The sequence below is a fragment of the Amblyomma mixtum genome, chromosome 5, assembly GCF_055824585.1.
Source record: "Amblyomma mixtum isolate Tamu chromosome 5, ASM5582458v1, whole genome shotgun sequence".
NCBI lineage: Eukaryota > Metazoa > Arthropoda > Arachnida > Ixodida > Ixodidae > Amblyomma > Amblyomma mixtum.
The window spans coordinates 123,111,403-123,182,918 of NC_143016.1; the positions used below are offsets into that span (position 1 = coordinate 123,111,403).

A 71,516-nucleotide genomic window follows, 5' to 3' on the forward strand; every position below is an offset into this window, starting at 1 on the left:
CTCCCGTCGCTAGAAATGCGCCGCAAACTACACCGCCTAAAAATGATGTACAGTATTGTCAACCACCATGTCAAAATAAATTTTCATAATTACATGCACTTCAACGAATCCAGGAAAACGAGAGGCAAGCACAGCAAAACAATTGTAATGCCGCAGGTTAAAACTAACGCCTACCGTTCATCATTCTTTCCTCGAACCACAGCTGAGTGGAACGCCTTACCCTATGAAGTAGCTGACATGCCCTCAGTTGAATCTTTTGTTACAGCCGTGTCATCTTATCTATGATGCTGCAAGTATTTCTTTCCAACGCTTCTTGCTTTGCCGTCCGCCTTTCAAAGTGTATTCCTTCTTTCTTTTTTTGTGTGTTTTTTGATTGTGCACATTCCTTCATGGCTGATTGTCAATAGCATGTTTTCTTTCTTTGCCGCTGTTAAACTCACCTTAGCAATTGTTCAAGAACAATGTATCCACTCCTGCTTTGACTGCCAAGAGGCAGTTGGCAGTATTTGATAAATAAATAAATATGTATGGCATAGAAAAGCAAATGGTGACCCAGCAATTGTGGTGTGCAGAGCGCGTGACCTTCATACATAGTTCTCCCTGGTACGTCCATGTCTTGCTTGTTGAACGTTATTTTTGACATCTGTAGTGATTAATCGCAATTATCTTCTTCAACTCATTTGCAGCGAGCGTCACGTCAGGCTTTGACGCCATCATCAGGAAGGCAACAAAGCGAGCACTGGACCTCCCGGTGGCTACCTCCAACGCCAAACTGAAGGCGTTGGGAGTGGTAAACTCCTATCAGGAGTTGCGGGAGGCCCACCTCGTGAACCAATATACGCGGCTATCGCAGACGGTGCCTGGGCGCCGCCTGCTAAACCGCTTACACATCCAACACACATGCATACCAGAGGGGACGGAGAACATCCCGGTGCTGTAGCGCCACATGCTCTTGGTCGCTCCGCTCCCGCGTAACATGGACATGGCTTCACATGAAGGCAGACGACAAGCGCGGGTTCGCACGCTTGAGAGGCAATATGGCTATAAAGAGGGCGTCTATTACGTGGACATCACAGGGCCGTCGCCCGCGGGATTCTTCACGGCTGCCGTAGTCCACCGGGGAATGAATGTCGATGGGCTATCTTTTCGGGCCCCAAATTCAACACGAGCGGAGGAAGTCGCAATAGCTCTCGCTACCGCCGATCCAAAATCGAAAACGGCTATCACAGACTCTCGCCGGGCCTGTGAACATTATCTTGCAGGCGAAATATCACCTCTTGCCTCGCAAATTCTAAGATGCGCTCCCGCCGATCGAACTCGCACAAAAGTGATCTGGGCTCCTGGCCACCAGGGTCTACGAGGCAATGAGGCCGCTGATGCGGCCGCCCGAGCGCTCACACACCGGGCTCCTCATCCTAGCTCTCCTGGCTCAGAAGCTCATAAACCGCTTCTGCGGTTCCGCGAAATCCTAATTTGTTATTGCGACAGCCACCGTCTGTACCCTGCACCTGCCAAGGGGCTGAGTAAGGCGGAGGAGCGAACTCTGCGGCGCCTGCAGACAGGAACCCTTCTCTGTCCTGCAATAGCAAAACACTTCGATCCGAACACAGATGGGCGCTGCCCGCACTGTGGAGAGATCTGCGATATCTTTCACATGGTGTGGGCATGTACTCAGAATCCTCACCTTCCCCCCTCCCCCACCCCCACCCGAGAGGTATGGGAGACTGCCCTCCTCAACTGCTCCACACTGGAGTCCCAAAGGGCTCTGGTCAAGCGGGCGCGAGACGGGGCCTCGTCATGCGGTGTCCCGGACTAAGGATACCGACCATGCAGCAGGGTTTTTTTTTACCCTCGAGCTCTCTTTGATTAAAGTTTTTCACCACCACCACCACCACCACGTCAGGCTTCTCTTCAAGTAGGTAAACATCCAGAAGCTTTGCTGATGTCGAGTATGCCGAGGGTAGCAGTGGCACTGTTCGAATGCGCCAGATTTGTGTTATGCCATCCACGCCGGCGAACTCGCATCAGTGCGAATGAAACCGTCCTTAACCGTCCGTAACCGTCCATACATGCTGTAACGTCTTCGTGAATGTGGAAGTCAGGGGTGTAGTGCTTGGATTTGACACCAGGCAGGTCTGGACAGATGGCGAGCTACTTGTGGATTTGAAGACAGGAGTTCAGTATGAGGCTGCTCGCTCACAGAATTTTCATAGAGCCTCACTGGATGCCTCATGACGAAGTGGCGCAATGTACGCAGCCACGCCAGAAGAAAAGCTTCTTTGCAATAATGCGGTACACTCTCTTCGCGGCGGAGGACTGTTCGCTGCATACGCAAGGAGAGGGGCCGTAAGCGTAGCTCTGCATTCGTGGTGTCAATTTTGTCAGGAGTTGGGGAGATATGCAGGTAGTCTGGTGGCAGCGAGCTGGTCCTCTCTGACGCCAGACGTGGAGGAACGACTGCAATAAGGGAAGTGGGCTGAGGTACTTTGCTGCGGCTCCTCCTTCTTCGATGCGAAGGTGGTTGACGGGGCAGCCTACGTGTTCAAAGACGAGGAAGCGCCTGGAGACAGTTGCAAGAATTTTGGCTTGCTCGAGAAGCGAAGTGACTGCCGGACGCCACGAATACTGGTAATCTGTCGTGAGGCCAGCGTACTTGGCAAAGTCTAATCACGGAAAAGAGCTGCCCCTGTAGGAAGAAGGGGAGGGGGGTTACTTAAAGCGGAGCCGCACGGAGATGACTTAGCACGAGTTATGACTTGCTTGAAGGAAGCACTAGGGTGATGCCGTGCAGGACGGTGACAGTGCGTCGAGTTCTACACGCAGGCCCCTAATTATTTGGGCACCAGGGGCCACCGAACAGCAGTGAACATGGAATTTTCGTTCGCGTAGATCCTCACATGAACGAAGCGCAATGTCCCTTTGCGTAGAGTTACGAAGTTGACCAGACTGCTCCGCGGAACTCCAGTGTGCACGACACCGGTTAGACTGAGTGGCCCCCACGGAGACACGCAACGATGGACCACTTAGGAAAGCCTCGATGTATCGAAATGTGAGATTTGTCTCCCCAGTGTGCCTGCTATCTCTTTATTTTCGCTGCCCCAGCTCAGGTACTTCCCGTGGCAATAGCAAATGCCGAGGCTAGAAAAAATGTTTTCCTTCCTTTTATTATTATTTTGAAGCGAAAGCTTCTGTACGGGCACTCGGGCTCTCTTCGCGGCGCTTGCCGTTTTCGCCTTCAAATGACATTGAGCTTCGAAAGCAAGAGAAAGGCGCATAGCTGGACCCCTGGGACAGTGGATCCTCCGAGAGGGCCCTGATTTTGAGGGCTTTTGACACCAGGCCCCTCTCGGAGGATTTCATCCGCGGCGCTTGGCCAGATAGTTCGAAAACTCCACAGGCAACGCGAGCGCTTTCACGCTTTTTAAGCGACACGGGCCTTGACTCGCGTTTGTAATGTTGGCAAGTGTGCCTTGTCTAGGAAGCCTACATGTCGCTTGGCTTAGGGGGGTGACATCTCTCCCAGTGTTGCCGAAAAAGCCCGCTAAACATGACGGGCAGCCATGTTGTTCCCCTTGAAGAGAGCATCCCCGGCTTATAGTGCCTAGAATATACCCGGCTTTCAGTGGCGTGGTCGCTGGGGCGATCTACAACATTAGTTTATATTCTAGTTTATCGGCGTTTCTTTCGAAGTTAGTACCAACAGATGACGCCGTTCCGACGACATAGAGCAGTTCTCCTAGCGTCGGTGCATTACACTTCGAACGGGTCTCTCCTCTGCGCGCGTCATCACGCCAAAAGGCAGCGCTTATCAATTGCGTAAAAAGGGTTCCTCGTCACGATGAGCACTAACGGAGCTTAGGTGTTGGGCGTTCAGAATTTAATGTTATGACGGTAATCAAAAGATTCCGCAGGCCCACTTTTTAATGCTTTCAATTACTTGGTTCATGCGCGGCCTGTACAGAATGTGGCCGTAGTGGCTTTGTAGCTTATGTCGGGCATAATCACCGCAAGTGTTCTATCGTTGGATAGCTTATGTCGAGTATAATTGCACCGGACTAATTGTAGGTCTCAATTAATTACCGGTGATTAGTTAATTGTAATGTAATTGAAATTTACGCTACATCACTAAGTAGTATATGGCTGGATAGCTTATGGTGAGTACAGTTGCACTGAACTAATCTTAATGCACCGGACTAATTGTAGGTCTCAATTAATTACCGGTAATTAGTTAGTTGTCATGTAATTTGATTTTACGCTACATCACTGTCGTATATCGTTAGAAAGCTTATGTTGTGTACAATTGCACTGAATTAATCTTAATGCACCGGACTAATTGTAGGTCTAAATTACCGGTAATTAGTTAATTGTCATGTAATTGGATTTTAGGCTACCTCACTCAGTCGTAAATCGTTGGATAGCTTACGTTGAGTACAATTGCACTGAACTAATCTTGTCTTAATGACCATTAATTAGACAACCGTGATTAAAAATCAAGCGTTATGCTCCATCATCAAGCTATATATCGTTGGATAGCTTATGTCGAGCATAATTCCACTGGACTAATCGCAGGTCTTAATTACCATTAATTAGTTATTCGATTTAAAATTGAACCTAATGCTATAGCATCGTCATATATCATTGAAAGGTCTCGATGAGTAGAATCGAAAATGGAACGGTAAACCTTGCAAGAACCACGTAAAACCGAGCTAACGCTGGTCTATGCAGGTTCAAAATAAAACCACGCAACAGAAGCAAAACAGTAGCACCTAATGCTTATGCATTCACAGCACGTGAAGAGACTTAAGTGCCCCAGTAGTTCTATTACCGACATCAGAATGGCATCTGCGTGTGCAATGTACCATTAGTTTGTGCATTTTCCTCTTCTGTGAGCAATTACGGATGCTCTACGCAATTATGCAACCCCATACGAGCACACCGTAGGTTCCGCAAAAGGTATAAACATACTTAAAAACTTTAGGGAATCTTGAGGCTGACGTTAACAAATTAAGATCGAGTGTTGTAAGCATCTTAGTTTGTTACAGGTTGCCATTGAGCTAACATTAAAGCAGTGCTTAATTTCATATTACCTACCGTTTTTCCACGTGTGCTGAGAAACTAACTTGCACAGGGTGTTCAGTAGGAGGCTCAAATGTTCAGAGTGTAACATGAGACTTGCTGGAATAGAATCAGAGAAAGAGGAGCAATACAAACAATGGGGCAAGTGAGAAAACCTAAAATAAAGAAACCAAATGACATTCTTAGACGCCTTCGTGTAAACATTGAAGAAGCTTCTTTTATTGCCGACACACTTCTGGCAACTGTCAATTAAAGGGGAGGCGCTCATTTTCTTTCTCAAGCAAGCTGACAGAATATATAAGCATCCGCAGCCAGCTAAAGTGCATATGAAATAACATTCTTCCATCATCAGCATCTGTGAAACCAGTGAAACATTTGTACACATATCAGTCACTCCTGTAAAACATATCTGGTGCGCACACTAATGGTGTAATTGCAAACAGGCTTATTATTTTTAAACATTGACCGAAGTAAAGCAGCTTCGTTGCTCAATGAACACTTCTACATAAAACAAAATATACTGATAGCCATGAACAAATTGCATGAGTGCAGTACAGAGGACACAATAAATGGGCTAAATTAGCAGGACTAGTAACGCAAACAACCCAAATGATAATGAGAAACACCACGGCAACTCTGTGGGAGCGTATGCTTTACAGCCCCTAAATAATGCAAGGCATGGTAGTGATGCTCTAGCCACACAAATAAGAGTGTTACGCACTTCACAAAAGACTTGAAACAGTGGTTTACACATTTGCATCTAGTTCCAACTGTGATGGACCGGTTTCTTAAATTGGCCCTGGGTCCACACTGGGCACGAGGAGATTGATACACAGACTCCAAGAATGATTTTAGAATATGATTTAATTAATGGGTCTGGCTTGATGCCGCTTACGGGAAAGTGCAGTAGGGCTCGTCCACGTCGGGGCTCAGTCAGTTTGTTGTGGCACGGGCTCGACGAATGGCTGGAAGTCTTCTGCGGCCGGGCTGGGGATTTCTTCACGGCTGTGCGGCTCTCGTTCTCGACCAGGCGTTGAAGCGGGCTGTGGAGGTCCGAACGCGAGCGAAGGCTAGACCCCGGGCTCCCTGGTCCATGCGCGGCCCCGGTCTTCTGCCTTCCTCCGTCTCGTCCGCACGCTCGAATGGTCCCTGTCTGCCCGTTCCTCCCCTCGGCTCCCCCTTTTTAAGCCTTTTTCTTCTTTCTTTCTGCAGCCTCCACCTTCGCCGTAGCCGCCGGCTGCCCCACGCCGCCCCCGCGGCGCCGCCCGCTCGCCGCTTCCTTTTGTTCCCTCCGCGCAGATCTCCCCTGGAATCTTCGTGACAGCGTCGAGCCCCCCTCCGTGGCGACACGACGCCAGCCTGCCGCTTCCCGGGAAAGTCGCTGACCGGGTCCACTCCGCGCAGCTCTTCCCTGGAATCTTCGTGGCAGGCTTTATCCCCACCGTAGGACTCGTCGGCGGCCATCCTATGAGCTATGTGGCCTTGTCCCTCCGTGGCGACACGCCGCCAGGATGGCGCGGTCTGCCGCCTCCCGGGAGTCACTGACCGGGTTTGTGCGGCCACTGGTGTACGCGCACGAATCGTCACATCCGCTCCTTCTTAAAAAGAATGTTCATCGAACATTAGGAGTTCACCGCACACTCACACACACACACGGGCGCGCACGCTGTTCAGGACTGCACGAAAATCACGCCCTCCTACCCAACGAGCATCGAGCCAGACCGAAGTTTAAGAACAATTCTTTCACGGAGATACCACTCGAGTGCACACAATGAAATAATAATTAGCAGTATTTACAAGATTTAAAACAAGAAAACAAACAAAACTAAACTAAAAGAATCGCACTTGTACTGTACCTAACAAAACAAAAGGGAATACAGACTTAGTGAGGTACCCCCCTGTCCACTACTCTGCTACGTAGGTAGTACCTGGCTGCTGGAATGAGAGAGGGAGCAGGAACTGGTTCAGCTGACCTAGCTTGTTCGGCTGCTGTCCGTGGAATCAGGCTGCCAGATTGGGCTGCCTCCTCCTCAAGGAGGGCGCTTCCGAGCTGCGACTTCATGAACTGTTCCAGTTCATCACAGGGACTGAACTTTTTGTGCTGGCTGCTCTGACCGCTTTTCTGCAATGCAGGGTTGTTTATAATGGCGGGCTCCGTGCGAAGATCGTCCTCCCCCTCCTGTCCCCTTGAGGCAGCCGTTTCAGAAAGAGGCGAGCATGCTGGTGCTTGCTTTAACCTGTTAGCGTGAACCACAGCTGTCGATGCCCCTGCGATATGCCGAATCCGAAAATTAACCGGCGATAGCTGCTCTACTACGCGGTAAGGTCCTTTCCATTTAGGCGGCAACTTACGGGCGAGTCCTGCCTTGACCTGCACGCACTCAAGGTATACGCGATCTCCCACCTTGAAAGGAACCGCCCTAGCCCTAGAGTCGAACCGCGTTTTCCTTTTGTCGGCTGCATCCCGTAATGTTTCGACTGTTACGTCATGGGCCACTTGCAATCGAGACGTCAGTTCGGCTCGATAATCCTCTAGCGACCCGTATGGCACCCGTCTTTGTCCATCAACCACCGCGTTCGGTGTGTCTGGGTCGCGACCGTGCAGGAGGTAGAAAGGAGAGTCACCGGAGCTCTCATGTACCGCGGTGTTGTAAGCAAAAACAGCAAATGGTATCCACAAGTCCCAATCCCGTTGGTCTCGTGAGACGTAGTGGGATAACAGTTTGCTTACTGTTTGATTCAGCCTTTCCACAGCACCGTTACAAGCCGGGTGGTATGGCGTGGTCTGCCGTTTGTCAATTCGCAGAAGCCCATATACATCTTTCATCAACCTCGACACAAAGTTCGACCCTTGGTCCGTTAACAACTGGCGTGGAACGCCGTGACGCAAAACTACTGTTTCCACAAAGGCTCGTGCCACAGTTTCTGCTTTTTGGTTGGGAAGTGCTGTTATCTCGGCATACTTCGTTAGATGATCAACGCACACCAGCACGTATTTGTTTCCTGTCGTCGTCGTTGGAAGGGGGCCTAGGATGTCCATGCCAACCCTCTCAAAAGGCATCGAGACTTCCCCGAAGTCCTGAAGAGGGGCCGGCCTACGGTTTTTCGGAGTTTTTCTTTCCAGGCAAGAACGGCAGTTAGCGCAGTACTCTTTAACGTCGGAACGCATGCCCTGCCAGTAATAGTAGCGCTCCAACCTCCGTTGCGTCTTCATTACTCCCAGATGGCCCGCGTACGGGGCATCGTGAAAAACTCTCAAGATGTGCGTCACCTTGGCACCACCACTCTTTCCCATACCTGGCCAGCCTGCCTTCCTGACCGCGTGGGCCGGGTGCGCTTCCGTAGTGTTCCCTCGTTGTCAACAAAGTAACAGTTGTCCGGGTCTCGGGCGTTCCCCCCCGAAACAGCATGAAATATTTTCTCTAGCGCCTTGTCCTTCCGCTGCTCGGTGCGGAGGTCGTCTGTATCTATAGCTGGAAGAAGCTCATTCACGGTGCGCACCAAATTAGCTCGACTTAATGCGTCCGCGTTTGTGTGCGCCCTGCCTGGCTTGTGTTCTATCTCAAAGTCATATTCCTGAAGCTGCAGATTCCACCGCGCCAGTCGCGAGCTCGGGTCCTTCACATTCAGCAACCACTTGAGGGGCTGGCAGTCCGTCACCAGCCTGAATTTGCGGCCATAGAGGTAGCACCGAAAGTGCCGCACGGCCCAAACCACCGCAAGACATTCGCGCTCAGTGGCACTGTAGCGCTGCTCGACTGGGCTAAATTGCCGGCTTGCGAACGCGATAGGGTGCTCCCTGCCGTCAAAATTCTGAGACAGCACCGCACCCGCTGCAAACTTCGAAGCATCGGTCGCTACAATAAAAGGCTGGTTGAGGTCCGGATATCTTAGCAGGGGAGCCGTTACCAATTTTTCCTTTAGTTCTTCGAACGCTACTTGTACCTCCTCCGACCATACGAACTCCTTGTTTTTCGCCGTTAGTGCAGTCAATGGCTTAGCGATTCGGGCAAAATCTTGCACATGCCTCCGGTAGTATCCGACTAATCCAAGAAACTCACGCACGCCTCGAACTCCACTTGGTTTGGGGAAGTCACGAACGCTACTTAACTTGCCCGCTTCAGGTTTTACACCGTCGGAGGAAACGATATGCCCCAGGTATTTCACCTGCCGCTGCAAAAGTTGGCACTTTGAAGGTTTCAATTTCAAGCCAGCGGCTCGCAGTCTAACCAGTACTTCCTCAATAGCCTCCAAGTGTTCGGCAAAGGTGCTGCTGTAGATGATTATATCGTCCATATAGACGAAGCACCTCTTTCCCAGCAAACCGGCCAAGATTACATCCGCGGTTCTCTGCCGCACGGCAGGGCTGTTAACAAGACCCATCGGCATGCGTCTCCATTGAAAATGGCCGGAGGGGGTGTTGAATGCGGTTTTGTCAACATCTTTGGGATCCATTTCGATCTGCCAGAACCCTGATGCGAGGTCGACAACCGTAAAATACTTGGCTGACCCAAGTTGCGCGAGGGTTTCCTGCACCTGCGGCAGTGGGTAAGGATCTATCCTTGTAATCGAATTCAACCGCCGGTAGTCAATCACGAGTCGGAATGAACCGTCGGGTTTCTCAACTAAAAGTGCCGGTGCCCCCCATGGCGACTTGGAGTGCTCAACAATACCTTTGTCGATTAGCTCTTGTACCTGCCTATCCATCTCTTCTCTTTGTGAATAGGGAATTCTATAGGCCCGTTGATACACTGGAGGCGAGTCGCCGGTCGTAATGCGGTGCTTAATCACTCCGCACTTTCCCAGGTCTAGCTTGGATGCTGCGAACACATCCGAGTAGCGCTGTAGGAGACTCTCGACTCTACCTTGCTCTTCGCGGTCTATGTGAGAGAGGTCAAACTGCAAGTTCGCATTTTTTTCTTTTCTTTCGCTAGCGAGCCCTGTGGTGCAAATCGCGGTACCTTGCCCATCTACTTCAGCCGTGGTGAATGTAGCTATGTTTTTGTTTTTCGGGAGGCGAAGCTCTTCTTGCGAGTAGTTACACAAGCGAACAGGAACTCTTTTCTTTGACCCAACCGTGACCAAACAGCCCGCCACACTTAGTCCTATTGCAAGTCCTTCTATAGGTTCAACGACTCCTATGTGCCCCTCATCAATCGAAGCTGCAATCGCTCCCACACAGATAATCTCAGACCGAGGCGGCACCACCGTTTCTCTTGTTGTCCTAACACTAACACTTGCATGTGTTGGCGAGCATTGTCCCGCGCTCTGTTCCCCACAGTCCACTCGTGCAACGTACTCAACCTCTCGGTTTGCTAATGGGACCAAAGTCCCGCGACAGGAAAGGCAGTTCTGGCTTAGTATGACATCGATGTTATGTTGCCGCAACAGGTCCTGACCTACGAGGCCCGATATGTCTTCCGGCAGCGACACCGCGTCTGAACAAATGTAGCTTGGATGGTCAAAGCTACCGTTCCCAATTGTGAAGCGCAAAAGGTACAGTCCTCCTGTGCCGAGATCAGTTCCTGTAATCCCCACGAAGCGCACTTTCGGAGATTCGCGGGCCTCTTGCACCTGCCTGTCTCCCCTCCTTGTCAGCAAATCGAAAAACTTTTCCTTGAGGAGCGTTATCCGGGAGCCAGTGTCAACCAAAAGATTGCAAGTGACCCCGTTTACCACGAATTTGGCTATCGGGCAGGACTCTCCAAAAATGCTTACAATAGCACAACCACCGTTCCTCCCCTCAACCGGCTCGGCTGCGGGGGATTCTACGAGTTTCTTTGGAGCGGTGGCTCGTTGTTCCCTCTCCGTGTCGGTCTGTGCACGCTGCTGCCCATTTGACACACTCGATTCGCGGTTTAGCTCGGGACAAAATCTAGTAATGTGACCGTACCCTTTGCAAGCATAACAGCGAACCTGCTTCCGTTCACGGTCCCTGAAATTGCTCCTGCTATTCGGCTGTGCGCTTTCAGCAAGGAGCGCCTCCAGCCGATCTAGCCTATCAGTCAACTGAATAACGCCCGCGTCGGCTCTTGCGCTTTTTGACTCCGTTACGAGCCGCACCCTTTCCTCACTAGAGACCAGCAGCTCATAGCGCTCCTCTTCTACGGCTGCCTCTATCGCTCCTTCAAGAGTCGATGGTGCTCTAGACAAGACAAACCTGCGCACTGGATCCCTCAGGCCAATGAGGAACTGGGACTTCATTTGCTCCAGCAGCAGCTCTTTAGCGTACTTTTGCCTCGCACTATCAGGTCCCGGTTCTCGCGCTAGGGTTTCATTCCCCAGGAAGCGAAGGCGGGAGGCAAACGCGCGTGCATCTTCCTTTGGCCCCTGTCGAGCGTCGAGGAACCGCCTGAGTTTTACACTGGGAAGTTCCCTGTCGAAATATTTAAACGCCAGAGTTTTGAATTCAGCCAACGTGCCAGCCCTCCTGACTTCCTCATCTCTCCAGGCAAAATTATGTGCTGCCCCAGACATGCGACATTTCGCCATTCCCAGCTGCTGTGCATCCTTTAAACCGCCCATTTTGCACACCTGCTCTAACATGTCAAAATATTCCACAATAGACGGCCCCTGACCGTCGCCAGTGAATTTCTCCACCATGCTTGACAAAGCAAATACGCTTGCCCCAAAGGGCTGTGCACTCGAGTGGGCCGCATCCATTTTAGACCGAATAGTCAGTGCCTCAAGCTCCTCTCGCTGGGGGTGCAATCCAGCTTTTGCCCAATGATTTAAGTGTGGACCCCACCGCTGACACCAATGTGATGGACCGGTTTCTTAAATTGGCCCTGGGTCCACACTGGGCACGAGGAGATTGATACACAGACTCCAAGAATGATTTTAGAATATGATTTAATTAATGGGTCTGGCTTGATGCCGCTTACGGGAAAGTGCAGTAGGGCTCGTCCACGTCGGGGCTCAGCCAGTTTGTTGTGGCACGGGCTCGACGAATGGCTGGAAGTCTTCTGCGGCCGGGCTGGGGATTTCTTCACGGCTGTGCGGCTCTCGTTCTCGACCAGGCGTTGAAGCGGGCTGTGGAGGTCCGAACGCGAGCGAAGGCTAGACCCCGGGCTCCCTGGTCCATGCGCGGCCCCGGTCTTCTGCCTTCCTCCGTCTCGTCCGCTCGCTCGAATGGTCCCTGTCTGCCCGTTCCTCCCCTCGGCTCCCCCTTTTTAAGCCTTTTTCTTCTTTCTTTCTGCAGCCTCCACCTTCGCCGTAGCCGCCGGCTGCCCCACGCCGCCCCCGCGGCGCCGCCCGCTCGCCGCTTCCTTTTGTTCCCTCCGCGCAGATCTCCCCTGGAATCTTCGTGACAGCGTCGAGCCCCCCTCCGTGGCGACACGACGCCAGCCTGCCGCTTCCCGGGAAAGTCGCTGACCGGGTCCACTCCGCGCAGCTCTTCCCTGGAATCTTCGTGGCAGGCTTTATCCCCACCGTAGGAGTCGTCGGCGGCCATCCTATGAGCTATGTGGCCTTGTCCCTCCGTGGCGACACGCCGCCAGGATGGCGCGGTCTGCCGCCTCCCGGGAGTCACTGACCGGGTTTGTGCGGCCACTGGTGTACGCGCACGAATCGTCACACAACACTTGGTCCTGAAAACTTCCCCTTTGATGAACACACTAGAGGCACGCATTGTAAATCAGTTTGTTATTTCCAAATGCTGACTGAAGCAAAGCAGCTTCATTGCTTAGTGCGCACAATTTGCAAGCAACAGCGTGCTACAGAGAAGTGACATAAAAACATACTGAAAGACGTGAACAATTTACAGGCGAGCAAAGTACACACAACATACACAGTGAAAGTGTCAGAGTGCTATATTCGGGTACAACCCAAGGAAGTAGTGGCAGATGCCCCCCGACCGTTGCCCTCCAGCCAATAGCGGTGACCGATTTTCATGACAACGCGGTCAATCCGATTAAGCCACGGTTAAATACCGTTCATCTGTCACTCCCAGCGATGCAACTGCCCAGCATTAACCATGGTGTCATGAGAATCGGTTGGCGCCATTGGCTGGATAGAATTCTTTGAGGACATCTCCCCTATTTTCTTGAGTTGTGTCAAACTATAGAAAAACAACGAAAGCAAGGCCAAATCATTAACTAGCTGACTGCAAGCATCTAAGCATATGATGTTACCATCCTGCTCAGAGTTCAGACCAGGTTTGCTGCGGCACATGTTTTGCGAGACATTCCATCCACCCTCTGTGCATGCTGCTGTCGTAGATGGATCCTCAGTCTTGCCCTCACATATTTTGTCAGGAGGATCTTCCCTGCCTGAGCATGATGTGTTTTGCAGCAACCTAAGTTCAACTTTACAGCCTTGCAGAGAGCATTCAGAATGCTAGCAAATGGGGTTTTGAGCACCATGATTTCCTTCATATCTGCAAAAGTCTTAAACTGCTCCTCACATTCTATAAGGACATTAATCACTGCTTGCGTTGGATAAATGAGGTTCTCAGAATTTTTCACGTACTCTTTAAGCTTAATAAGATTGCTATACTGATTTGTAGCATCTCCAACAAGGGCATTTTTGCAGTCCCTACAGTTACCAATGGACTTCATGACAGACTTGACCAGGAATCCTCCTAGATAAGCAAGAATGTCACATTCTGCTTCTGTGAGAGCACACACAAGCAGGTTTTCTAGCTCTTCAGGCTCTTGGTTTTGTCCTTCATCTCTCCGGATAGTTGGGTCAAGGAGGTCAGCTAGATGCAAGCTGTCATCAACCTCGTAGCTAGAATTTGTAGGTGTGTGCATGAACTGTCCAACACAAATCAGCTTCAGTGCACACTTAACGTCGTATGCACTAGGGACCGGCTTCTTGAGTCTCAACACAGAAAATATGTTTTCGAGACAATCTTGTACGAGCCGACCAAGAAGCACATACTTGTAGCTTTGGTTGTCCAAGAGGTCTTGCAACAGGCTGAGGGCAACAGTAGTCGATGCCAGAAGGCCAGCTTGTGAAGGCTTCCAATGTGCCGTTGCTCCCATTTTCATTTGACGGAAAGTGCTGCACGTCAGTTCAAAAAGCGCAGTGGCCTCTTTATGCTTTGAACGATCTATATTGCTCAGAGCAACAACCGGATGTCTGGCCGACATAAGGGTGTACCACCTGCTCACGAGGTTAAAGAACTACGCTGTAGCCTCTGCTTCGGGGGGCAAAATGTTTTGTTGGATTAAATATCGGATAGCAATAGGAGCCTCACGGAACAATTGCACAGCAATGTTCACTTTCATGGTAGTGAAATGACCACTGCTGATGTGGATTTCCGACAGCCTATTCGCAATCTTCAGCTCACTTTGACAGTCGTACTTCAACACTGCTTCAACATGCTCCACCTTGACAGTGCCAGAAGGGAGGCTTTTTTCCTTAACAGTTTCTTCACCCAGAGAGAATTCTCCCACTCGGAGTAGTTGGGCATGGATGTTCTTCAAGACATGGGCAGGGTCAGCCATAAAGAATAGTTGCCCGCCACGGAGGTGCGGGTGCGGAATACAGCAGGCAGTCTGTGAATTTCTGTGTTTGGACAAGCCAAGCAGGCGCCAAACTGCACGGTTGGCAGCTCCCATGTCACTTGTGACAACAAGCACTCTAAGCGAGATTTGAAAACAGAGCTCAATCAAGTGGAACACAATGTCCTTCAAAATAGTGCCATCTATCGACCTTCCTGTGAAGTGATAGGCGATAACCTCGTATTCACGCCACCAACCATGAACACAAGAGCATGGTTGGCAACATCTGTAGCGGACTCCGGCAATGTAGTGCTCCCAAAAAAGCAATCAAGCGAGCGATCGTGGTCAAATCCTTGGGAGATTTCCATCTCATCCATGAAGAGCACACAGTCTTTTTCTATGTCTTGCATTGTGGCTACTTTGGATTTCAGGACATTAGAAACTTCATGAAGAACTCCAGGCAAAAATTTAATATTTTGAAGCCTTCGTATTAGTGTCCTATTGCATGGAAGTGGATATGACAATGATCTTAATAATTCATAGCCTGCTGTTCCACATGCGTGCTTCATTTGAAGTGCCCCTCGAATAGTCTTCTCAGACCACTTAAGGCCCTTCGTAGTTTTCGCCGTCAAAGCCCTTCTGTGGTCGTGTTTGAGGAACGGTAATTGTTCCAAAGTTATCATTTTTCGTTGTGGCGACTGTGACTTCTTTACAAGACTGCGCAGTTTTCTCTTTGTTTGCTCGTGAAGCCTCTGTAGGTTTCTGTACTTTTGGGCCAAGTCCTTATTCCTCTTTCTCAGCTCAGCATTCTGTCTTTGAAGAGACAAGTCAGTTGAAGCCGTACTTGAACTAAGTGTGAATGCAGCTTGAGGTATTTCTTTACTTGATCGCTCATTACTATGCTGTGACCTTTCAGCGCTGGAGTATTCGGCCTCCATGGGTGAAGCTGCGGGCAGAGGAAGTCGACTTGCATCAGTGGACTCTTCCCCACTGGCTTTATCTGTTCTTAGAAAGGAATGGGCAACGCTGTCTGCATACATAACAGTGTCGACAGCTTTGGGCGGCAGCAAAGTGGCTGTTAAAGGTAGATCATACCCTGGTACCTGAGCACATTGTAGTGGACTGACAGTGTCCTGGGAACTCATGCTGTCACTCAAAGCCGAGTCTTGTGTTTGTTCGGCTGTTGATGCGAAGACAGGCTCGAGAGCAGAACTACCACAAGGTTCACTTCCAGTGGGGTCAAGTACTGGGCTTTGCGTTGGCGTGGCCGGACGAAAGCAAGACCGCTTCTTCGGAGGCTTCCGATGTTTCGGGATGGCTTAAATAAAAAATTTAGTCAGTAGGGCAGCACTACACTCAAGAACTGCAGAAATTCTGCATTTACAGAAGAGCAACCTACTACCTGCATAAAACTTCCAAATAAACTTTAGGAGCAGTAATATCATTTGGGTTTTAAGATCCCAAAGCTGTACTGGGGGCTTTAGATTTCTTACCGCCAGTGCATATTTAACAGCGTCAGAAAGCATGCTACGACTGGCAATGATTCAGTCGTGCAAAACTGTGTTCAACAGCAGGCTGTGTTAGCAGCTGAGGTACCATTGATGCAACTAGAATTACTAATCGTCCTGAATTTTGCCATTTTAGCTTCTGTGCCAGGTGAGATAGAAAACATGAGACAGCACAGAATGCAGCCTGTTACAGGATATTTGATTGATTCCAGACGCGCGCTTTCTCACAGGCGTCGGGTGAATTATAAAGAAAAAACGATGCTATACAAAGTATAAACACACTATGTGCTTTTTGAATACAAGGCTATATCTGTGTTTTACGTTTTGGATCTTAGTATCATATATACGAGTGCATGTAATGTGTAGAAGAGATAAACAGTAGTCCCTTAGAGTAGCAGTGGGTGTTCAAGAAAAGCAAATATAGTAGGGGTAGGCAGGGAGTTAGGTGGCAAAAGTTTTGTTTAGTGCCATACTTTATACCTTTACGCCTTACACGGAAGATTTCAATTGTCATTCAGTCATTTTTTTTTCAATCTACAGTGAAAAATGAGCCAGAGGTAATGCAGAAGCCGTTAAAACACGGCTTAAGATGATTTTCTGTTTGAAGGTGCTGTTCGAATGTATGATTCTACAATAATGTGCAATATACATATTTTTTTTATGCCCGCGATTTAGTTTCACAAGAAATGAATTGCATGGATCCCAACAAATTTCTAGCCAGGGATCTAGATGCTGATGCAAACATGCGCTCTAGGAATGCTTGGGTATAAAAGCCATATCAATAGACCAAGAAGTTTGTGCCGATAATGTGGCCACAGATGGCACAGGAACCGGTTAAAGGGAAGTCAGTAGGATAGGCTTCGTCCTGCTATGGACCTTGAAATGCTGATGGTGATGAACCTTTCTTTGCAGCCTTCTAAAAGCAGATGAGCGCACATTTTTGAGCTTGCACAAAGCAACCACAGCACTACTGTATACGTGTAGACAAATTTCTTGGCAAACATTTCATATGAATGAGGCAGAGCTGTATTTAAGAGATGGATCAAAATTAGAAGCTTACCTCGATAAGTAAAAAGTGTGGGAACCGCATCTGGCCATAGCTTCTTTAAGCCATCCCGTCTGTTTTGCTCGAAACTTGTTTCTTCAAAATGTGCCTGAAATGAATGGCAGCAAGTACTTCATAAGCATCAAGAAGTATATTCATACCTGCAGATAACTGTGACAAATGCTGCAAACCGGAACATGACTAGCGTTACAACTACAGAGCTGTTTCTACCTGTTGTAATGTTTTAACATGCAGTCTTTTACCAGGCTATAGTGTCAAGCTAAAAAAACTGGGTAAGGGCTTCCGAAAGGCTTCATATGCATGCCTGTAACCGGGCATATACAAAATGTGTTCTTTTGGTCTGATCTTGGGTTTCCAATATTTTTCTACCGAATCGTGTCGTACAGCAGAACGGTGCCTAGATAACCAGACCTGACTGAAAATAAGTTTCTTCGACCACAGCGCTCACGAAACAGCGAACGCGTACAATGTCAGAGAGATGTAGAAATTTATTTTCACTACCTCAGTCATGTTCTCTGACATGAGTCTTGGCGCATGTATTACAGCGCAAACAAGGAAGCGGGCGCCAATATATCGTGAGTGCACTCGCGTGAGAATTACGGTCAGCGAGGGCGAATGCGAACCGTTGCTTCTCGCCCTTGGTGCTCGAGAAACGCCACCAGTGTTATGTTTTAGTAAAGGTTTATTGACGTTACATACTACAAGCCAGAGCGGCCATGGCGAGTTCCCGCGCTCTTTGTCTCCTGCCCGGTTCCCCCAGTGTCCAAGCACCTGGAAACCCACACAGATACTGCACAGCACACGTAGGGGGCGCTAGCTACTGGTTTAAAAATGTCATACATAACATGCCCCTTTTTAAAAAAACAAAAAGTTCACAACACAAGGCGGTGTTCAGGCTTTCTGAGTTTTGTCGTTCACGAAATCTTGCTCGCTTAACTACCCGCCGACCTGTGCGAGTATGGTACACGCTAGAAGAAACTGCTCGTGGAGGTGATGATGCTGCTGGTGTGGGGGATGTTGGTGAAGCCAGCTGAGCAGGTGGAGGCTGAGGTGATGCAGGCTGAGGCCATGGATGGTCAGAAGATGGAGTTATGTCATAGTTCTCTGGAGAAGCCAGTGGCACTGGAGCAATGCCAAATAAAGGTCTAATGTGGTAACGGTTCCGACGATGCATGGCACCTTCTGGTGTGACGACCAGATATGATCGGTGCTGTGGGCCAACTTTGTGTATACTTCCACGCATCCACTGACCTTGGCGTCTGAACCACACTTTCTGTTTTTCCTTCAACACAGACAACGGCTTTGTTTTTCTGTCACCGTGGCGATGCTGTCGTTTTTGGTGAACACGAAGGCGGCTCCTTGCGTCGGCACAGTTGTACTGCGGTTGGAGCTGGACAGGATGTATAGGTACTCTTGTACGCATTTTCCTGCCCATTAGGAGTTCGGCTGGTGACTTAAGCCCATCCATTGGTGTACTTCGAGCATCCATCAGGACCACAAAGAGATCCTTTCCATCTTGCAATGCCTTTAGAAGGGAGGGCTTTATTGTTTGTATGGACCTTTCTGCCAGTCCATTAGACCTTGGGTAATAGGGAGAACTAGGGTTGTATGTGATGTCCCAAGAAGCGAGAAACTCCTGGAACTGGGTCGCATTGAATGGAGGTCCATTGTCACATACGAGTTCTTCCGGGATGCCGAAACGGGCAAATACTGCTTTGAGAACAGCGATAATGGCTTCAGTGCTTGTTGATGCCATTTGTTGCACCTCCACATACTTGCTGAAGTAGTCGACAATTAGCAGGTAGGTAGATCTGTTGAAATGAAAGAGGTCCATTGCAACCTTCTGCCACGGACGGTCAGGCAAAACACGCTCAGCCAGAGGTTCATACTGGTTTTGTCGCTGGTGTCGCTGGCAGTGATGACAACGTTTGATCATCTCCTCAATGTCTGCGTTCATGGACGGCCAATATAGGCTTTCTCGAGCCTTATTCTTGCATGAAACGATGCCACGGTGTGCTTCGTGAAGTCTCAGTAAGGCATCTTGCTGACACGAGACAGGCAAGACAAGTCGCTGCCCTCTCAATATAACGCCATCACATACGTGTAGTTCATCTTTGCAATGGGCAAAAGGTTTCACTGCTGTTGGGAGCAATGTGTCACGTGTAGGCCAACCTTCTTTGATGTGTTTCAACACCTGTTGCAAAGTGCTGTCCTCAACAGTTGCTTTTCGGATATGTTCCAGCTTTGACGTTGAAGCGTTGACTACCGCACAACTAGCCAGGCACTCAGCAGGTTCATACTCCTGCAAAGAACTTGCACTGTCAGGTGCTCGTGAGAGCGCATCAGCTACTATGAGTTCTTTCCCTGGAACATATGTTAGCTGAACATCATACCGCTGGAGTCTGAGTAGAAGACGCTGAAGCCTTGGGGTTATCTTGTCAAAGTCCTTTTGTTGCAGACCAATCAGAGGCTTGTGGTCAGTTTGTACCACAACACTCCGTCCATATGTGTAAAAATGGAAACGTTCACAGGCAAATACTATAGCGAGCAGCTCTTTTTCGATCTGGGCATATTTTTGCTCTGCCACAGTGAGTGCAGCTGAGGCATAGGCTACTGGATGATTTTCCTGTAGGAGTACCGCACCAACTCCGTATGAGCTTGCATCCGCTGAGACCACAACCTCCTTTGATTTGTCAAAGAAGTGAAGGACAGGGGTCTTAGAGATGAGGTGCTTGATTCTGCTGAACTCTCGAGTCAGGTTGTCATCCCAGTGCCAAGGAACGTCATTCTTTAACAGCTGCCTGAGACATGTAGTTTCCTTTGATGCATTTGGCACAAACTTGGTAAGGTAAGTCACCATACCCAAAAATCGGAGGAGTTCGGTCTTGTTTGTTGGCACTGGCATTGCTAAGATAGCACTCACTTTTGCAGCATCTGCTTACAGACCATCTGAAGTGATCTGATGTCCCAGGAAGTGAAGACTAGGCTGTGCTAGCTGACCCTTCTTCTCATTAAGCTTGAGATTGTGTTTGCGAGCTGTTAACATGACGAGCTGCAGCTGCTCCATGTGTTGCTTCATAGTCTTGGACGCTATCAGAATGTCATCAAAGTATGGGTAAACACCCTCAATGTTTGCAAACATATCATCCATGCAACGCTGCAAAAGTTCTGGAGGATTTTTCAGCCCAAATGGTAACCGCAGGAAACGGTACCTGCCCCAAGGGGTTGCGAACGTACACAGGTAAGAGCTTTCTTCAGAGAGAGTAAGCTGCCAGAATGCAGATTTGGCATCAAGCAGGCTGAATACAGTGCACCCACATAAATGAGCAAACAGTTCCTCTTGCGTTGGTATACGGTAGTGTTGGCGCTTGATAGCACTGTTTAGATGCCTGGGATCGAGGCAGATTCGTAAGCTGCCGTCTTTCTTGGGTACAATTACCAATGGGTTCACCCAGTCAGTTGGCTTCGTGACTTTTGTGATGATAGCATCCTGCTCCATCTTCTCGAGCTCTGCTTTAACTTTGTCTTGAATGGCCAAAGGGATTTTGCGTGGTGCTGCAATAGTAGGAGTTGCACTATCTTGCAGCACAATGCTGACAGTTCCCGGAAGCTGGCCAATCCCAGTGAACACATCTTTGAAGTCCTTAATGATGCCTTGAGCTGTGACATCGTCAGAACTGCGCAAAGGAGTACCGGCTGCATTTCCTGAAGAGGCGAGATGATGAAGTCGACGAATCAGCTGTAGCTGCTGGCATGCCTCAGCACCAAGCACAGGGAACACATCAAGGTCTACGACAAGGTACTGCAAGTTACAGCTGAGGTTTTGTGTTTTTGTCTGCAGAGTGCACTCACCGCTGACCGGCAGTCGATCACCTGTATACGTAGACACCCTGATGCAAGTCGGATGCAGCATTGGTGGATCACTCCACTGTTGAAGCACATGCTTTGGAAGAATATTCACGTCAGCCCCGGTATCAAGCTTAAACGTCACCTTGTGGTTGTGGACGACAAGTGTAGCTGTCCAGTCCGATGTTTTGAGAGTACTGCCCGCTGTCAGCTCCCCAAGAAAGAAGTCATCCCGGTCAAGCGTCGACACGTTGTGCGGTGGTCTAGTCTGCGTCTGTTGATCATCACAGTCAGCTGGTCTAGCTGGTCTTGCTCTCCTGTGACGGCACATAACTGCAAAATGTCCAAACTTGCCACAGCGAAAACAGTGCGTTCCATATGCCGGACAGTTGCGCGGCGGATGATTGCTCCCACATCTCGAGCATGAGAGTGTAGTCGGGGTCGGCGTGCGGCCTTGTTGCGGCGGTGGCGGACGTTGGTCATTCACGGGCTGGTGGCGTTGAAAATTACCGGCCCGCCGACTGTTGCAGCGAAGTGTGTCGACCTCTATCTTTGGTTCAGTCGCCTGAAGATTCTGCAAGTGCTTTTTAGAAATCTCGGCAGCTTTGCAGATTGTGATGATGCGTTCCAACGTTAAGTCGTTTTCGCGGAACAGGCGCTCCCGAAGCGCAGAGTCCCGAATGCCCACGATGATTCGGTCACCAATCAGTCGATCCGCTACGCTGCCGAAATTGCAGCGTTTGGCTTGAATTCGCAGTTCAACTAAGAAGTCGTCAATTGACTGTCCCACCTGCTGGGTCATGGAGTTGAAAATGGCGGTGGCTTGAGTAGCGCTCCTGTAAGGCTTATAAAGGGCGTCGAACTTGTCAAGAATGTATTCGACTTCATCCACTGGTTGTCGGTCTGGTTGCGTAGGAGGCGGCGGGAACGTTTGATATATTCGTCGTGCTTGTGGGCCAAGAACGTGCAGAAGTAAGGCTTTCCTAGCTGCGTTTGGCTTAGCAGCGTACTCACAAGCTTGCTCATAGATGCTGTACGACGAACGCCATTCTTCCCAGGTCGTCGCTGGGTCGTCTGTCGGCTCAAACGGTGGCGGTTGCTGCAGAAATACGCCTGCCATGTTGCGCTGCTTGTTGCGGTGTCGTTGCGGAGACTAGGCGTTGACTTTCACTTCTGACACCATGTTATGTTTTAGTAAAGGTTTATTGACGTTACATACTACAAGCCAGAGCGGCCATGGCGAGTTCCCGCGCTCTTTGTCCCCTGCCCGGTTACCCCAGTGTCCAAACCCTGGAAACCCACACAGATACTGCACAGCACACGTAGGGGGCGCTAGCTACTGGTTTAAAAATGTCATACATAACAGCCAGCACATCTAAAAACTAACGAGAAGATTGCACCCACCATCTACATCACGATGTCGAGATTTCTTAAGCTGCCGAGCTCACAACTGCCTGATTTCAGAAACAGCAATACAGCCACGAAATTCTTGCCTCAACTGCAGTACTCGCTCCCAATCCGCCTAATCAACTGAGCCCGCCTACAGTATACACATGCTTGCATCCTACCATGACCCTAACGCGGCAGAATAGTCGGGTTGAGTTGGTTTGGGCCCGCAATGCGTAGCCTGTTATCAAACCCACGCCGCGCACGCCGTTCGAGGCGGCCGTGGTTTAATCATCGTAAACGTGAAGCGCAGTACACCAAACATGGCAAGCGAGCAGGTAACAAAAGAGAAAAAGGTACGGTACTCACAGAACATAAGCGAGAAGCAGCAGTGGGTTCCCAGCAGTCTCGCTTTACTTGTGCCAGCCAACGTTTTCTTCGGTTGGGGTCAGCAGGGAAACGAAACATCCATGTGCCGTTCCTGCAGTGGTTCGAGCACCTCGGAACGCAACACCCGGGTAGAGTGTACTAGAATAGGTTGAGTGGCCCGACCACAGCCGCATCTGCGAGGCGCGGTGTACGGAAAGGACAGAGGGCGCTGCGAGCGAGGTGGCTTGGTCGGCTTGCTGCCGCTCGCCTGCTTCGACGCACGCCTGCGCACGCTTTGGTGGAACAGCGGCGTCTAATTGCGTTGTTCAGTACGGATGCGAATTTCCATGAGCGTCTTTTAGATAACAGACTGCTTCTTCACGACGACAGGCTAGGTTCCTCCGAATTCTAAACAAATACAGTCGAGGGAATCGGTTGGTCAGCGGGTCTACTGCGGTGACGAAAGATTATGCCCGCCGCAATCGCTGTTCTCGTTTCGACCGCAATGCACGGTCAACGCCACGTCTCGAATTAGAGTTTGTATTTAGTTTGTGTAAGGCGCAGAACTCAAGCATGGGACAGGCATTGACTGAAGCAGCCAGAGTCACGACAGTCGCGTTCCGTTTCGGCTGTCTCATCGCTTTCATTGCAATGAAATTCAAACCTTATGCCAAGTGTGGTCAGGAGGTCCCCAGTGAAGTATACGCGAAATCGCGGTACATTGCACTACGACCGCAGAAAACCTTGCAAAACGTCTGTACATTTCGTAATGCAGAAGTTTAATTAGCTGTACTCATCTCTCACCTACCTGCATGCTTTTTCGAAAGCCCAATGTGTAGTTCACATTAATCGTTTTATTACATTTATATGCTCATGTAACTGAAACACACTTATTGAGTGTATTTACAACAACCTATATTTAATGATTGTCAAAATACAAAAGCAGTGTGGCATCTTGAATGGTTAACACAGCATGAAAGTTACACACACCGACGCACCTTCAGCTGCTGTAGCATCTTGCGCCGTTCTTCTTTAGCCTTATTGATGCCCTTCACGAGAAAGTGCAAGCGGGTGACAATATCAAATTTCACTATGCTGGCCTTAACTTCAGCATCATGATGAACGCAGCCAAGACTCCTTTCGTCAGCCCTGGTAAGAACAAGCACATCTAAAATGCTATCACAGTGAAGCTTATTCACACTGAAGCAGTCCGTGAATGCACTTTCTAAATGGCCTACGAAGGCAAACAGTTGCTTTGAAGGATAGAGCAAACCACCCCTATCACAGAAACGTGTGAACTCTGCACATTCACTTGTTTTTCCCTCTTTTGTAGCTACGAGAAGAAGAGAGAAACAAGCTTCACACCCAGACTTTTTGACACATTTTCTGGCAACATATCCAGCCATATAGTGCACTAAGCGGGCATCACTACGCTTTTTTATAAGGCTGGAATGTTCCGTAGGGAGACACTGCAGACACGCAGCACTCTCGGCCCTGGTGAGATTCCCTTCAGAAATATGCGCATCTATTGCTTCATGCATGTTTGCAGCCTGACCGCAGCGTGCGTCTGTTGTGTCAAGAAGAGATGTCAGTACCAACGGTTCAACACTTGTGCCATGAACTGGTTTGGCTAGACTGTAAAAGCTGAGACAGTTCACCGAAATCAAGAACTGCTCAGGGGTTGGGTGATCATTGCACCCTGATGACTGACGCACCACCCCGAACAAGTTCTCAATGGGATCTTGGCTGAGCTTCGACGTCATCAGATATTTGTAGCCAACTTCCTTGGTGATGTAGCCGAGCAAGGACAGCACACTGGAAATGGTAACCCTCAGGCCGGTAGCAGTTTGCTTGCTCAAAAATCCTTTGCCGTTGCTTGTGTGCTGCTCCCACTTGGTGAGGTAGACAAGGAAGCCAGAAAGCACAGCAGTACCACTCGAGCACGGCCAAAGGGCTTCAGACCTGAACCGGGATGTCATGGTTTTAATGATCTGATTCATCATCCTGGAAATGTAAAAATAGATATTTGTAGCAATCAAAACAAAATTATTCACAAAGCCCTCTAAGGCCTTTGGAAGGCACATATAACCTGTATATTTCATTACCTAAAAAATGATTCCGTCGCATCGATAGACCCATTTCCATAGCTGGCTTCAAGTTTATCCTTGTAGTGGTGCAGGCCCCGTAGAACCATGTCACCAAAAAGTTGAAAAGGCAGTGAAACTCTCATTTTCTCGAAACCGTTAGGATCAAGGTGGCTGGTGGTTAACCTCGGCATTGCTTTTAAAGTGACGTTGTCTTTGTCAAGTTTGTATGCTTCCCGGAGAAAATATATAGATACCTGCAAGAGCGAAAAAGGCAATAATAAGTTATATGATATAAAATATAAAACACTATAATTGCAAACTATCAAAAATCGTACCCGTCCATTTGGTGTGGCAAAGCCGTCTTTCAGAAGTGCATTGCGAAGACACTTGACCAAGTGCGGAAAGTCGGACAGGAAATGAAGGCTCCTCTTTCTGTCGACAGGGTGCTTCACTTTGCAGACAATTTTGCTCGCTGTCCCTTGGATACCCATGAGTGTCCACATTCTCCGGTTCCAAGAGGCACCATCGCATGTGATAAAGTCCACAAACAGTCCGGCCTGTTCTGCCAAAATTGTGGCCTCAACTAATATCTTGCAGAGAAGCTCACCTTTCACATTTCCATGTGAAGCAAATACTGCCAGAATCTGAGAAAATTTCCCAGCAAAGGGCGCAAACATAACAACCATTCCATGGTTGCATGGAAGATGTGCATCTTCGGGGCGTGTAAATTGACCAATGTCAACAAATCCTTGCAGTCGCTCACATTTTTCGACAGAAAGATGCTCAGAGAGCTTCATCTCATCGATTAAGATGCCACCATGACGGCTGAAGTTGTCCATTGTGCTTGTCTTCTGTTTTAGTGTCTCAAGGACCTTGTGGCAGAAACCAAATCCACTCCTATACGAAGCGGTGTACTTTCGAAGTGTAGTATCACCAGGAAGAACAAGGGTGTTATGTTTCCTAATATGTCTGTAAAGCTTCGGACTTTTCATCTTCATCAAGATGCACTCAAGCATCCATTCATTTGTGAAACGCATACCGTTGGTGCTCTTCCTTTTTGAAGCAGAAAAACAATGCCGCACACTCTCCTGTTGCTTTGGTGGCAATTGAGATATTTTCTCCTTCAATATATCTTCGTCTATAGAAGCATTTCGAGCTCTCATGCTTTCAATTTGCCCCTTAAGGCTGAGAACCTTCCTGGAAAGCCGCCGGTGCTTTTGTAAAGTCGACCTTAGTTTCTGGGCAGCAGTTTTGGCCTTTTTGCCACGATGATCCTTTAGCCAGGAGATTCTTGTCAGAAGAGCTTTCCGCAGGTAGCGACAGGACAGGCAGGGCATTCCTAGAAGAAAATGCAGGTGCAAGGTGCAATCTTGTTAGCAAGCAAATAGGCTGCAAGCAAGAAAGCGCTAAGAAAATAGCTGAACCAGTGCTCCTGGCTCTGGGTGGCAGACACTAAAAGCACAATTTGACCTCTTTGACAGCACGCAATGTTTTTAGCTTTTAGAAATATTTTGGAAGCCCCCCACGTAGCTATACATGAAAATGATCCCAAGATCCATGCAACTAACAATATACAGAGGAACCAATATTTAACGTCTGTTGTAGTTGTAACCATGCATTTTTTGCTGTAGAAACTCTCCTCCTTGACATCTGCTTTCTGAAGAAGTGATTTCGTCAGATCCTCTGCCAAAATCGCTGACGCAGAAATGGCACCAGGGCATGTAATCAAACTTGAAGCATGAAGGAGGGCTTCTTCCGCTTCACGTACAGTTTTTACACTTCCTTCGGAAACTTGTTTCCCTCCTAGAAAAGCTTTGAAGAAAACATCCTGCTGTTCACTCACACTCAAGAGCACCGCTCTCTCCGAGCGCACTGTTCCAGTGCTTGCCTCGAGGTGTGTCAGTGCATATACGGTGCCTTCGAAGTTTCGAAAATGATGCAATGACCACATGGCTGACGGAGTCCTAAGATGGTTCAAATTCTCCGCATCAATGTTGGACGAGCCGGAACCGTTGCTTTCAAGTTCATCGTGTAAAGCTGGTGTGCATGGGCTTTCTTCTCTCTGTTTTTTCTTACTTGCATCCTGCAGGTGTGAAGATGCTTCCCGTTTGCGAGACGCACGTTTGACCGGGGCCGTCTTGCTTAGGTACTTAGGCGCATTTGGCAGTATTGTAGGCACTGCATCACTCGCGAGTACCGGCACTCCGCGCGGAATCCGAACTTCTTTCCCGCCCACAGTATGCACGTACTCACGGAGAATGTAGCGGTCCTCAAAATGCAGTTCGCACACAGCACACTTGGTATCCAACGGCTTGTCGGCGCGATGCAGATTTTTTTCCCAGAGCCTCCTTCGGCACGCTGAACAAGGAAAGTTTCCGAGTGGCTTTAACACCAGCGTAACCGGTGCGACAGCCAGGCGCATAGCAGTGTCGGTGCCGCTCATTCGGCATACTAACCGCTCACAATCTCAGCCACGCGGTGAAGAAATCCGTTCAAAACACAACAAACAACGCTACAGTCACACCGCCATCAGCACTTCTCTCCGAGTGGAAACCGCCGCTCGCCAATCCACCTCGATCGCAGCGCCCCCGCAGCAACATTCAGCGTCCGGCGCGTCAGTCAAAAGCGTGGCCGTCGGCGGCGGTCGAGGCACTCAACCTATTCTAGTACACTCTAACCCGGGCATTGCTGCTGCGTAAGATTCCTGGCGCACTTCGTGCAACAACCGACAACTTATGACTGTCCCACTCAACGATGAACGGCGATGAAGACGCAACTGCTGCAGCAGCTAATGCGCGCCTATGTACGGCGGGGAACAAGATGGCGCGGCGTCTTCCTGTAACCATGACAACACGTGCGCTGGCAGCATGGGTCTTAGCGGGAGGCGGCATGTGCTGTGTCAAAGGAAGTCACCACCCTAAAGGCCGTTGTACGCACTCTAAGAAAAAAGGGTGTAAGAAGGGTGCATCTTCACGACTTATGCTATCTGAAGGCGCATGGACTAACGATACACTCTGCAGAGTGCATCGTTACACCCGTGTGGAGGTGGTGGAGGCAGTTAGTCTCTTTGAGAAAACTTACCCCTTTTTTTACTTTTCAAACCAGCTGTGTTCCCTCTGCGCGAAGACATGTACAGCAAAGTATGCAGCCCTCACCGCCTCCCCTCTCGAAGACGGCCCTCTCCCGAAAGCGGGGTGGCGGGGTTATTTTGAGGACAATAGTTAAGAGCTACTCTGGCTCACGCTCCCCCACTGCATTGATCCTTTCATCCGCGCTGGCGAAACCTAGTCTAGGTGGCTTTGGCGAAACTGACCGCGCCTCCTCGCTTCTTCAAGGGACCAGAAGCTATTTCTTCGAAGAACACGTACAGCGATCTTCTGCCCATCTCCGCCTGACATGGTCGGCAATAATGGCGGACGAGGCGGCTTGGCGGATGCACAGAACGTTACTGAAAAAAGGTGCATTGGCCGCGATAAGCCACGACAACCATCACGCCTGAAACATGCTCTTGGTTGCTAACGGCCAAAATAATCACTAATATTCGGTGCATGTGCTCTCATACTCATGATTGGATATCATTTTAAAAAAGAAGTAAGTCAGCAAAGACAGACGGCATGATCGGTGCTGCTACTCCTTTCACCAATCGCAGCTCTGAACGAAATCAACAGTTTAGCGCTTCAACACACCAGAGGCATGAAAATTATTGCGCTTATAATTTCGGCTTGTGGTTAAGCTTTTATTAAAGCGGTAATAAAAGCTTTAAAAGGAACAGTTTTGCTTCACAGCCAGCGTAAGCGCTATTAGTCAGCGCTGTTCTTCATTTTCTAATAGCGTATACGATAAACACCGGGGGGCTTAATTCCCTCCGTACAATTTCGAATAACGTGCACTGCTTTTCGAATAACCCCTCGTTGTGGCACATGTTCCTGAGCAAATAACAGACGAATAACAGAAAGGGTTCAGGTTAACATGCATACAAGTTAATAAATCAAAATCGGACGAACGAGCGAGATTGTTGACGCAGTAATTTTATGTTAGCTGAAGATGCAGTGTAACGCAAATCCCGAATAAATTGCACTCTCATATTTCTGCTCCATTTCAACAACAAAACAGAGCCCTACTCGCTGATAAATGCGTGATCTTCACCACTAATATTGACAACGCTGAAAAACAAAAATGCAAGAAACTAGGGAAGGAATAATTCTGCATCCGAACTGAGTTGTGAACGTGGCCTGAACATTCCATATATATAGGTACTTTTTTGTTTAGAGCACTTTTACCAAGACAAGAGCCAGGCCTCAGAGTCGCACTTTTGCTGGTCTACTATGAGATCACCAGCATTTGAACATCTGCTCGTAAATTCCTCAACGCAGCGTAAAAGACATTTCTACGTTTCCTTTCCAACAAATGTACGGATCCTTTCTCTCGGCACAAGATAACGAAGCCCATAGTAATCAGTTTTCGAGATAGCTGCATTTCCTGATCATGTTTTGGCGCATACAAGTATTTCACATAGAAGCAGTTCAATTTCAGCTTATTTTAAATTTATAAACAGGGAGCGAGGTGACTAACGCGATTTAAGTCTATTCGAACTTCTCTTGCGTATGAAATTGTGCTGCACGCCTACAAGAGCAGAAATTAGCTTAAACTCAGTGTACGTGTACGTAACTTTTAGCTTTTAGGTTGTTCCGCGCAGCTTTAATGCAGTCAAGTAGTACTGATAGTCAGAAATGAAGTTGACTACCTCCAATTTTTTTTTTCGAACTGTGGCGCTATGGAAGCATCGAATTCCGCAACAAACCGGGTGCCAGAGGAAACAGTAATCAAGGCGCTTATATTGCGGCAGTGCATTGTGAATTCTTATGGAATGGTTCATGCGTCAGGAAATAACTCTTTCTTTTAGAGGCTAATAATAAGCACTAAACAGTATATTGCACTAGATAGACGCAGCCCGAAGACCCAAGCTCGAAAATAAATGAAGCTACGGCGTATAAACTGGCAGGTTTTCCTTCATCATCGTAAGTTGCTTCGGATGACTGAGACTTTTGTCTTGTACGCACAAATAAAACTGAGCTAAATAATAAAACGATCAGAGGTGAGAACTGCTGCATCAGCAGTGGTCGACTGCCGCTTGAAACCCTCTTCTGCGCCAATTCTTCAAAAGTTCAAATCTCGTGAATCCCCTTTTTTTTGCCTGAAACTTCTTTCTACTCGGTGCGGCTTTAATAAATCCATATTTCTATAGCTGTGTCTATTTCGCGTGAACTAAAATATTTTTGAACTAGAGCTGGTTTTTTGCTTTTTTCGAATTCTCCTAACACGTGCGGCCTCATAAGCAAAAAGAAAGCTGAAATGTCATACCAATATTGCAAACTGTATGTATCTGACGTGGAATCAGTAATGCTCTAGCATTTACATCGCTTTTTTAGATAGTTCTATGAATGACTTAGCAGTGCAGGAAGGGCAGTTTATTGATATATATTTCGCAGTGCCTTCCGCGTGCGGCAGTAAATGAGAGCTGACGAGAACGTACGTTCCACTACTCTGAAAACTATTCTGTTGCATACACCGTAGATTTAAGGCAGCATCTGCGTAACAGCCGGCTGCACTAAATATTTCAAACGCATACTGCAAGGCGCTCGTTGTACCCGAGAACGAAAGAGCTGTGAGCACGCGGAGAGCGCGGAAAAATCAGTGCCACATGGACAGAGCGGCGCACGCAAAAAGAAGCGAACCCGCACATTGCAAGCTCCAAAGGCTGTTGCCCCGCACGCGGGCGGCATGACCTTGGAGCACTGGTTCCCTCAGTCAGCGGAGAAAAAGGAAAGAGGGGAATCGCGTTGCCTCGCCGAACAAAAGAAGGCGCAAAGCAATGGCAGTGGCTTGTAGTTTTTTCCTTCTCTTTTTCGGTCACGTGCCTGTCTATTTGGATTGGCTATTTCCTCCCCTAGAGTCGAAGACGAAGCCGCTGCTTACACGTGACGCTCGTCGTAGTTGTTGCAGGGTGTCGTGCGTGCGAGTCAGGGCGCGCGTTCCTCATTTTGAGCTGTGTGGCCCGTGTGCGTTCGTGTTCGCTTGTGCTCAGCGATTACTTCATCGTGCACGCTTCATCGATGTGTGACGCTGCAGTGGGCGACATCTTCGCGAAAGAGTGAACGCCTGGAAGAAACAGCGCACGCCAGGTCGTCGCGGCGCAGCTCATCGTACGGATTCTTCGCGCCAAATTTCAACCCTACAAGTAAGTGATCTATTCGTTTGGTCATTCGGGTTGTTTCCTGCCATCAGATTATGGTGTATTCTGTAAAGATGCTTTATCATGGATTGTGCGCGCGAGCCGCTACTTGTTGCTATTTCTTGTTTTGAGCCGGTTGCGTGCGGCCGGAGGGAGCCTATCGTGTACAACACACGATCGCAGCGGCGCAATATGCAGGCGTCTTTCTCATGCTTTCTTTCGCTGCAGGCTCTGATCCTTCGTCTGCTGTGCGAAAGAACATTGCCGGTCGTCTCTTCAACGCAAAGTATTCGTCCCTGCTCACGACCATTCAGTAAGGTAAGTCCAAACCGCAGTCTCCGTTCAAAAAGGGGCGAGTAAATTAGTGTGCGCGCTTCTGTGGTACGTACTGCGCGCAGTGCTCACATCTACTGCAGCACTCTATGTGATTCTTATTGGACAGTAATCCCTTTATAATTTTAGCGCTACAAGGCAACTCCTTCTGCCAGGCCGCTTTTTTTTTTTTGCGAATGGACGGCGTCAATTTTTTTTTCTCTTTACCACGGAGTAGCAAGCAAACGATAAAACAGTAAACGTGAAATTTATTTATTCATAGGCAAGAAATTAGCAGCTCATTTGTGCTCTGCGCTTCCTGGCATGCGGCCGTTTTCGCTCACAGCTTGCAATATTTTTGCTAACCCAGAATGTGACTTATCATGACAGCAGTTTTACTGCATTCGAATGGCAAGATGCGAGTGCTAATGGTGTTAAGTTGATATGTAGCTAGCTCTTCACTCAGGCTGCGAACTAATGGAGAAAAGTAGACTTGTTTAGTTCTTTTTACTAGTGAAAAGGTCGGGGCTGGTTGGTGGCCAAACATTAGCTCACAAAAGCGTACAGTCTATGTCACCTCTTTTCGTGCTCTTGTATTCTCTTGTGAAAGAGAGACGTTAAGTTTGATGTCGCTGTAAGAGCTTGAATAGAAGAATACGCTAGTCTCTAAGCTTTTCTGTTTAGAACAATAAGGATTTTGGTTGCACTGCTGTAATCTGTCGACGAAAAAAAAAATTCTGTAATGAATACTGTCAAAGCAGTAACAGTATAGTTCTTTCTTTTTTCTGCAGTGGCTGTTAGAAAATATGTTAATTATGTTAGGCACTTAGTGACAATTCACTGGTAATAGGCCATTGTGCTGTAGAAGTTTGTCTAGGCTTATTTTGCCAGTGCATTGCATCAATTATGCCTCTAATAAATATGTGGAAAGTGCTGTAATGGATAAAATTTAGAATAAAAAGTTGTTTCTCATTTTCAAACCATTCCTGTCGTTTTTTGAGCATGTGTGCTGCCATTACGTGGTTTAATGAACATATAAGTTATCACTAACCATTACACTAATACCATAAATGACGCTTCTATTGCAGTGCACCTGGGAGAAGGAGGGATGCAAAGGTGCACAGCCATTGTCACTCCTAGCACCGAAGTTCAGCCTGGATTCTTCAAAACCGTACAAGTGGCCGGGAATAGATGTGTGTGGTATGTATGTTTTTATGTAATTGGGACATTGTTGCAAGTTCATCATCTCTTAATGTCCATCCGTGAACATAGTGTTCTATGTTGCACAGCTACAGCCATTCTATTAGAGATTTTAGAGCTTTTCAATGTTTTCAAGGACTTAGTTCTGAAAGAATTTTTAAATGGTTTGAATAATCGTGATCACTTTTTATGGCATGAAGTGCAGTTTTTTTTCTGCAAAAGTAGGCTGGACTTAAGCAAAAATTTCATATTGAATTAGTTTGAGAGGTGCTGCCTACAATTCATGTTGCTGGCGTCAGAAAAAAATGACACACAGTTATGGTAATGCTTGGCAGGGTGGCATGCTACCAAGCTTATAGGACTAGCACCGTTTATGCATGTGAAGCTTAATGTGATACGCAGCTACGTGAGGCTGTTAATCTTCTTTGCACTGTTCACAGTTCTTTTTGAGTAGGAAGGTGCTGTTCGCTGATGTGAATAATTTCCAATAACTAACATGAACCCATATTAGTTTTATTTCACATCGGAGTGAACTTAAAATTTAATTAAGCTCACGTGCCCTGCATGTGACAGCAGATATGGAAGGCAACTGTTTTAATAGCCATTCTTGCATGCTGTCAGTCAGTGTTTACAATTTCATTATGCTGAGCATCTGAAAAGATGTGTAAAGGTTACATTCTATTGTGCCGGCAAAATGTAATTCATGGGAATTACTGCTGCTGCATATGCTGCAAGCATTGGATGAAGCAGCACTGTCTAAATAAAAAGACGAGATTTGTAATTTCCTCAAGCAAAAATAGTGCTTTAGAAGGACTGTTCTATGCTGCTTGTGTAGTTAATGTAGTCTGTCAGTGAAGGCCAGTCCATAACAAAAGCTTTTTGCATAGGCATAATGTAGAGGTGTAGTATGAAACAGGCTATGAACGTGAATAAAAGGTACCTTTATTATAATGTGGTCCAAATAATTTTTTGGTATGACGCTATCTCATGAGTGGAGACAACTCTTTAGATGTGTAAGTTGCCCTTGCTATTATTTCACGTTTAGCCCAAAGCTCTTCCTTGTTTTACAGGAGCAGTACACTAAAATTTATAGTGCATAGCCTTTGTGTATAGGCCTTTCACCAGGTATTTAAACTGTATCGAAAGGCTGTGACAATGGAATGCACCCAGAAATGCCATCACAGGCACAAGCTTCCTGCTGTTTGCTAATCGGAAATGAATTCACAGGTAATATATGCAGGGAAAATTACTGTTGGAGGTATCGCTCATTGATGCTCAGATAATCACCTACACTTCCCTTTTAGGAAGAAAATTCACTGTATGGGCAACAAACATAAAATGGCATCAGAGACTAGAGACATATTGTTAGCAAGGGCTGCATGAAACCTTAACAACTCTAGATATGGAGAACTAAACACACGAGAATGGAGAGAAGGGTTTGTTAAACGGCATTTCATTTTATCACCTTTTAGTAGTTTCCATTACATGCACATGTTTTTCTGTTTCTTGATATGACCCTCTTCTTAGTCTGGCATCCGGGATGCCTACAGCCTGACCGTGCAGCTGGGCACAGTATTCTGGATTTTTCCTGAGAAGCCAGTGTGCTTGTGATAATGTCAGCATATGTGAGCGATTAAGTAGCTGCCATTTAGGACATGTTTTGTTTTTCCTTCATATCGTTTCTGATTTTGGTTCTCATTAATAAACAGAAGCCTGCACTTGTGGAATTGTTTTCATGCATCTCCCTTTATCCCTGCCTTTTGTGTGGTTTACACTTTTAGACCTGAATTAACTAAGTCCATGGTCACGTCGTCTGTGCTTTTGTGGTTGCAAAATTCATTATATGTTTTCTTCTCTGTGCAGGTCAAATACATGGTACATACTGCCTCCACCTGTACGAAGAAGACTGCCAGGGTCATTGCTGTAATATGGTGTAGCATGTGACAAAATAAATATGACGGTATGTTTCTTTCTCCAATTCGTTTATGAATTCTTTGTGTACATTCTGCAGTAGTACCTGCACCTGAACACACAATTACACAGACCATCTCACATGGGATTCGTCGCAACATTCGGACACTGCCTGCGCTTCCAGAAAGACTCGGGCTTCTACCATGTGGGTCAACTTTAGTCCTGCATTCAGTGGGCAGGTTTACGCTACAGAAGGGTAATAATGCTCTCGTGTGGACAGTATAAATACACCACCGAGTAGTGCATAGATACCCTTTGCAGTAGGGCATTACTTTGTACCACTAGAAGGGTAACTTTATCCATCATGTAAGGGTATAAGCTTGCACCACAGGGGTGCAAACTTTGCTCTGTTTATGACGGTATAAGTTTCGTCTTTGACAAAGTAACTTTGCACTTCTATACATAGCATAAATTTACCTGCTAAAGGTGCAAACTTGCACCTTGCATGCTAGGATATGTTTATGCTTTCCTCAGGCTAACATTTACCCCTTTTAGAAAGGCGTAATGTTATACCTAACTGGTTTAAAGTTACTCTTCTTATGTCAGTGCAAGTTTAGGCTATTAGAGCGTAACATTACTCTACGTGCGAGAGCATAAATACTTAGTCTCCAAGAAACAGCGTAACCTTACCCCCAAAAAGGTGTCAGCTCAGCGACAAGTGTTTTACCCCCCAAAAAGACTAAGATCACACCTTTTTTTCTTAGAGTGTACGATCGCTTTTGAGCGGATCCGCCAGGCAGGCGGACTGGCAGACCGAACGACCAGACAATAGGCAACCGCCCCGTTCGGCGGGCGGGGGGAAAGTTGGTGAACTTCAACTTTCGGGCGGACGAGCGAACCGCCTGGCGACCGAATTGCAGCGATTGGCTGCTTTTTACGTGACGTAGGCACCCGCTCCTGCCGGGGCAAGATGGCCGTCCGTCGACTGAACTGGGGAGCGAGGCATAGGTCGTGGCTGTAGTGGTGGCACCTATGCCGCAAGGCATACTATATTGGCCACATGTTGATATTACGAGTGTTCAGAGCGACTGCGAACTTCTCCGCGTGCAGCAGCGGCGAGCAGCGACAGTTTCCCGAGTTGAAATCGACGCTGATGTAGCTGACAGAGCGCCTCTTCAAACCGACGCAAGACCTACGCGTTGGCGGTGTCACGATGTGTTTATATGGAGCTGTTTGTGGTTGCTGCAAGCGTTCCTAATTCCTACGAGGATCATCACACATAGCGGCGAGCAACAGCTGCTCACGGTGAACTTCTGTGCGTGCATGAGCTGCCTAGCACAGTGACAAGTGTCCGCGTAGTCAAAGTGATTGCGATCGAAGCGAGTGCTTTTACGTCAAGGCGGTGAAATGTGCACCTTCGAGAGCTCACTACGCACGCCGTGCTTTCCGAATGCTGAAATGAACGTGGCGTTGTGCAGCTAGTCGCATTCGTTGCGATGGTTGCAGTGACCGCGAACGAAGCGTGCACATGACGTTGTTGGTGGCTACGCATTCGTTACCATTTTGTTCGCGATTCGTGTTGGCACTGTGCTTGAGAATTGCCGTGTGTGCGACGTGACGCGACGCGAGCTTGGCTGCACGGCCGTAGGACTGTTTTGCGGCGACAACAGCGATGTCGCCATCCTTCTGCGCTTTGGTGCTCCATTCAGTACGTTTTGTGATGATGAGTGCTCTGGTTACGACTCGCCGGAGAAACTGTGTAACCTGTGTGAAAACATCGGTGCAGTGCAAATGTATCTTCGGGAGCGTCATTTCTTTTTATTTCCTTCCGGCTGTGCGCACATTTGCCTGCAATAAACATATCGGCGTGATGAATGGGTGACTGAACACTTGCTCTAGCCATTTCGGTTTAGGTTGTAACAACATGGTATTAGGCGATTACAAACAAGAATCATTGCCGCTTTTAAATCACGACTGGTTGACAGTGTACAAATCTCTAATATGTGCCAACTCATAAGTCTGTTTTTCATGAGCATTTCAATTGATGTAGCGCAGAAAAAAAAAAGTGTGGCAGCAGCTTATGCAATCAGAACTGTCCACAGAGCAAGTTGAGCATAACGAGTCTTGATGAAAAAGAAGAAAAAAAATTGAGAAAAACTTTGCCATTGTTTTTTGTTCCCTTTTTGCTTAACAGTGTTAAGTCAATATTGACAAATGCTTGGCAGTATTCAGTTTAAGTGGGATGTTGGTTTCCACTGCAATCAGAAAAATACAGTGATCTTGAAGCACCTCATAGGCAATGACAGTGTCTGTTGCTGATTTTGCTCATGGTCCTTTTCGATCCGGAGATCAGTGGTACGAAACTGGATGTGTTCGCAATGCTATTGTTACAGAACTGCACGCGAAATTGGCTTTATTGGTGTTAAGCGGTTGTTCAGCAGCGCTTCCTGGGTCAGCCGCAGCAGTTTGTTTAACAAGACATTCTCGAAGCTTTGAGAAGATCTCGTCGATGCACTTGCATATGTCTGTCTGCTACCACCTTCATTTGCCTGTGACTGCTTGCTACAGACATGGCTACTTGCAGACTGCAAAATAAGCCCTCTGGAGCTGGTAAAGCTACGCTAGGAACAAAGACGATGGTAACAACATCACTGCACAGGGTAGCAATTCTTGCTCTGTCGTCGTCCCTTAGCACAGTTTGGACATGCCAACTTGCCACCGGTGCACCCCACAGTACGCTATGATCAAGTTCTGTGAAATTTACAGAAAGCAACAACGGGAAAAGAAGCAGGTTGTATAGGCATATCTAGTGCATGCTGTACGGATAGCTTCCTGCCTTATTATAGCCTGGCCACTCTGTTTTTAACCCTTCATCACCCAGCACTTATGGCCCTATTTGTGTTATTGGCATGTGCTGCAAATCACCAAACAAATTTCATACTCTTGACCCTGCTAGATTGTTTTGGCCCATTAAGTTGTTTGATTCAAACCGGCCAGCTTTTAGAAGACATTTCTGCAATAGCCAACTTTTTCTTGTTCTTCACGACATGCACCTTGACTGCAACATCCCCCTATGATGCTTTTGTTCTTTGCTTTGAAAAAGCATGCGATTCCCCTATTTATGTGAGGCTCGTTTTCTCGTGCTTTAACTTGCATCCAATAGCTCTGAACTGAATCCAAGCTTAAACAGCCAGCCTTCGGCAGATTTCCCTTGCCAATTCTTATGTATCTTGCGTTTTCCTTCAATCTCGGACGTCCGCCAAGGCACTCCTTTGGGCCTCAGCTTTTTATTACTTGCATTATTACCGTCCCTTCAGTGTTTAGTCACATGCCTTCACTGACAGCCATATGGTTTCTGCCATATTGCAATCAATACCAGCATTTCAGTTCTCCAAAACAACAATTAGCATGCCCTGCGTTGGCCTGTTTGCTAATGTTACTAAGAATGCACGAATATTGTTTTTTTACTGTCAGCATTACATTTTGCCAACTTATAAGGCCTTCCGATAAATGTATATTCACTGTATACTGGTTCAAATACCTAATAATCCTCATACACCCACCCACAACCCATGATATTTACACTCGACGTGTCCTTAGTATCACCGTCTTCCAAGTTGCTTGCGTTCAAATCCCCTGTGTGGCATCAGCTTGTGTATTCGAATGGCACATGCCACAAAATCTAACTTAACTAGAATCCTGGAAGGAGTTCAGACCTGAGGCACTTGTTTTATTCTCTCAGACAATTTTGAAGCTCCAGTGTAACAGCTGTAATGATCGGAGGCCCAGCCAGCGGAGAACGGCGAGACAGTCAGGCGTCATCAGGTATGCGGCCAAAAGCGCTGCTGTTTCTCGGAGAAGACGCAAGGAAAAGCTGGCCTGGAGGCGGCTTCTGGCTCGGCGTTTGCGTGGACAAAGGCTCTAATCCCCTTCGCCGGCGATGCTGAATGCGGCTCTGGTGCCAGACTGCGCTCGTGGGGACTGACAGCGGAAACAGGCGAGCCAGCCGGGCGCCATCAGGCCACTTCGTCCCAAGCGCTGCTGCTCGGGGAAGACAAGAGAGACACTGCGCGGGGCAGCTACTGGCGACGGCGTCGGCGTACACAAAGGCGTCTAATCCCCTTCGCCGGGAAGGCTGAGTGCGGCGCTTCTCCCGGACTGACCGTGGAACGACGGACGGGACCCAGTGGCGATTACAGCGGGGGCGACTGCGCCGCCAACTCATTACCCTGTGTGCCCTGAGGAGACGACAAGCAGAGGGGCGACACGGCTAATTTGTCCCTTCCACCGAACTGAAGAGGTCGCCGGTGAGAGCGGTCAGCGCTCGCGTCCCCATCGATCAGGATCGTCACTCAGCTGCAAACGACCTTTGGGCCTGGGAAAACAGTTCACGACTCAGAGACGCCAAGTTCCTCCTTGCCCGTGTATGTGTGTGTCTGTGCGGTGTGCGCCGTCACGTGGGGAGGGCGGAGCCTAAGAAGACGCTAGCAGCCCATTGGACGCTCAACCCGAGATCAGATTCCCTACCTGGGTACCTGGGGAATCTGAACTGCATTTAAGCAGCAATCTGTGGGGTGCCAGATCATCTTCCCCCATTTTCTGACTTTGGTCTACTTGCTACTGTACAAAATGTAGAATAAACCTTCAAGCTTGAATATTCCTCCCGAAGGCTTCTCTCCGTAGTGTGGCTGCTTCGCCCTTATGCGGTGAAGACCCTGGTCCCGACCACCCCGATCACATCAACTGGTTGGCAGCTGTGGGATGGTCTGCGCGGCGTCCTGGCTCCGGTATGGGTAAGTGCACGGTCTTGTCTCTTTTTGAGTTTTGCCAGGTTGTACATCTTTGGAATTTGTAAACCTAGGTAATGGAATGTGGCTCCAGAGATTGCCTGGGAATCTTCTCTGACCATTAGTAGAGACTAGCCGTCGCCTGGGAGCAGACTGGAAAAAGCTGCGCAAACCGGACCTGGTTTTGATATGCGGGAAATTGGGCATTGATTGTGGGTCGATCCGTAGGAAACCGCTCTTAATTGAGGCAATTGAGGCAAGCGGTGCAGACGCGGAGGAGATAGTCGGATGTTGGGAGTACATTCGGGAGGAATTAGAAGAGGCACAGGAACTAAGGAAGCGAGAGCATGAAAGAGAGATCGAGAAAAAACGGCTCGATGAAGTAGCTCGGGAACAGCAGGAAAAGGACCGCGAAAGGGAGCTGCGGGAGATCACACGTCAACTTAACCTCGTAAGAATGAAAACAATTCGATCTAGGTTAAGTGTTTTCCGAACAGGCAATGAAATCAGGACTTTCCTTGAAAAGTTTGAAGGAACTTGTACGGAGGAGCAGTTGGACCAGGGTTATTGGTCAATAATGCTGCTGGGTGTCCTCCCGTGTGAAGTCGCCAACATATTAGCGCGCCTGTCGGACGAGGATGCGAAAAACTACGCGAAAGCTAGAAGTGCGCTCCTCCGAAACTTTGGACTTCCCGCAGAGGTCGATCTCGAAAGCCAAAGTGAATGTGGTCAGGTACACCACGACAGTGTCAGCGAGCGACTTAGGAGCTCCGCTCAGTCGCCGGAAGACACGGCAGCTGCTCAGAAGTGCCGGGAAGGGGCAGATTTGGTCCCAGAAAGAAGGGTCACTTCGGCAGCGAGGACCGAGGACTTCGGTCAAAATACTAGCAAACAGTGCAGATCCGCAAGCCGCGAGGGCTCGAGGGATGGTGTAAGCACTAAGGCTAGGAATGAGGAAAAGTGCAGACCCGCAAGCCGCGAGGGCTCGGGGGATATTGTAGGCACTAAGGCTAGCGAAAAGTGCATGTCCGCAAGCCGTGAGGGCTCAGGGGATAATGTGGGCACTAAGTCTAGGAGTAAGGAAAGGTGCAGCTCGGCGGTATTGAGCCCAGAGGAGAGTGCACTTTCCGGGAAGAAGGCGGCCGTCTCTAACCCTGAGGCAGATGCTCTGTTGAGAAGTGAGGTTGGTTGCTGCGATCGAGAGGGTAGCACAAAGGACAAAAACGCTACGTTAGGCGAACAGCGTGGTTCAGGTCAAGTTGCAGGCCAGAGCGTTAGTGTCGCAGGCTCGAACAGCAAACCTCGGGAGAGCAAGCTATGCCCAGGAGAGAGTAAAGTGCCGATGAGAGAGTTAGATACTGCGACGTGCAGTGACTCGCCGAAAGCACGAGCCCATTGTTCAAAATCAAGTGGGAAATGCGGCTCGGTGCGGCGTCAAAGAGTAGACGAGGAGGATGAGGACACCGCGAGAAAGGGAGGCGCGCAGGGCCGATCTGCTAAGGCAGTTTTCAGAAGGCGGCCGCGCGCAGGGAGAACCAAGCGAGAGTGTGCTCTCCTGAAAACAGACACAGTATGGGCCAAAGACATTAGAAAGCTAAAGGCCAGCCAACAGTGCAATCGGCCGAGACGGTCACCGCGGCACGCCAGATGCAATAGACACCGCACAAAGGCAAGACTGACAGGAAGGGTTCAGATGAAACGAAGGCCACTCGACCCATCGTGGCGACGCTGCGGTAGTTCTGGCGGGACGAGCGAAGCTTGTAGCAGGCCACAGAGAAGCAAGCATAGCTACCACCCGAAAGAGCGCAGCAGAACGCGTTTCAGTCTGAGGCCATTCTTGAATCGAGGGGGGAATGCTCGTAGGCATTGCTTTCTTAGATCGTCCCCCTCCCGCATTCTTTTCAAATCCTGCTCAGGTGGTGGAGACGCGCGACCGGGGTGCGGAACCAATCAATGTCGCGTGGCGTCTGGAGCCCGAAGAGGTGAACGCGCACTTAAGCCCTTCGGCTTTTGTCGGGTCTCGGCGGCCGAAGCTACTGTCAGTCTGCGACCGCGCCGAGCGCGGCTGAAGAATAGGACCCTTCGTGTCGCGACGGGGGTAGTTAGCAGATTCCAAGAATGAGTCTCTGCTGTTTGCTTTTTCTTTTTTTGCTCCTGCCGAAAAAGTTTTGAGTATGTGTAGTTTTGGTATGGTCATCGTTAACTTTTGCAGCAGTGGTCTTGCATTTCTTTTAATGCTAATTGTTTGACCATGCACATGTAGTGCTTATGTATAGCAGCGTCCGCTGTCATGCGGAAATGCTGGAAAGACGGGCCATTGTAGGACACTGGCATAAGCGCCGGGAGCAACTTTGTTTCAAGGCATTAAAGAGATTAATGACTTGGGCTCCGATATTGAGGAAAGCTTTGCCAGGTTAAGCAAAGGTGACGGCACTATGCGGTCATGCAAATGAGGGGAAGTAAGCACGCTCGTAATTCTAGTGGTAATTACGAGTTGTACTCCATTACAAAGAGGGCGAGAAAACTGAAACGCGAGGGCCTCAGCACGTGTTTTCTCCGTGGCCCTATTGGAAGTGCTTAAAGTTCCCGAGCAAAACAGTTTAGATTGTTTTCTCCGCATTTGCATCTCTGAAGCGTCACCGTTTTGTTCTCTTTGTCGACTAGTTGGAGCGGTTTTCTTTGATCAAAATTCGGAAGCGAGTGGCTTCCATTACAAAAGAAAAAACAAAATTGGCTCAACTAGGTCCGGTAGGCCAGCTTTCCAGGCATGCGCTTTCGAGCGAGGGCTGGGGGTGTATCAAAATTTACAGCCTTTGTCTAACCTTATCCGAAAACCTGGCAGTTCTCTGAGGCTGGCCGTGTGCTGTCCTGCTGGAGGTATGGGCTTAGCGTAGGCCTGATCACTAATGCTCCGTTTCGAGGACCACTGCAAGATGTGCAGGGCTTCCTGGCCGACCTGTCGAGCAGAAGTACTCGGACACTGACGTACATTCGTGGTGCACCGATCAGCTGCAACCACTTCGTGACGTCTTCTTGGCGGCGGACGGACTGTAATGATCGGAGGCCCAGCCAGCGGAGAACGGCGAGACAGTCAGGCGTCATCAGGTATGCGGCCAAAAGCGCTGCTGTTTCTCGGAGAAGACGCAAGGAAAAGCTGGCCTGGAGGCGGCTTCTGGCTCGGCGTTTGCGTGGACAAAGGCTCTAATCCCCTTCGCCGGCGATGCTGAATGCGGCTCTGGTGCCAGACTGCGCTCGTGGGGACTGACAGCGGAAACAGGCGAGCCAGCCGGGCGCCATCAGGCCACTTCGTCCCAAGCGCTGCTGCTCGGGGAAGACAAGAGAGACACTGCGCGGGGCAGCTACTGGCGACGGCGTCGGCGTACACAAAGGCGTCTAATCCCCTTCGCCGGGAAGGCTGAGTGCGGCGCTTCTCCCGGACTGACCGTGGAACGACGGACGGGACCCAGTGGCGATTACAGCGGGGGCGACTGCGCCGCCAACTCATTACCCTGTGTGCCCTGAGGAGACGACAAGCAGAGGGGCGACACGGCTAATTTGTCCCTTCCACCGAACTGAAGAGGTCGCCGGTGAGAGCGGTCAGCGCTCGCGTCCCCATCGATCAGGATCGTCACTCAGCTGCAAACGACCTTTGGGCCTGGGAAAACAGTTCACGACTCAGAGACGCCAAGTTCCTCCTTGCCCGTGTATGTGTGTGTCTGTGCGGTGTGCGCCGTCACGTGGGGAGGGCGGAGCCTAAGAAGACGCTAGCAGCCCATTGGACGCTCAACCCGAGATCAGATTCCCTACCTGGGTACCTGGGGAATCTGAACTGCATTTAAGCAGCAATCTGTGGGGTGCCAGATCATCTTCCCCCATTTTCTGACTTTGGTCTACTTGCTACTGTACAAAATGTAGAATAAACCTTCAAGCTTGAATATTCCTCCCGAAGGCTTCTCTCCGTAGTCTGGCTGCTTCGCCCTTATGCGGTGAAGACCCTGGTCCCGACCACCCCGATCACATCACAGCACTAAAAGTGAATCTTCAAATTTCTGCATGTCGTGCAGAAACTGCAGATTTTTTTAAACTGTTTATTGTCACATATCCAACTAATCAGTTCTGAGTCATGGTTCCTTCTGCACTAGTCGCACAAGCAGTGTTGTGCCTCAGTTAGCTCATGCCACTGCATTTCAAGATTCATTTTTATTTTTGCCCCAAAAGGCTGGAATGGCCTTCCAACTCACAGGGCTTACTAACCTCTCGTCCTTTGAGCTAGTCACTGCAGAAATCCATGCAGTAAATGATGATGTTCATCCACTGAATTAGGTAAATTCCCCAAGGTGAAGATTTGTGATAAGGGAGTAATTACTCATTATCATCCACTCAAGTGAAGTCATAAGGCTACAAAGAAAACCTACAAAGTTTTCCTTTGTAGCGGTATGGCTGTACTTGGATGCTAATGGTTAATTACTTCTTATTATCATAAATTAGTACTGTTCAGGTATAATAAATGTTAAAATAAGTTATTGTAATAAAGTGCTTAGCCACTTGCTCAGCTCAGGAAACCAATACAATGATATCTTATGTGTAAGAACTATCCTCACAATCTATTTCAAGTAATATTGGGGCAGATTTACGCAACAGTTTTGTCGGGCGGTATACAGTTGCATTTAGGCTAACTTGCACACTGCACAAGCTAGGTCTAGCCAGCTAAACTCGTGCACTGAAAAGCTAAGCATGCATTACCGTGCCTATCTGTGTCAGTCTTTCCTTGGCGCTTCTCTCTTATTGTATCTTCAGCTAAGCAAGACATCGACTTCATAACATGGCTCAGTGAGAATGCTGCAAATGTACACATATGCATGTGACTTTTATATATTCAGGATAGTGTTTACAGGACTGCTGGTTCATCTTAAACACAAAAGCCGTCAACTTCAAGTTGCAGTATAGAGATGCAAGAAACAACAAAAGCCATCACTGCTTTTCTGTTTTTCTTCGGCATTCTTCGGCCTAACTTCATATTGCTATTTTCGAAATTTCTGTTGCCGGTCAATGCCTCAGTTAATTTCTTTTTTTGAAAGCAGACTGGCAGTGATATAGGTATATTTTGCTGAACATGTTGATAGTCAGCAACTAATAGCACTCTAAAATTCAGCATATGTTAAGTGGTATAAACATCATTTAACAGTTAGCAATGTTCACTTTTGCTGGCTACCTTGGAAAGTGGTCATCGTTACATTCAGCCATTCTACATTTTACTGATCAGTGAAAATAACTTTAGAAATTGCTTTAAGGCTGTATCAGAGAACATATGCATACAAACCTGTCACATACTTAAACGGCTTATTTGTAATTTCATTTTATAGCACGACATCATAGCTCCCTTACTGCAAAATCCAATTTTACAAATTCTATTTGAGGTGTTGGTGTTTGCTCGAGATAACCAGATAATATGGCCATCGTACCTTGTTCCCCTGACTATACAAGTATTCTTTCTCAGCCTAAGCCGGGAGCCGTGGCCATGTAAACCCTCCAAATTGGTTCTTGCATTTACTGAACCTGTAATTCAGTTTGCTGGCTCCGACATCTCATTATATTTATATTAATGAGTATGGCATGCACAGACTTCTATGCAATACGAAGGCACCAACTTTGCTTTGCATTCACAGCGACATTTGAGAATGCTTTGGAGTTGCAAAGAGTACGTGCCAGCTTGTTTTGTACTTGGCAACAATGACATGGCCTTCAGCAGAACTTCCCATAGTTGTTTTCAACACTGCATTCTGGCTTGTGCAACTGCAATATGAGCTCAGGAAGGAATGCTAAACCACAACTTGATGGCCCGCTGTCACTGTGCAGAACAAAGCCATGCCCTTTTAGCCCAGTCTTGCACGTCTAAGCCCCTTTGCAGCCACAGAGTGCTATTTCTATGTTGGCTTTAATAATGGCATGAAAAACATGACAAAAATAAATCATTTTTGTTGCATTTTCACTGTTCTGTGAAATGTATAACTGCTTTAATTACAACTGATTTTACCTGTTCCAATTAGCTGGAAACAGAACTTCTCATGTCCATTAGCATTTGTGTTTGACAGCAGTGTTGTGCTAAGTTGTGAATGTTAAACGCATGCACAATTAACACACACCCCCACACGCACGCACGCACCTTATATATTGAATAGGTAAGCGTGTCTTTTGCAGTAACAGTATAGGAAGCCAAGGAGAAGGCCGTTTACATATTACAGTGACTGTGCAAATTGCTTGGGAAAGGCTGCAAGTGCAATGATTTTTTTTCTCTGTCAGCAATGCAAAACACTGAAGCGTGCTATTTTGAATAACTGACTAAAAATTTTAAATATGCAATCGTAACTATTTTAAAAAGTGGGATTATGCCGATAGTAATTACGGACGGTTGTTTGCAGCCTGTACTGCAGTGTGGCCCGATCGAGATTTCGCAGTAAGAATCGCGACGTCGCAGCGAAATCGTTAGGGCAACGTAACTTTCAGAGCAGGCAGCATTCTGTTATTTTGGGGCCGGAAATCACGGTCCGTTGTGAGAACGTATCGTCGAACGAGGACGCGATGAGACGCTTTTTTCAATCTCTTGGGTAGAAATGATCCAAACACGTATCGTTTCCGACGGCATCGCTTCAGATGAGCAGACTCGCCTTCGATCTTGCAAAGTTTTGTCGCGAATTGTTTCGCGGCTGTCAGGGTCGTCTGAACCGAGATTCGTGCCGTTCCAGCCCGAATCACAGCCGACCACGAGTCTACCTTCGACGAAAATCCCGCAGCAAAAGAAACGTTGACGCAACGGATATTGTCTTGAATACGCCGCATTTAATATGGGCAATTTCTACCGCAAGATATCTGCGTGTTTCGCTACAAACACATGCCTGTACCGCTGCAGGCGATTAGGCGGGCGGCACTGCCGGGAGCGCCAATCGGAACGTTCGAGCCATCCGTCTCGTCCGCCAGCAGCAAAAGTGATCGTACAACACCATTCCGCCCCACGCCCGAGCGGAGGCTGAAAGCGAGCGGTTCGCTCGCTGCGGATCCGCCCGAAAAACGATCGTACAACGGCCTTAAGCCGGGAGGGGGCGCGACATGTAGGCTCCCTAGCCTTGTCTATTATCAACTGCGTCCTCCCATGATCATCATCCCCCATGGTGACCCTCTTTTTAGAGCGCAGCTCTTTGGCGTCCGTTCCTGGGTTTCGCGTCGTCGTCGGCGTCGGCCTCGTAACCAGCTCCGCCCCCCTTTCATCCCCCCAGCGCTAGCAGCGACCGACTGATAACGACCGACTGATACCGCTGGATGCCGCTGACGCCGCTAGAGAGTCAAGATAACGTGACTACATAGAACACCGTCGCCGCCATGCAGAAAGAGGAGGAAAGGGTCCCCCCCCCCCCCTGTTCTTGTGTGGCGGATAGGGTGCTCTTCAGTTGCCGACGCGCCGGTTATTTCACGTAGGCCCCGGCACGTCGACGAATACGTGACCACCTTCCCACGGCTAGACCTGGTTCTTAGCGCTGCGGAAGCGAGGGTATCATATTGTTTGTGTCGGCATCGGCGGCGTTGTCCCTGAAACCAACTCCGCAGCTGTGGTTGACTCACTATCGAAAAGGTGAAACAGCTTATTTGCTGCGCTCAAATTTCGCATTAGGAAGTAACGTAATCGTCGGTAATTTTTTTCTCCTCTTCCCGTTCCCCAATGAAGAGTAGGGGGCCAGATGTACGCTTTTCAGGCCAACCTCTCTGCCTTTTTAGTCAATAAACCCTCTCTCTTAGTCACGCTTTAATCTACGAAACCAATGAAGCGGAAGCTTAGAAAGCAAAGGTTGGTTGGTTGGTGCGACTGAGAGAAGGATGAAAAGGAAAAGTGCACGGGCCTGCCGACTGGCTCAAGCCGAGCCACCACCACTGCCACGTGCAGATAGAAGTGTGTTGAAAGATAAGAGGAAAGAGAAAAAAAGAGAGAGAGTAAAGACGCGCGTCGCAACAACCGCGTCCGCCGAAGCGGACGCTGGCTGAAAAAACAGATAAGTTGCCGCAGTCCGAAGGCTGCAACCTAGAAAGCAAAGACGCATAACTGCCCTCTTGGAACAGTGAACACCTCAGTCGTGCTTTAAGCTACGTGACGGTTGTGATAGATGAGCGCTGCATGCGTTGCCATTGACAACGCTGTGGCAGAAACGCGGCACTGAAGCCATAGGCCGTCGGCGTTCATTGTGTTATTGGCAATGGCGTTGACAACGTTTTACAGTCCGATAATTTTAAGGAAAGGAAGTGCGCATAACTGGCTCCCTGGGACAGTGGACGCCTGAATCGTGATTATAGGTACGTGGGGTGATGAGAGAGAGACGTGGGCTGCATGCGTTAGCGCGTAACGCTAACGCATGCAGCTTAGCGCTAGCGCATTAGCGGCACAGCGCTAATGCGTTAGATCTGTGGCCGCAGAGTTCATTGCGTGAGCGAACACTCGCGATCAGCCAATAACTGCGACCTGCCAGGGTGACAGGGTGGGTACGCTGTCTATCCAGTGTCGCTTATAGTTGCCCGTTACGCGATAGCTTTCGCTCTCCAAACACGTTCAGCAGTAGTTGAACCGCAGCTAATTTTTTATTTTAAAATAAACCCCTACTACTTCTACTTCACGGTAGCCACTGAGAGAGAGAGAGAAAAGCAAGAAAAGAGAGAAACGACGTTTCATAAGATTAACACTTCTGCAAGATAAATTTGATTGAGTCTCTGCATAGAAGAGCAGTAAATATAACAAAGACATCGAATATGAAGCGCGCGAAAGTGCCCGAAAGGGAGAGTGGTGATTGAGTGTTTGTACTACACATCGGAACAGAGAGGGGGGAAAGGCGAGACTTTCTGTGCACCATGAGTAGCGTTCCTAATGCTTCGAATGTGAATGTGATGTCCATTTTCTCGGAAAAGCAAACTCGGGCTGATTGAGAAGGTGCCAAATGCAGACGGCTGCGCACACTGGGCACCATCGGCGGCGGCACATAGCTATCTAACCAAGTCGCTGAGACAGAGAAGCGTGATGCTGGCCCTCTGGCTCGGCGTGCTCCTGTGCTGCCTGGCAGACGCGGCAGATGATGTTGGAAGGGGATTTGACCCGTGTGGAAAAAGCCCCGGTGAGAGATTGAGGAGTTTCTGCTTAAAACTTGCCATCGTCGTCATCATTATAATGAGTGTTGTTACGTTAACTGTCCCTACCTACCCGCCCCCCCCCCCCCCCCCCCCCCCACACACACACACACTTCAAATGCATGGCCTGCATTAATCGAATTTCTGTCTTTAATATTAGGTAGGATATCATTAGCTGATTAGCTAGAAGCTTGTTATGTACATAAAAGTCGGTATCACTCCATATTGCAGCATTCCATGTTCCGTCATCCTTTACATTTAGTTGGCCGTGCTCGATCGTCTAATCCCGTATACGGAGAGTTCCACCTAACACTGTCAGCAATTTTGAAAAATAGGTTTTTTGAGTTGGAAGAACGCTATTATACAGCAAAGCATTGTCAGTGGTGTAAGGCATCAGGATACAGCCAAGACTTACTAACTAGCAGGATTTAAATATTATTGCATGGCCAAGTTTTAGGTATGACCGGTAGGCTTTTCACTAACGTGAGCACGTTAAAGGCTTTGCTCACCACAAAATCCGGGGTCGGCATTATGAGAAAAAATCACGGGCATTGCTGTGACAGGAGGTGCCCAGAGAAGCAGCCTAGGAGGCAGGTTGGCCACCCAGGTCACGTGACCTTGCGGCGTCTTCGCAGCCTACCAACTGGATAGTGGGCAAACTGCCCACTGTGGCAGGTGGCAGTTAAGCTATTGATTGGTCGCTCGGAAAGAGCAACCTGGGCCCCACAGGGCCCACCGCTGGGAGCACCTGTCATCGCAGGGCAGTGGCGCATCGCTTAAATGCTGCACCCCTGCGCCATGATTGGTATGAGGACTCTCAGAGATCAATGAATGTAAAGCAGAGAATGACCTGCATATATGGGAAATAACTCATTAGCGCTATCGCGTCATACCCTTAAGGCGGGGCTTAAGTGCACCCTCTAATTTTTATTGAGAGTCCTGTGATCCACCGCAAGGAGCATCAGTAGCAGTTTTGAGAATTTCGAAAAAGCTGTTATCGTCGTCGGTGCAGCGCAAGTAATTGTGGGGTCACACACGGCCGAAGGCAAAAACCAGGAGGCCAGAAGGAGAGCTATTCACGCCTACGATGATGAAATAACATTATTTGCGCCCGTCAAGGAATCGGAGGGCGATGAAGACTTGAGTCTTGACCGCCGTAATCTTCCTCCCCTTTCAGCAGGCTGGGATCCCTTTGGATTCAGCGGTGTCCAGGGCCAGACGGATGACTTTTTTTAAAAGCGAAAGCTTTACTACTTGCACTTTCAGCCTTTGCCGTGGCGCGGCGGTGCCACCATTGACCTTTAGTTGACCTCTGTGTGACGTCATGAGTGACATCACGCCGAAGATAAGGGCGACCGACTCGCGCCGTCGCAAGCCGCGGCGGTGCCACCACCGACGCCTAACTCCTGCGCTCTCCGCTAGAAGCGCGATTGTGGCGTTACGCTGAAGAGATTAGGCTCGACTCACGTCGCTAGAAAGCAGTAGCTGTGCCAACCACCAGCGGCTTCATTGCTTCGCGATCTCGCGCCGTCCGTGTGCGACGGCGGTGCACATAGACGGCGGCCTGACTGGATTGGATTGCACTGGACTGGATTGGATTGGATTAGAATAGATTAGATTAGATTACATTAGATTGCATTGGATTGGATTGCATTGGATTGTATAACAGATGCATCGCCACAAGCACCACCACCAGCTACACTACCAGCTGAACCATGGCGTAGGTACGGATATTGCTTTCGCAATTACCGGGCTTAACCAAGCTAAGCCACAGCGAATTTTTTTGTTCTTCTCTCTGGCTGGCCATTAAAGCCTCCCAGGACTCTATATTCCTGTCTGGTTCGTTGTGGCTAGGGGATGTCCACACCATGTGGATCATGTCTGCTATTTCATTACACTGTTTACACCTGGGGTCTTGGATCGCCGGATGCCATCTGCTTAGTGCGAGTGGGTTCGGAAAAACTGCCGCCTGTAACTTTCTCCATATAACCTCTTCATTTTTGCTGAGGCCCTTGCATGCTCCAGGTAGTGTCTGTCTTCCTAATCTGTAATGGCTAAGAATATCTTGGTACGTGTTCAGCTCCTCGCCCTCTGAAGGGGCGCTCTGCTCGACGAGCACCCGTCACACACTGGCGCGCCTGTTACGCGCTCTCTGCCCGATCGCCGCTTCAAATCAGGCGCTGCGAAAATACCACGTGGCACCCGCACCTCTGTGTGACGCGCGTGGCCTCGTGGTGCCTTCGTCCGTGTGTGGCCCCATATTTTTTTGCGGTGCGCCGACGATGAGAATGGAATTTTCGAAATTCCAAAAACTGATATTCCTTGCGGACGGCAATAGGTAAAAAGTTAACTATTCAGTGTTAGTTCCACCAGCGCTCGTCCGGTTCCCTTACTCCTCCATGTAGCCGTTTTGCGCTCTCATTTCTTTCACGAATAGGCACCAACAAGCCCAGCTGGAAGTACTTGTTAGTTAATCAGCCTGCTGTTGTCGTCTCCGCTGTGTTCTGATGCGCTAGTGCTGACAGTTCTATGCCCCTATGGCGACAAAAGCGCTGTTGTTAGAAAAAAAAAAGCCAGTTTTTTTAAAAACTGCTGACAGTGAGGTTGCACACCCCGAAAAAACTTTTACGCAGTGCAAGTTTCGTTGAAGTGCTATGACAACGCGGCCCTACTACCTCTAACCTGGACCGACACGGCAGTTTCGCAAGTAGAAGCTTCGCCCTCTACGCTTTGTCATCGGCGCCGCTGTCGCTGCTGTGAGGTCATCGTCACCAGTCGCTTCTCCATCGGACAGTTCAGTTTGCGGGCCGCCGGGCAGTGGGCGATCCATGTATCACCCCAGGCGCCGCCGACTTGGTCCTTGTCTCAAGATGTCCTAGGCGGCGTTTCGGGTGGTCCCTACCCCGGCGAACGCCGTCTGGCCGTTCTTAAGCCCGACCCACATGGAGCGATTTTCTCGCGAAAAACCTGCGAACGGCCGCCCGGCGGCCGTTCGCCGCCGACCAAGCAGTGCTAGATACGTTCGCCCGGCGGTCAGCCGCCCACCGGAAGCGGCGAATGCGAGCTCAGCGCGGACCAATGAGGGCGCTCTGCTCCCGCATCTAGCTTCCGCCCGATTTCCGCCGCGCGGCGACAAACATGGCGGCGCCCTTCGAAGCCGGACCCCTCGCTTCGGACTGAATTCTCGTTGTTGCTGCCTTTTTCAGTGCGTTTACTGGCCGTAAATGGAGCACCGGTCTTTCGCTTCGTCTCAGCTTGCCTACAAGAAAACGTATAAGCGATAAATTTGGTTTATTTTTTATTTAGAGTGAGAGTTCTCCCACTTCTAGGCTTACGAGGAGAGTCGGTTTGTTTACAGTATCAAGACGGCTGCTGTCTGGCGGCGGTCGCCTGTTTTTCGCCGTATGTGGTGCAGCACGGCGAACGCGCGTCGGCGTCCCGCCGCGCCGCATGAAATTCGCAGCGTCTGTTCGCTCCATGTGGGTCGGCCTTTAGACAGAGCAAACGCTGCTGTCAAAGGGCTGCCGCCCCAAAAAGTAAAAGCAGCAATGGCAACGAGGGATGCCGGAAAGGACCCGCTCCGCGGACAGTGCGTGCGAGTCGGGCATCCCGGCGCATTGTCGGCGTTAAGTTTTATGGCTTTTCAACACGGGCGTCAAAGAAAGCTTCATGGACACTTGAGGGGGGGGGGGGGGAGGGGGGGGGGGGAGCTTGCGTGGGAGGCAGCTGGGTGCACTTGCGAACGGTCGTGCTGCCGGATGGTGGGAAATGAGTTGTGCTTGCTCTCCGTCTAGCCACAGGGCTCAGATGCCACCCTGTATCTGTGTTTGGAGCCACAGCGGGATGGAAGTTGTGCTTGTGTGTATTTTGTTATTTTTTCAGGGTGTTTTTACTGTCTGTGGAAAAGCGCAAAAGCGCGATCGGCTTCTTCAAAGACATGCGGCCGTCGCGAGCAAACAAGCTCGTGGGTACCGGCCTGTCATTGGTCTGTTCAGTTGCAGAGGAAATGCTCCGATTGGTTCTAAGAAGCTCATCTCTCATTTGTTACTAAATCGCTCCCCACAATGCTGGGGAAACTTATTTAAGGAGGCGTTTTGGCGCCAAAAGGGGAGACTTGGGCAGAGGGCTCTTGGTGGAGAGTCGGAGTCGCAAGAGTACGGACAGGGCCAATCTTTACTCTGGCCACGTTCCGAAGAAGGAGGAGCCGCTACGCGTAGCGCGTGTTAAGCCGGTCAGGCAGGACAGAGATTCGTAGGGGCGAGCTTTGTCTTGACGCTCCCGATCGTTCTTGATGACAGCGACCACCCTGGTCGACCTGCATAAGTGCAAATAGTGTGTAAATAAACCAAGCCGTATATTTCTGCAAAGAAGTTCGTTTTCGTCTCATGTTCCTCCTACAGCGTGTCGCGCCCAAGCGGACCCCCATCTCCACCACCACCGAAGAAGAAGACCTGAACTCGAGTCTAACTCATGCCATGGCACTGATCGGATTCTCGCTTTGCAGCAAGCAGAACTGGGTCTTGTCGGCGGCAAGCCTCGTGAGCGCGCGAAGCGCCTACCAAGCCATCCACGCACGTTTTTCGGTTCTTGATTTTGCTTCTGTGGCCCCTGCAGAGTGAATCTTGGCTGAAATTGCGTTCGCCGTGCACTTCGCTTCTGAACTTCATTTGCGCGGGAGGAGATACACACAACCGGTTAGACCGGCTGTCGTGCCCTTCGCCGCTCCGACAGAGAGCGATGGTCGGCATCGCTGCGCGCATGGATGTTTTTACAGCTAGCCAAGCAGCTTGAGACTCGAATCTTTCTGCTTCTCTCTCCAAAGGAGCATCTCTTCAATTCTCCCCCTTCTTATTTTTTCACCCTTTGCTGCTCTTCTTGTTTTCATATGTCTCTTTCCATCCTTCTCCTCTGGCATGCATTTTTGTCTCTTTCAATCTTTCTGCCTGCAACAGTGTCTCCCCATTTTAGCATCTTACTTTTTCAATTTTTTGTCCCATCGCCGTCTCTCTATTTGGTACCTCCTCTTTGTCTCCTGGCCTCTTCTATCGTGGCACTCGTGGCCTCTTCTATCGTGGTATAGAGCACTCACGTTGTTTTAGGGAGGTGGTGGGTTCGACTCCCGCCGCCGGCCGGGTACCCACCAGTTTTCTGAAAATGGGTACAAGCTATGCCCCGTCCTGGTGATCAGATTCCTAGGGTTGCATTGCTTGGGAAAGGAGCCTGCGCCTTCAAGTCCCATTCGCATTCGGTAGGTGCTGGGTTCGATTCCCAGTGCCGCCGGGTACGCAACGGTTGCTTTAAAGGGTACGAAATTTCCCCTGGCCTGGTGCTCGGCTCTTCTAGGGTGAGATGCTTGGGAAAAGGGTCTTCGACCCCAGTTGCCTTGACGGATCAGAGATAAGTTCCGCCTACAAGCAACCCTAAATCCGCCTCGTGCGGTAGAAGCCCAACTTGTGACCTTGCCGTGCTCTCGTGGCAGAGCACCCGCCTCGGTTGCGGGAGGTGGTGGGTTCGCATCCCGCCGCCGGCCGGGTACCTACCGGTCTTCTGAAAATGGGTACGAGCTATGGCCCGGCCTGGTGTTCGGCTTCCTAGGGTTGCGTAGCTTGGGAAAGGAGCCTGCGCCTTCAAATCCCGTCACTGTGGGACTGATCGGTGACCTTGGACGCACTTCGTCCACGCTACAGCTTGGGGGTGGGCTCCGAATAACGTCTCACGCCGTTAACAAAATATTAGCTTTGATTTCGATAACGTTTCAATACTTAGACGTCGCGGGCCGTAAATAATTGAGTAATTAAAAATCAAGAGGTAACGCAAAGTTTACTGCGCGCTTATTTGACCCTTTTAGTTCACCTCTCTCAACCTGGAGAGCTAACAAAAGAAAATATCGCTGTGCAAAGGGCCAGAGGTCAAAACCGCCTTATCTACTCTTCTTTATGTGCTAACCAAATCAATTTTTTCGAGAGTTATTACGATGTAAGCGCATCTGCCGGCCGCTTCTTCAGTCACGTGGCATGAGACTACTTGCACTGAGTGAGCAGTTCACCCACTGAGCTGCTGCGGGAAACAGGCCCGGAATCAGTAAATTGAGAATGTAGCGAGTGCAGGTTGGGCTCAGTACTCAGTGCGAGGCCCCAGCAGTGCTCTAATCTGGGTATCTACTTCATAGGGTACAGACGTTAGTGGAGGGCACCACTGGCCCACGCCACGCTGCTTGCCCGCTGTATCAGCCGTTGCTGCTCCTGCTAGTCTCGTTTTTTCAGCGCAGTCTCCCAGGAAGATGTTGTGGGTAGAGAAGTAGTGCTGGGAGCCGGGAGGGTGCAAGCGTACCCAGCCTGGAGTGGTAGATTGCTGGCTTTGCTCCACAGAAGGAACAGGAAAGGAGATAATCTGTGGGGTGGAAGAAGCGAAGGGTAAATAGATAGGGGAATGACTTCTTTTGAAGCTGTCGACGTTCGATGGATTCTTCGCGGTTAAGGGAGGGGGAAGTAAATCTTGCTATGTCTGTAATGTTTAAGAGTTTCGATGCAGTCCAGTGGCTCTGTTAGTGTTTCGCGTGGGTTGAGCAGCGAGCTTGGCTCGGTCTAAGGAAAGCGGCTGATTACTAGCTGCGTATCGCTGCAATTACTTCGCCTACATCCCTATTGCTACATAGGTCCCTAATACAAAGTAAAAATCTGCCGTATCGGAGCGAGTGCACAAAAAGTTCTCAACTCAGTAATGATAACAGGTAAGGAAGGTAGACAAGACATAGAGAGAGAAAAAAAAAACAGTGTAGGGGAGCGTTTATTAGGCGTTGTCAATAGACCGAACCACTGTGTAGGATCTGGCAGCGTAGACAGGCGTAGCCAGCGCCTAGAGAGCGGGGCAACTTCGTCGTTGTCAGGCGCAGCGTAGTGTCGGCGCATGGCGATAGCGGAACCCGTCACAGTTGGCACACTACAAATGAAAAGACCTGATCTGTGGTCAACGGAGTGGATTTCAAGAGAAGGCAAGTGTAGCAGGGGGTGGCAGAAAATTAGGTGGGCGGATGAGATTAAGAAATTTGCGGGAATATGGTGGCCGCGGCTGCCGAGGGACAGGGTTAATTGGAGAGACATGGGAGAGGCCTTTGCCCTGCAGTGGGCGTAGTCAGGCTGATGATGATGATGATATTCAAAGGCCTAGTGAGAATCCTGTACTTCCCCGAGGAGAAGAGGCCATCGAAACTTGACTCGACGCGATACTTATAGAAGTAACAGAGCTCAGGACCATGACCTTGGAGTGCTTCATTGAAAATGGAGACCTCAGAGGAAAACTTCATGAAACAAGAGAACAAGCTACGCTTCCAAGGAGGCAATGTACGCTGAAGTTCTGCAAGGAGAGGAATCAAAGAGACTTCGCCAAGGTTTCATTGTGCAGGAACTGAAGGATGAAATTGGCCCCATCAAGCTTGGTCTTAAGGAGACGGCATTACGACCTGGCCGAGGGAGGGGTGGGGGGGTGGCTCGTTATCACCTGAACAGATCCATCATGACTAAAGAAAGACAGCAAGAAAATTTACCACAAACAAAATCTGCAAGAGCTAGAATTTGAAGTTTCAACAGGACGCCGTTAGGAATTTAAGATAGTCAGAATGGAAAAATAAACTGACATCACAGTGCTGCCAGAAACAATTGTAAGGCACAACGAACTAAGCGGCGTAAAAGAGGACATCGAATCAAAGAAGAATGGCAAGGAAGAAACGGTAAATTCACAATCATCACAACGTCTAGAAAAGCTTATGAAGAAAGGAAAAACCCATTTGTCGGTGGGATGAACAAAATGTCCCCATCTTCCTGAACGGCACCTATAGCCGGATACATCTCAATAACGAAGCCGCGTATACCGCTCAAAGGAGGCGACCGTACGTTTGTCATGACGTCGTGCTTAATCCCATTTGACGGAGCCACCTGCCAGTCTTCTGCGATTCTGCATTAGGGATTAACCGCGACTTTATGAGAACCGGTCTCCGTCATAGGTTAGAGGACCTCCTTTTGAGGGGCATTCGCCGCTCCGTTTTTTGTATGTATCCGACTATATTTTTGTACGTGTTAGGCAATTTTAGAGGGTGGTCAAGCGTCCCGAAACGTTTTCTTGTGCTCGAATCATTCCATGAAATGACTTTTGTGAGCAGAATAGAGAGGCATAAAAGTTCTTGAGAAAATTGGTGAGTGTGGAGCTCAAAATCTAGTGCGTTTAGTGCGGAATGACCCCAACTAACCTAATCGTGTACGAAAAAAAGATGAGATTCAGGTCGTCGTTCTTTTTAATAACTACCCACAAATACCAAAAACAGGAGCGCCGTTGTGGTTAACCGGTTATTACGCTCAGCTGCTGCCCTAAAAGACAAATTCAATCCCGGTCCCGGCGCTTGCATTTCGATCGAGGCAAAATTCTAGAGACCCGTGCACTGTGCAGTGCCAGTGTACAGTCTTTGTCAAAAGTTTAGAGCCCAGGGGGTTCACTTCTAAGCTTCATATTGGGACTCCAGGAGCATTCAAGGAAGTCCTACCTATTGCAGAAGGCAGAACCAGAAATCTTCTCATGTACAGGAAACTTCGAGCGCTAGAGATCCATTAGGAACGACACAGTGTGGCTCAAAAGAAAACCCCCTGGGCTCCAAACTTTTGACAAAGGCTGTACGTTAAAACCACAAGTAGTCCGCAGCCTCCCACCATGGCGTTGCACATAGTCTGAGTTGCGTTTGGACATTAAACCCCGTAAGCAAATGCATAACAACAGCAAGAAAAATTGGAACTTACTGATACATTATCCTTGCGAATATTAGGGGCTGGAAAGAAGGCAGATATTGGAACATCGCAAGTTGCACACGTTCCAGCGTTAAAGAACCATTTCTTAAACGACTGTGTACTTGATGCTGCCACGTGGGGGCGAGAGGCTTGCAGCATCGGGCGCTTCTGAAGCGGCAGGAGGGCATAGCCTGCAATCGGAAATGCATTTTTGTCCGTTTTAAAAGATCACAGTGTTCTTACTGGTGTTCTGTTGCATGGCTGCAGTTTTGAAAGGAACAAAAATTTTATTTTTTGAGCTTTTCCAGTATTCATTTAACAAAACGCAGTGCTATTTTAATTTTCATTTATCAGTAGCTTTAAACTGTTCCTGTAAATTATGCAGCTTTTGTTAAAATTGGTTCGGAGAATTCTGGAGTACCGAAGAGGTGGCCTTGTGGTTGAGCATTCGCTTCGCATTCGAGAGGTTATAGGTTCGATTCCGAGACCGCTGGTCACCGAGGTGGTTTACTTTATCGGGCATAGGCTTCTCAGTGTATGGTGTTCTACCGATGAAAGTTGAATGCCTGAGCAGTTCACCCTGGTGGGTAAGGTGGAAGGTATTGGTGTGATGAAAGACAGACTGACCCCTCTGGAGTTCCCACCAACATAAGCTCAGCAAGTCAAGCTGATGCAGTGGCGGAGCCTTATCTCTTCCATCGCCCAAGAGGAAGCGCTGTAGGAATTACCTGAAAAATAATCGTGTCAGCGTCGACAGCAATCGCTGTCCTGGACAAGCAATTTCTTGTGCCAATGTTTCCGGCTTTGGGATTTACAGTTTCTCTTAAGGTAGTTAAGCACCTTTATTCAGGCATTTTTTCCACCCTTGAGTGGCACCGGTGCTAACTTGCATGACAGGTTGACGATGTAGAGGAGCCTGTTAAGCCCCCTTTTCTTGTTTTTGAGTAGTATGGCTCTTATGGGCTAGTGACTTCTCATTCTCGGTAATCGAGAACCAGCACGAATGTTTCCCATTAATTCAACTTGAGCATCCTCGAAATGTCATTCTAATCATAAAATATAATAATAACAATCTTTTATTTCCATCAGAATAATGAAGGAGACTGTGGATAAAAGCTGCTCGAGAAACGACAGCTTGACAAATGCCCACAGCACCTTCACAAGGAGACAACAGCCCGAATGGAAAGCATGTCAACTAACGTGGCCCTGTAAACTAAGGCCTCATTTCGCAATGACTAACCCATCTCTTCAATTCGTCTGTTTTACAGGAAGCTGTATCTGCAGAAAAGATGTAAACTAACATGACTATATAAAGTAGTATTGCGTTTTGCAAAAAACTAACCCGTTACTTTAATTAGTCCATTTTATTAGAAGTGGTCCCTGTAAGTTAGACTGCGTAGGCTGTTTATCCTTGTCGATGACTGTAACTGCGAGCTTTCACGCAGTGTCATGCCATACTGGACGACGCTCGCCAATCACCAATTGGCCCGAAGTCATGACAAGGTTTTTGTTTTCAAACGGGCGATGTTTCACGCCCCATGACTTTGCCTGGGAGCATAATGACAAGCATCATCTGAAAGTTGCGCGACACTGGGCAAACATCATTAAGTAATTCTTTTTGATTCAATGCAGGAATTTTGACAGCTTCTCGGAGTGCGGCTTTGGGAGCGAGGTTTTTCGAACGGTGCGGTAAACATTTGGTCACGAAGTATCGATTCACTATTCCAACATTGCTGACGGTAAGAACTATTTTTCGTTGGAACAGCCTTCACTCAAGTATTCTGTAAGCATTCGGTAGCCAACCGAACTGAAAACATGAAAAGTATGATGTTCATGAATAGTTTCAATGCTAAAATGGCGCATATAATATACGTGCATTGTTTTCTTTCCAGCATTACTTTTTCGCATCCGGCATCCGTATATTCTGTTCTCTAAGCGTTCGTATTTCACAGTTATTTTGCAGTGTAGTTAAGGGGTGGTTGTGATTTTAAGATAGTTTGTGCCTGCTTTAAAGGGGAAAAAGAGAGCACATATTCACGCTAAACTTTTACAAACGATATCAAGCTAATAAACCGCAGTTTAAACTTGTAAAAGCACGTTCACGGCAATTTTCCTCCAACGCCGTATCCTTTATTTTTGATGAAGGCAATTTACGGGTGCATTTCGCCTCATGAAGTGTCACTGGCGAGACATGGTGATACGCTTGGAAGATAAGTGCCAATCGAAAGATACTTTTTCCAGCAACATGCTATGCATGCGGTTTTCCGCCACCATTTTTCTAAGGCGACGACGCTGTGTCTGTCTTCCTCGACAGGCGCACCATTAGTTGCTGTGCTAGCGTTTTCTGGGCCCACGCAGAGGCCCAGGTACTTTCCGCACTGACCTGCCTAAAGAAAGACACGGTCTGATTCATTCGCTTGTTGAGTCGAAGTTTAAGCGGGTTAAATGCAACGTTGGCAGCGTACCGCCCGGCAGGTGTGTCCACGGATAGTCAGCGCGTGCATCTGGCCTGACTAAACAATACCTGAACTTATCCGAATGGTTCCCCCAAAGTAAATCACGCCAGCAAGAAATTTCGCCTCACAGGAAAGCGGACTGTTCACGCGTGCACCGTGTGAAGAATGTTTCAGCCGAGTTGAGTGAGCTCGTCAAACTTACTGCGAGGCTGTGATTTTTGCAGCCAATTTCAGTGAAGTTAATCGTTTGACGCTACGCGATTGACTGTGAACGCGAGTATCACTCGTGCAAAATGACAGTTTAGTCGTGTGACAGGAGCTTCATTAGGAGCTTCAGCGATTAACTTTTAATGCCCTGGTGTGCAAGCTACGAATTAGTCCCTGCGCAGACGCAGCAAATCACTGCGTGTGAGTGCGGTTAGGCTTGGTTTGGTTTGGTTTATGGGGTTTAACGTCCCAAAGCGACTAAGGCTGTGAGAGACGCCGTAGTGGAGGGCTCCGGAAATTTCGACCACCTGGGGTTCTTTAATGTGGCGTATGAAAGGAGTTTTGAAGGAACGAAGTGTAATTATCGGAAATTATAGTATATACAAAACGTAAATTGAAGAATATTTGGAAAAGAGGCATCGGAAATAAATCCTTCCGTATATCAATTCGCTGTTAAAAAAATCGTTTGTTTCCGCATTCATGGAACGCTTAAATCTATTACTCCTCGCCAAGTAATCGCCACCACGTATGAAGGAAAAGTAGTGAAGCGCGTATTGTGTGATATTTATTGAGATTATATTCCGCTCCATAGACTGACGTAGTACATACGTTGCTGGTGTCCTTCTCAGTTTCTATTTGTTAGGAGCAATCTACTTAGGCGGGAGAACACTCGCACTTAGCCGAGTACGAACGTTACTCGGCCGACAATGGTGTACCTTTATCTAGTTTTATCTGCTAATATCTGCTGTTTCATTTAAGTGTGAATCCTCAAACGTTTTTGCAGTTTTCTGGAGCAAAATTTGCTCACTGTTGTGACGTGGGGCATGCGCATTAGCCTTAAAGTTTATGGCTTAACTTTAAGTTCACCGCTGTGCCGCGAAGGGGCGACACTGCTCGATCTTACGCCCTATAGCCTGTTAAAATCTATGCTTTTGAATAAGACAAAAATAAATTTCCTTACTGCGTGTTTCGAAAGTATGAGCCAAAAATGCAATCGGCAATGACGTACGCGTTAGCACAAAATTTGTTTAGGAGAATAACTTAGAGTCTCGAGCAAAAAAAAAAAAATTGGTTAACAGTTCCTACTACGACCGTATCTAGGGGAACTCAAAAAGAAAAGTTCTTTGTATTTTAGTCTCGAAAGTAGTTGATTAGTTAATATATTCTAGGTTAAATTTATGCCCTCTGGATGAACCGTTGGAAGAGAGAGTGCAGTTTCTTTAACCCAATCGCAGCGGTCACCCTGTTTCTTTGAGTTCTCTATTCTATATACGCCAAGATTCGTTCTTAGGGACACGTTTGCAGCTTCTGCATTGTAATATTAGCGGTAAGCTTACATGATCGACTATCAGGGCATACATGATGACGCAGTGGGACCAAAGGGAAAACTTTTTCAGAAGCTTTTAATAATAGCAGTAACGATAAATGAGTAGAACACTTCCTTTCACGACAAGGAACGGTCAACCAGGGGCAGACTTTGGGTCACTTATGGGCGGCTGGGTGAGAGGGGGGTCTTACTGTACCATGTATTTCAAGGTCTTTTTCCTTGAAAAAATGGGGTTCGAGGGGAAGAGGTCGCGGGCGTTTCGATTTGAACCATGTATTTCACCGTCTTTGTGCTTGAAAAATTGGGGTTCAGGATAGTTTTTTATAGTAACATATCTGGCCAAGACTGATGGCAAACTTATTAGGTTCAAAGAGGTTAAACTCGAGCTTCTAAAAATGAGACAATGCTTAACCTACCCTTATAAGTGTGTTGAATGACACAGCATTAACGATCCCTGCGCGCGCAAATACTCCTTCTCTTTAGTAGATTCAGATATCACGACGAATCATCTACCACTACTGGCGCTGTGGTGCAGCGCGTAAGCGATGCCCACTGTGGTAGTTGGGCCAAGTGCTTTTTCGTTACACGTATGAAAGAGTGCTGACTTTTCTCGTGTTCGGAACCTGGAATACTATCGCATTAATACTCGTATGTTTCTTTTTTCTCCGGGCTATTCTTGCGTGGAGACATGCAGGTTGTAGCATGCGTTATTCTTTGCAGTTCTCTACTAAAACATGCATTGCAGCAAGAATGTGCTACGCCGCTCACGCCGCTTCCAGCGCTCAGGTCAGTGGCTTTAAAAGATCGCCTTTATTAACAAAATGAATTCGCTTGGAAAACAATGTATTGTAGTTATGGAAAAAGATAAGTTTTTACCAACTAAGAAGACGGAGAAAGAAAGGGAACATGGGAAGTCCTTCTCTTGTGAGGTCTTGGTGGGGGCAACCGCAAACAACCACAAAAGAAGGGTAGGGCAGGGTATGAAGACTACAGCCATAGTCCTTCACTATGCTACAGCTATCGTATTTATGTTTTTGAAGAGCAGACCAGTCGTAAATAATGGTAGAATGTGATGCAGATTATCTGAACACGCTGGTGATATCCGAATAGTATACTCTTTTTATTTTTGGTTTCACTGCTGTTCTGACGGCAAACAGACTGCCCAGAACGTACGCGGAGGTTAATTTCAGTGCAACTAAGAATCGTTAAAAACATGACCATTGACTACAGTGCTTCTGGAGTATGCTTTGGCATAGCTGTGTGAGCGTTGAATAGCGGGGCGCAAGCTTTAATATCCTGGAAGTCAAAGTCTTCATGCGGACGCTTTGCGCAAAAGTTGTATGTAACTTGTGTTAAAAAATAGGTCTCATGTAGCTTCTCTTCTCATACTTTGTCTCGTGTGACGCTGTGAATGAATGAATATACATTTGTTAGCAAAGTGGTGGCTGACGTTGTTGCGGGTGGGGCCGTTAGTCCAGAGTACCAGTGACTTCTGCTGACGTCTTGGCGATGGCGAGGTAATTTGCATGAACGAATGGAAAAGGCTGCTGTGATTCCGCCGCGGTAAAGGTAGGTGCGCGACACTTCATTTGCTGATGAACCTACACTTGATTGTCCTCTGCCGAGATAGAGGACATGCACAGTTACACTCACGTACTTCATACACGACGCAAGGTTGTTGTTGACTGCACCAGAAAATTAAGAAAACCAAAAACACGATGAACAAATCATTTAAAGGAGTTTCGAACCATGTTCCTATTTGATTAGGACAAACGCCCTCGCGTCTTTATGGCACCTAAATGCCGATATCACTAAAAAAAATATTTTTTGGGAAAGTTCGTTCAAGGAAATAAATTTAACACAGGGAGGAAAACTGTATGCCAGGCGAGCTTCGATTGAGCAGCATCGTACCGTCACCTCGCTTAAGGGACTGGTGTTTGGAAAGGCGAAAAGGGTGGCGTTTTTTTTCCGAATATAAACGGCTTAGTTCCCACGTTTAGATCCATCCCACTCTTGCTTGTGCAAAACGCTGCAGACATGACGCCACGATGCAGGTGAGCTTCCGCTCTTTTACTGTACACAACACTTTGTCCCAACAGTATACATAACTTTTCTGTTTTCCTGAACACGAATTGTCTCGCGCATTACAACGGTGCTTGCTCCTCTGGGAACATAGCCTGCTTGCCAAGGTCGCTTTCAACGACGTTGCTTTTGGACACCCTGCTACTATCAGGAACAACTCGAGAACAAAATGGCAAACACCCGTGAAAGGATTCTGTTCCACCAATAGCTCGGTCCTGTTACCACGACGTCATGGCCGGCTGTATTGCACAATTGTGCAGCTCTTGGAGCGTGCCTGCTCGAGGTGCATCCGCTCTCGAAAATGGTTCCGAGGGATGCCGTTATTTTCAGCAAAATAAATATTATCGGCAGGGTGTCGAACCGGAATTTTTTCGGGTTCGGTTCAGGTTCGGGTTCACGCCTTTCGGTTTCCGTTCCGGGTTCGGCTCCGGAGCGACATTCCGTTCCGGTTCGAACCGGTTCGGATCGCGTAGAACCGGTTCAAACGGGTTCAAATGGGTTCAGACTATAAAAATAGGCAGATTGTTTAGGCAGATTGTTTTTATCTGTATTTTTTTTTGCTTTTTACGTTTCTCTGTGATAGCAGTATATAAAATAAAAACAGCAATTTGCACAGTGCGATATGTTTTGACCTTAACCACTTTAAGTTATTGTCCGCGAAAAAAAATATAAATTTACGTATGAGCAGAGAAATCAAATGAACTCAAAATTAGTGTACATGGGCTATTTATGCGCTAGAATCTACCTGATGTGGTACATAAGGAGAAAAGGTGACACATTTTGCATCTGCATATTCAGCAGTTTCGGAGACCTTGTCGAGCGTCTGATAGGTCTCTCCTGAAGCTCTTGTCATACGGGAATTTCTCCCGCGCAGAGTACTTACGCGGGCGCCCTCAGGACCACCGCATGCGCCCACTATGAGAGAAAGCTGCCCTGTATCGGCAGGTATATACAGCCAAGACATCTTTCCGTCACCCCAGAACCGACTTGCCAGCCATCCCTCCTACTGGCACACCTCCAGCATGTATCGAAAGAGCTTACCAAAAGTATTTTATTTGCATAGCCTGTTCTACATCGCCATTGTAACCCACGTTATATATAGCTCAGTTTCTTCAAAAACACAGCTTGTCGTGGCTTCTCTCTAGTGCAGTATAAAATTAAGATTTTGGCCTATGCTGATGCCGTCACCTCCTCTTTCTCTGATAAAAAGAATATGATAAAAAAAAGCAGGCTTGGGTTGGTTGGAAGCACTTCGTGTCTGTATGTACAAAAATTTGCGACATCTTCGTTGCGACGTTGCATTGTGATACTGTTGCAATTGCTGCATTGTGTGAGGAAGAAAGTAATTTCGCTATATATAATTTTTGTGGCTTTTTCGGGGAGCTTTCAGAGGTGGCCTACGCGTGGGCAGAATATCTTGCTGCCTTGATAGTGTGTGGCGAATCTATCGTGCACTTTCTTCCACCAACTTTTTTCAAGATTTGACTCTCCTGCGTGTGGCCAGTGTGGTTGTGACGAGACGATCAGCCACCTCCTCTGTGACTGCCCTCGTTTTGAGCGAGAGCGCGGTTGCCTAGTTGCTTCTCTGCTCCGCTTGGACTCGCGTCCTTTAACAGAGTCTAACGCTCTGGGGCCTTGGACACAACCTTCCAGACAACGGAAAGCGGTGAAAGCGCTCCTGAATTTCTTAAGGGACTCGGGGTTGCATTCCCGTCTATAATATTGAAGTTTTCAGTGCGCGCCCTCTGTCGGTGTGACATAGTGGTCGCTGGTCACTTAGAAGACTCATTTCCTTGCCGCTCTTTCTCCTTTTTTCCCCTTTGTTCCCCTCCCCAAGTGTAGGGTAGCCAACTGGGCATCGTCTGGCTAACTTCCCTGCCTTTCCGTCCTTTTTTCTCTCTCTCTCTCTCTTTAGTTTTCAAAACCAAAATCCGCCGCTTCCTGGCAGCTGTGTTTGTTAGGTGATTAAATGCTCCTCTGTCTTTTCTGTACATAGTTTTGAGAGACTTTTGTGCTGATGCATTCGATTTCCTCAATCTTTGCTTTTGTTTAAGATACCTGTACGGCCTCTCCAGGAGGCAGCTGACAAAGGTTCTGACCGTTCATTACTTCATATACGCCTATACATGCAGCCTTACCTAACCTTTACTGACACCGGTGTATTAAAATGAGTTCAGCGAATATAGATTCAATAGGCCATAAAAAAACTTTCTTAGACTTCAAATGCAGTCCTTGCGGGTTAGCACGTTCCATCGAGCCAAATGTGCGTTTGTGCCGTGATCAGTGAATTGCTGCATGTGCGAGCAACAAGAACCTACTGAACAACGCAATTATTAATGCGCTAGCATTACTTTTCTATTTTGACGATTTCGTGTCCGCAAAACGTGTCGGCAGCGATTTCTCCGTTAGTGTGAGATTTAAGCGAAAAAAAAATGACTGAGGATGATGCACGTCAAAATTTGGTCGATGTGGAATAATTTGGTAATTAATTAGAGCCAAATCCCCGCTCTAATTAATTTACTTTTAGCGGTCGTCCTGTCTCCTTCTCTGTCTATGTCCTAATTTTATGCGCTAGTCTTTTAATTAACAATTAACAACCCCGCAGGGGGGCGTCTGCAGCATGCCGACGTTAGTGAATAGCGACACCACGGGTTCCTGAGCATCCGCAGGGACATCCCCGCAGGGGGATGATGGTGAGCAGTGCGCCACCACGGACCCTAGCACCCGCGCTTAGCCGTGCGTGGCATCGCCGTGTCCGGGGAAAAGGGGATCCTGGTGGTTGAGCCGATGCCGAGAGTTGGGACCTTTAAGGCCCCTCGGCGGAGGTAACACACCAATTCGGCCCCAGCTTCCTGTAGACGGCACCTCCGGCCTGACCCGACCAGGGAAATCGGCCAGGGAAGTCGCCTTTTCCTGTCCTCCCCTCAATCTTCCACTTTCCTCTTTCTTTCTTACAACTCTCCTGCGTCCTGTTCACTTCTTAGATTTTCCTTTTTTCCTGGCGGCTAGGGTTAACCTTGTGTGGCCAACCAACCTGTGTTACACCATATTTGGTTATACTTGGGGTGTACAGCTGACGTTGGGAGGACTTGCTTGCAAGTTCCTGTCCTGTCCAGTTGTTGGGCTCCGTGGTCGGTGGCTGGCACCGTGGCCGAACAATACACATTTTATGGCTCGCCCCTCCCAACAAAATGATCGCCCTCGGAAAAGAGTGCGGACCGATGTGACAGCCCAATACCTCCAGACATCCAAAGAAATTTTCCCGCAATTCTATGTTGTGCACTGTGAAGAGACAGAAATAACTTCCAGAACAAAATCCCCATTCTTGGTTGCAAAAAGCCTGACTGATCACTTGGGCACGGGCTACAAGCTAAAAAAAAAATGCCTCTGGTGCTAACAATTCGATTAAAGCTGTACGTAAGAATGTGAGAGGGGGATAATATTAAATCCAAAATTTCATATCAATCTGGCTTAAAATGCTTTCTAATTACCGAAAGCACATTGCAGAAGCGCCTATTAGATTTTTTCTTAGACACGAAACTTGCTTCAGTTTTGTTGTCGCATAGACTGGATGCCATTCTCGTGCTGCTTAGCGCAGACAGCTTTCGGTGCGTAAATCTACGCACTGGCACATGTCATTTTGTACGAAAAAAAAAAGTATGTGGTGTTGCAAAAGATGTGCGGCTGAACCGAGTGCCGAACCGGTTCGGAACGGTTCCTTTGAATCGTTCCGGTTCGGGTTCAGTTCCAAGATGGCGAAAAAAAATTGGGTTTGGTTCGGTTCCGGTTCCGGGCAAAAATACGGGTTCAGTTCCGGTTTCGGGGTCAGGTTCGGTTCCGGTTCGACACCCTGAAATTTATCGGTCACCGTATTATGGACCCACTACAGTACAACAGGTAAAAAGACTGATTTATCAACAGGAATAGCGCATTTAAAGGGGCGTTGAGAAAAAAATATAGGTGCGCCGATACCAATAGGTACTGCGTTCTAAACCCCAGTGACCATTCTCTCTGAAAGCGGCACTTTTATTAGATAGAAAAGAATAAAAAATGAACTGCAGGTGTCGCCATCACTGGCCGATTTGACAAGCAGAAGGCGTGCGTCGACGCCGATTTTTACACGTGGATCGCAGAGGTTACGCTGCAAGCCAGGGTAACCATGAGGGTTAGCTGGTTCTAGTCTGGTTCTGTTACGTTTAACGTCCCAAATCGACTCAGGGTATGAGTGACGCCATAATGGAGGTCTCCAGATAATTACGACCACCTGGCGTTCATTAACGTCCGTGTTGATGAAACAATGTAACCAGCACCTAAATCGAAAACACAAGAAGTACGCTGGCCACCGCCGTCCTGTGTACTTCTTGTGTACCAATTTCAGTTGCTGTTTGCATTTTGTTTGGGCTGCGCTACATCGACATTTACTTCATAACGACGACTACTCGTCGTTCTCGGTAATGACGTCACGAGTTCGAATCGACTGGCGGGAATGATTGTAAAGCCACTTTTCTCGCTACTAAATGCGCCTTTTGCCTCCGGAAAGACGGCAGCACAGCCTGCAAGGGCCACATAATCAATTTTTACTGAGAAAAAAAAAAGAAAAAAAAAGCAATGCAACGCCGACTGATCGCACGGCGGTTCAACAAAAAACAAACAGCAAGAGGCGCTGTCGGACAAAAAAAAAATAATTTTACTTGGGATAAAGCAGCTAGCTGTCACCCATTTATCACGCAGAGTTACTGACACCTGGCCGCGGGCCGAAAAAAAAAAAAACGGAGGAGGACAAGAGACAGCTAGGAGCTGCGCCCTTTTTCAGTGCCGTCCCTCACAACGTTGAAAATCTTCTCCACCGCAGCATGCCACTTTCGGTGAAAATCTGCACCGAGCGGCATGCTTTAAGCGTAGAGAAAGCTGGAAATTTGGATGGTGCCCTAACAAGTGACATTGTACAGCGACAGCTTCATTATACTCAGCGTTTTTGATGTATGGAGTCTTCACTGCCCCTCTCCGGCACTAACTGTTCGATCGTCTTTGCTTGAAATGGCTGTGGATTTGTGGGCTGCAGTTGATATATCGAACGCTACTGACGCATACGCTGAAATTGCAAATTTCTGTGAATAATGTCTCGGCTTCACTACGCTCATGTGAGATTTGGTATGACGGGACGATAAAAGGAGGCATATTCCTGCACTGCGTGCCAGTACTAATGACAGGGCGAGGGATTGTTTTCTCTGATAAGAACGCCACACATCTGCCGAAAAGGTGTTGTGAACTGCATGCAAACAATCAAAGAGACCGCCCGGGTACACACTGTAAACCGTATTTCCCCACGGACAGTCTATGAGTAGGTCTCAGCTTTTTTCTGGAGGAGCACTGTCACATCTAAAGCTTGTGCAAGGTTTTCTAACTGCTGCATTTACTTCCGCACCACAAGGGGGGGGGGGGGGGGGGCGCCCTGAACAACTCATATAAAACCTGCCTTCTCCAGGATAACTTATAGCACGTTTGATGCATTGTTCATGTAAAACCTGAAAGCATGATTCTTACATGGAAGCTTTGTTGCTGTTGAGCATTTCTGTGTGAGTAGGAAGGCCCCAGTATGTCACTGGTAAGCCTAAGAGGGTTAATTTGTTGCTTTTCGCCCTTGTAACAAGTGTATTGATGACAACATTGTTATAAAATTCCGTGATGAAGTGTTTTTGAACATTGTCAAATAGCAAATTTTCCTTCTACAATGAACCTAGTCGATGTAAATTTTCAAATTCTGATCTTTTTGTTAAGTAACAATATCAGCTGTTTTGAGTTTCATGGGATTTTAGGTCACTGGTTGCAATAACACTTATGCAGATTGGGAGTTCAAAACAAGACGAAGCACAGGAATTAAAATTACCGCCGCCGCGGTGGCTCAGTGGCTATGGTGCTCGGCTGCTGTCCCAAAAGACGCGGGTTCGATCCCGGCCGCGGCGGCTGGAATTTCTTTGGAGGAGAAATTCTAGAGGCCCGTGTACTGTGCGATGTCAGTGCACGTTAAAGAACCCCAGGTGGTCGAAATTTCCGGAGCCCTTCACTACGGCGTCTCTCATAGCCTCAGTCGCTTTGGGACGTTAAACCCCAAAAACCAAACCAAACCAATTAAAATTACCGATGCTTGTATCTTATTTTGGGACACTAGAGGAGTAAAGTGAACACTGAAGTGGTTGTTTGGTGGCTCTATGAATGCTTGATGCTTAAAAGTTTCTTGCTATAACAAACTTATAGGGTAAATGCATCTTCATTTCATTCCGATGAGTTCTGTTTCGTAGTGTTCTTATTTTTCAGAACAAGGCAGTTGACAGAAAGAAGAAAATCCACAAGTGCCTCTTAAGTGTAGTGGACTTCTTGCGTGTGGCGAAACCGGTGGGTATATGACAGTTTTGAGCTCTCCAGATGTGCCATTATATTTCCTTGCATCACGTTCTAAAGTATGATGTACTGGTATGCTCGTCAACACACCCAGTGCTGAAAACACTCAATTCATTCTCCAAAGCTTTCTGCCTATCTAGCATGAACCCAAGAAAACCCTGCGGCTTGCGCAGTGTCCCCTAAATAATCGCTGATAAAGTCGCGATGGGAGCTCTGTTATTCTAAATGATTTCCTACATGTCATCGTAAAACGACAGATCAACGCGAAACATATAATCGGTTTCGCGGTTTTGTTGATTGTGCATGCAAAAGCAGATAGAAATGTGTTTTAGGAAAAAAAAAGAGATAATGACATGGCATCGAGGAAGGAGGGGGGGGGGGGGGGGGGGGGGGGGGGTTGGTAGGTTCCTTACTGCTTCTTACAGCGGAGCACACAGTTCTGACGTATGGATATAGAAGGAATCCCAAATCCCTTGAGTAAGGGTGTATGTACCGCTATACTATAAAACGGCTCAACTAAATTTTGATTCTGGCTGCTAGCAAGATAATTAAAAATGCTTTTGCTTATGTGTAGTAAAGAAATATGCTAAGCTGACCAAAGAAGCCAAGTTTAATTAGCTAGCATTCCGACTTCTAAATTCTGCGCAAGTCTGTCACTTAATATTTGTAAAGCAAAGTAGAAGGCGTGCAGATTAAAAATTTGCGGATGTACCGCGGTATCTATAAGGGATTTATTTCTACCGTTTGCGAAGGAAAACACGCGAAGACGGGATGCCGTTGCTTTTTGTCCTATTGCAGGAATTCTTCACCATTACAAGGGAAGAAGCCACTGAGCTCAGAAAGAGGCTAGCGGTGCGTATGCTCCCTGTAGGAGTTATCATTTCCCAGCTGAGCAGAATGCGAGCGATATGCCACTGCAACCCGCGTTATCGTCTACTTTCGTGGATGTGATTTTTTTTCTTCATTGCCAGGAATGCGTCTTGCCTGCCATGATACCGGATGACGTGAAGCTGGTGATGGGTGTTCTGCGGTATCTGCGGCAAGGGTACCTGATGCTCAACCGGGGCTCATAGACCCTGATGCCGACCGAGCTCGCGCTTTTCTGTGCGTCAGTTGAACTATTTTCAGCCAGAAGGCCTTTCGCGAAACTTTCCTACTAAACATGCGTGCACCACGTTTTCAGCCGTCTTCGCATCATTTATTGATGACCCAACGCCAGAAATGAAGTCAAATATTGCTGTTTCCATTGCAATGCATTGCGTTTTTTTCTAGGTAACAAATGACTTTTCGGTAAAGTTTATGCAAGCGATTTACGAATTTAGCGCGCTTCCATGTAGTGCGCGTGTATTTTTTCCTTAACGTGTGCCTCTACGGTCTACTATTTAATTTAAAGGAAAAGAGCAAGCTCCATCCTATATGTGAGAAGTGCGGGGTTCGATCTACAAGGAACTAGGTAAAGCTGGCGAACGAACTCTCCTCAGGCTCTTTACGAACACCCTGCTGTGCCCGGCGGTTCTCAAGCACTTTAATCCTTCTTTTGATGGCCGCTGCTCATTCTGTGGGGAGGTGGCCGACATATTCCACATGGTTTGGGCATGCAGAAACAATCCTTCTCTCCCCCCATGACCCCTTCCCCTACCCGAGAGGACTGGGAGGCTGCCCTGCTCGGCTGCCAGGAACTATCGGCCCAACAGGCCCTGGTTCGGCGGACCTGTGCGGCGGTCATGACCAACGGGCTCCCGGAATGAAGGACTCCGCCTAGTATTGTAAGGGGTGAGATCCACTAGGGGCCTCTCCCCGAGCACCTCTCTGTAAAATACCAAATAAATGCTTTTCACCACCACCACCACCATGCACCCAACGGCGATACAACTGGTACAGGATTT

At 48.2% G+C, this 71,516-nt stretch overlaps 1 protein-coding gene, 2 long non-coding RNA genes and 1 pseudogene across 3 annotated transcripts; 2 read left to right on the forward strand and 2 right to left on the reverse strand.

The window, feature by feature from the left end:
- Positions 1–12,697: 12,697 nt before the first annotated feature.
- LOC149343572 (uncharacterized) lies at positions 12,698–14,181 on the reverse strand. Its single transcript, XM_089545967.1, has one exon. It carries the CDS (start codon positions 14,169–14,171, stop codon positions 13,224–13,226), a length of 948 nt encoding a protein of 315 aa, XP_089402093.1. The 5' UTR covers positions 14,172–14,181; the 3' UTR covers positions 12,698–13,223.
- An 11,945-nt stretch (positions 14,182–26,126) lies between these two features.
- Positions 26,127–27,457, reverse strand: LOC149343573 (uncharacterized; annotated as a pseudogene).
- Positions 27,458–30,373: 2,916 nt separating this feature from the next.
- Positions 30,374–34,509, forward strand: LOC149343574 (uncharacterized). The gene is made up of 4 exons (XR_016282715.1): positions 30,374–31,025; positions 31,248–31,337; positions 32,420–32,531; positions 34,395–34,509. It is a non-coding gene; the product is annotated as an uncharacterized LOC149343574 (long non-coding RNA).
- A 28,688-nt stretch (positions 34,510–63,197) lies between these two features.
- On the forward strand, positions 63,198–70,867 carry LOC149343575 (uncharacterized). Its single transcript, XR_016283322.1, has 4 exons — positions 63,198–63,203; positions 69,547–69,624; positions 70,429–70,482; positions 70,602–70,867. It is a non-coding gene; the product is annotated as an uncharacterized LOC149343575 (long non-coding RNA).
- Positions 70,868–71,516: the final 649 nt, after the last annotated feature.

Bases quoted from the DNA above. Each gene is read 5' to 3' on its own strand.
- LOC149343572 (XM_089545967.1), bottom strand. From the start codon at position 14,171: ATGTCGGCCAGACATCCGGTTGTTGCTCTGAGCAATATAGATCGTTCA.